The 72,089-nt window shown below is 38.8% G+C and overlaps 2 protein-coding genes across 4 annotated transcripts; one reads left to right on the forward strand and one right to left on the reverse strand.

Annotated features, from left to right (window-relative positions):
* Positions 1-33,922: 33,922 nt before the first annotated feature.
* Positions 33,923-42,677, forward strand: LOC107795514 (ARM REPEAT PROTEIN INTERACTING WITH ABF2). The gene is made up of 19 exons (XM_075245168.1): positions 33,923-34,336; positions 34,477-34,637; positions 35,419-35,591; positions 35,684-35,804; positions 35,885-35,959; positions 36,078-36,172; positions 36,334-36,409; positions 36,524-36,631; positions 37,642-37,770; positions 37,864-37,932; positions 38,084-38,143; positions 38,393-38,516; positions 38,606-38,745; positions 40,712-40,775; positions 40,862-40,941; positions 41,431-41,495; positions 41,586-41,703; positions 41,773-41,897; positions 42,414-42,677. Exons 1-19 carry the CDS (start codon positions 34,087-34,089, stop codon positions 42,535-42,537), a joined length of 2,157 nt encoding a protein of 718 aa, XP_075101269.1. The 5' UTR covers positions 33,923-34,086; the 3' UTR covers positions 42,538-42,677.
* A 2,416-nt stretch (positions 42,678-45,093) lies between these two features.
* On the reverse strand, positions 45,094-48,686 carry LOC107795513 (cyclin-P3-1-like). 3 transcript variants are annotated; one of them, XM_016618174.2, is made up of 3 exons: positions 48,437-48,686; positions 46,194-46,597; positions 45,094-45,586 (listed from the first exon to the last, which is right to left on the reverse strand). In XM_016618174.2, exons 2-3 carry the CDS (start codon positions 46,592-46,594, stop codon positions 45,334-45,336), a joined length of 654 nt encoding a protein of 217 aa, XP_016473660.1. In that variant the 5' UTR covers positions 46,595-46,597; positions 48,437-48,686; the 3' UTR covers positions 45,094-45,333. The 3 variants fall into 3 exon arrangements, with proteins under 3 accessions (XP_016473660.1, XP_075100262.1, XP_016473661.1); XM_075244161.1 differs by lacking the exon at positions 48,437-48,686 and adding an exon at positions 48,274-48,411; XM_016618175.2 differs by lacking the exon at positions 48,437-48,686 and adding an exon at positions 47,283-48,169.
* Between the last annotated feature and the right edge of the window lie 23,403 nt (positions 48,687-72,089).

The following is a 72,089-nucleotide window of genomic DNA, read 5'->3' on the forward strand; positions in this document are numbered from 1 at the left end:
CAACTTAAGCTTCCTCAAAAGAGACTAAGTGTCTCAAACCTTACCAAAACCTTTCCGAATTCGACCCAGCCAACCCGATCACACATAGAACCGATAAACAAAGCATTAAGAAGCAAAAATGGGGGAAATTGAGTGTTAACTCATGAGACGACTGGCCGGGTCATCACATCCTCCCCCTCTTAAGCAAACGTTCGTCCTCGAACGAGTCAAGAAACATACCTGAAGCCTCAAACAAGTGAGTATATCTGCTTCGCATCTCCTGCTCGGTCTCCCAGGTAGCCTCCTCCATGGGACGGCCTCTCCATTGCACTTTCACTGAAGCTATATCCTTTGATCTCAACTTTCGAACCTGATACTCCAAAATAGCTGCTGGCTCCACATCATAAGTCAAATCACCATCTAACTGCACCGTGCTGGAATCCAGAACATGAGATGGATCCCCAATATACTTCCGGAGCATAGAAACATGAAATATCGGATGCACACTCGACAAGCTGGGTGGCAAAGCAAGCTCATAAGCCACCTCCCCAATCCTCCGAAGCACCTCGAAAGGCCCAATGAACTGAGGACTCAATTTACCCTTCTTCCCAAATCTTATAACACCCTTCATGGGCGAAACCTTCAACATAACCTTCTCACCAACCATGTAGGACACATCCCGAACCTTCCTGTCAGCATAACTCTTTTGTTTCGACTGCGCTGTACAAAGCCTCTCCTGAATCACCTTCACCTTTTCTAAAGCATCCTACACCAAGTCTGTCCCCAATAGCCTAGCCTCACCCGGCTCAAACCAACCAATTGGAGATCTACACTGCCTCCCATATAAAGCCTCATATGGAGCCATCTAAATTCTCGACCGGTAGCTGTTGTTATAGGCAAACTCTACGAGCGGTAGAAACTGATCCCATGACCCTCCGAAATCAATGACATAAGCACGCAACATGTCCTCCAATATCTGAATAGTGTGCTCGGACTGCCCGTCCGTCTAAGAGTGAAAAGTTGTGCTCAACTCAACCTGAGTACCCAACTCTCGCTGCATAGACCTCCAAAACTACGAAGTAAACTGAGTGCCCCTATCTAAAATGATAGAAACTAGGACACTGTGCAAACGAACAATCTCCTGGATATAGATCTCTGCCAACCGCTCTAAAGAATAAGTAGTACACACAGAATGAAGTGCGCAGACTTAGTAAGTAGATCCACAATCACCCAAATAGCATTGAACTTCTTCAAAGTCCGTGGGAGTCCAACTACAAAGTCCCCAATAGCAAGCCACCCGGTCTCTGATGCTCATATTTCACCTACTGACAATTTAGACACTGAGCTACAAATCCCACATTATCTTTGTTCATTCTCCTTCACTAATAATACTGTCTCAGATCCTGATACATCTTTGCGGCACCCGGATGAATGGAATACCGCGAGCTATGGGCCTCCTCCAGAATCAACTCTCGAATCCCATCTACATTGGGCACACATATCCGGCCCTACATCCTCAACACTCCATCATCACCAATGGTCACATCTCTGGTATCATCGTGCTGAACTATGTCCCTAAGGACAAGCAAATGTGGATCATCATATTGGCACTCTCTGATGCGATCATATAAGGAAGACCGAGAAATCACACAAGCCAATACCCGACTGGGCTCTGAAATATCCAACCTCACAAACCAATTGTCCAAGGCCTGAACATAAACTGCAAGAGGTCTCTCCCCAACTAGAATATATGCCAAACTCCCCATACTCATCGCCTTTCGACTCAAAGCATCGACCACCACATTGGCCTTTCCCAGATGGTACAATATAGTAATATCATAATCCTTTAGAAACTCCAACCATCTCCACTGCCTCAAATTGAGATCCTTCTGTTTGAACAAGTGTTGGAGGCTATGATAATCAATAAACACCTTACAAGACACACCATACAAATAATACCTCCAAATCTTCAGCGCGTGAACAATGGCAACCAACTCCAAATCATGAACATGGTAGTTCTTCTCATGGGGCTTCAACTAACAAGAAGCATAAGTAATAACTCTACCCTCCTACATCAACACACATACAATACCAACTCTCGAAGCAACACAATACACGGTATATGAACCTAAAGCTGATGGCAAAACTAATACTGAAGTTGTGGTCAAGTCAATCTTGAACTTCTGAAAGCTCTCCTCACACTCATCCGACCATACAAATAAAGCACCTTTCTGAGTCAACTTGGTCAAGGGCGATGCAATAGATGAAAATCCCTGAACAAATAATAGCCTGCCAAACCAAGAAATCTGCGAATCTCTATGGCTGAGGACGGTCTCTATCTTCTTCGGATCAACCTGAATACCCTCATTAGACACCATGTGCCCTAAGAAAGCCACTCAACTGAGCCAAAACTCACACTTGGAGAATTTTGCATAGAGTTTCTCCTCCCTCAATCTCTACAACACAACTCTCAAATACTCCACGTGCTCCTCCTGACTACGCGAGTACACTAGAATATCATCAATGAAAACTATAACAAACGAGTCGAGATAGGGCCGGAACACGTTGTTCATCAAATGCATGAACGCTACTGGGCCATTGGTCAACCCAAAATACATCACCAAAAACTCATAATGACCATATCGGGTCCTGAAAGCTGTCACAAGAATATCCAAGTCCCTGATCTTCAACTAGTGATAACCTAAAAGGAGATAAATCTTGGAGAACACTCTTGCTCCCTGAAGCTGGTCGAATAAATCATCAATGCAAGGCAAAGGATACTTGTTCTTAATTGTTACTTTGTTCAACTGCCTATAATCAATGCACATCCTCATAGTGTCAGCCTTCTTCTTCAAAAATAGAACCGACATGCCCTAAGATGACACACTAGGCCGAATGAACCCCTTATCAATGAGTTCCTGAATCTGCTCCTTTAACTCCGCTAGTGCCATACGATACGGCGGAATAGAAATGGGTTGAGTGCCCGGCACTAGGTCAATACCAAAATCAATATCCATGTCCGGTGGCATGCCCGACAGGTCTGCAGGAAACACATCGGGGAACTCCCTCACAACTAGAACAGAATCAATACTAGGAGTCTCTACACCGACATCCCTTACAAAGGCTATATACGAAAGACAACCCTTCCAAACCATACGTTGGGCCTTCAAGAATGAGATTACCCTACTGGGAACATAATCAATCAAACCTCCCCACTCAATCCGCAGCACACCCGGTATATCCAATGTCACGATCTTAACAAGATAGTCCAGAATAGCACGACACGGAGATAGCCAATCCATGCCTAAAATAACATCGAAATCCACCATACGTAACAACAAAAGATCCAATCTAGTCTCCAAACCCCCAATAGTAACCACACACGATCGGTACACACGGTCTACAACAACCGTATCGCCTATTGGAGTAGATACATGAACAGGTTAAACAAGAGACTCACGGGGTGTATCCAAATAACGGGCAAAGTATGATAACACATAAGAATAAGTGGAACCGGGATCAAATAATACAGAGGCATATCTGTGGCAGACTGAGACAATACCTATAATAACAGCATCGGAACAATAGCATCGGGTCTAGTTGGAATTACATAGAAATGGGCCTGACCGCCACCTGATCGACCTCCTCCTCTAGGGCGACCCCTAGCTGACTGACCTCCACCCCTAGCTGGTTGGGTGGGTGGTAGTGAAGTAACTAGCGTTGAAGCCGATGGCTGACTCCTCTACTGAGATGAACCCGCAAGACGACGAGGATACTGCCTCCACATATGACCCATCTCTACACACTCATAGCAACTCCCGGGTGCTGGAGACGGGGACTGAAGGGAACCCCTAGCACCGAAATGACTAGTAGATGCACCTGCCATAGAAAAGCCATGAACTGAGGTAGCATAAGACGAGCTTTGAGCTAGAAGGGCACTAAGTGATGACTAGCCCTGATGAGAATTGTGAGAACCATGACCTGATGACGCCCCATGATAACCTAGGCAAGCTGGCTGAGCATGCCTGAATGGACGGCCTCTGTCGTGCTTAAACTGACCTCTCGAAGGAGCACCACCATAACTACCAGATCATCGAGTCCTCTTGGCCTCCCTCTCATCTCGCTCTTGGCGACAAATTGACTCAATATCATGAGTGATGTCAACAACCTCCTCAAAAGTAGCACCAGACACTCTCTCCCTGGTCATGAGAATACGAAGTTGATAAGTGAGTTCATCCACAAGCCTCTTAATCCTCTCTCTATCTGTCGGAACCAACCAAATAGCATGACGACCTAACTCGGAGAACCTCATCTCATACTGCGTCACAGTCATCTCTCCCTGACGTAACCACTCAAACTGCCTACGCAGCTCCTCTTTGCAAGACTGCGGCACATACTTCTCCAGAAAGAGAACGGAGAATTGCTGCCAGGTAAGGGGTGCTGCACCAACAGGCCTACGCCTCTTATACGCCTCCCATCAAGTGAAGGCAGCTCCAGAAAACTGAAAAGTAGTGAAAGCGACCCCTCTGGTCTCTAGAATACCCTTTGTGCAAAGAATCCGCTGACACTTGTCCAAGAATCCCTGGGCATCCTCGCCCTCTGCACCACTGAAAGTTGGAGGCTTAAGTTTGCCAAACCTCTCCAACCTACGCTGCTTGTCCTCTGGCATGGCAGGAGCTACATAGTCCTGAGCAGCTACAACCGTCTGGGTTGGATGTGCCCCCGGTGTCTGAAGTCCCTGCATGACCTGCTCAGGTGTGCGAGCGGCAGGAGTCTGAGTGCCTCCCCAGCCTGAGAAGTAGCTGCAGTTGTAGTAACTGAGACCGCCTGAGCTAGGCCAGTGCATACTGATAGAATCTGAGTCAAGACCTCCTGAATACCCGGAATCACAATGGGCACAGCTGGTGCCTGAGCTGGTGCTGCTGGAGCGTCCACAATTGGGACCTGATCCTGAGTTGGGGAGACTTGTGGATTTGCAGGTGCTGCCCTAGCTGCTATGCGGGCTACACCCTTACCCCTACCGTGACCACGACCGCGTCCTCAACCTCTAGTGGCCGCAACTGGTGGTACTGGTGATCGTCCATCCTGACCGGTAGCACGTGTCCTCACCATCTGTGAGAGAATAGAATAACAGAAGTTTAGTACTCGTATCAACAGATTCGCATGATAAGAATTTCAAGAATATGAAGCTTTTCCTAAAGGTTCTGCAGCCTCTCGAAGATAAATATAGATGTCTCCGTACCGATCCGTGAGACTCTACTAAACCTGCTCATAACTCGTGAGACCTATGCAACCTAGGGTCTGATACCAACTTGTCACGACCCTAAACCCGAACCCTGTCGTAATGACGTCTCTCGTGAAGACAAGGTCAGCCGACACACACTCAATTCATTCTAAGCAGTTAAAATAATACAAATTTAAGTCTTTAACATAATAATATTCCCAAAGCAAAGGTAAAACAGTACAATTGCGGAATACACATAGCCCGACATCGGGGTGTCACCACTCATGAGCGTCTACTAACCGATTAAAAATAGGAAGAGTCTACATAGTCTATTACAGAATTAAAACAAGAGAAAAATAAGATAGGGGAGAAGTACTAGGTTGCGAACGCCGAGCAGCTACCTAGTGAACTCCGAAATCTGCTGGAATCTCTCAACCCTCACAAACAGGACCTGAAGAGCCTGAATCTGCACACGGGGTGCAGGGAGTAAAGTGAATACTCCAACTCAGTGAGTAATAATAATAAATGAAGACTAAGCGATATGAAATCACGTAAAAAACACAATAACATGCTATAAGGAAGCATTATAAAACTAGTAAAACCAATGAAACAATGAAAACATATAAAGACACTTTAGTTCAGAATAAGCTTCTTTAAAACATCTTTTTAACAGTTAAACAATTAAATAAAAAGCAACTAGAACACATAAACAAATAAAAATCTGCCCCTCGGCCACAATGTCAATAGAATCCACCCCTCGGGCAATATTGTGGAACAACACCAGCCCCTCGGGCTATTTCTCATATCACAATGGGTACCCGCGTTCATTGGGTGTGTATAGACTCCGGGAGGGACCCCTTACAGCCCAAGCGCAATATCAAGCCATATCCTGGAATAATTAGTAGCCTGTCGGCCTCATATCAACAAGCCACCTCGTGGCGTACAATCTCAGGCCCTCGGCCTCATAATCATAAATCAATGTATCCTCACAACACAGGTCCTCGGCCTTACTCAGTCAGAATCTCATAAGCCACTCGGGCAACAGTAAAACATGATGCTTAGCTCAAATTATCATTTCGAATATCATTAATGTGTTAAAACAGAGTAAACATGGCTGAGTTATGGAAACACTAGAATATAGCATGACTGAGTGCAAGTATAAAGTCAAAACAGTGAGGAAATATCGGTAAGAATCCCCTAAGGGTCCAAATAGTTGGCACGAGGCCCAAATATGGCATTCAGTCCAAAACTTGATGATATCAAGTAGTTTTCAATCAATTACACGGTAAACAGTCATTCGGGATGGACTAAGTCACAATCCCCAATGGTGCACGATCCCACGCTCGTCATCCAGCGTGTGTGTCACCTCAATATAGCACAACGATGTGTAATCCGGGGTTTCATACCCTCAAGAAAATATTTACAATCATTATTCACCTCTATCCGATCCAATCTCTAGCCCGCGATGCCTTTTCCCCTCGAATCGACCTCCGGATGCTCTAAATCTAACCAAAATCAGTGCAAAACCATCAAAATATACTAAGGGGGTAAAGCCCACTCGAAAGAAATCAAATTACAACACAAATCCCGAAATTGACCAAAACCCGATCCCCGGGCCCACGTCTCGGAATTCGATAAAATTTACATCAATAGATTCCTTATCTCCCTATGATTTCATACATATCAAAAGTCTCAAAATCCGACCACAAATGGCCCCTCAAATCCTCAAGTCAAGGTCTCCAGTAACAAGCCCTATTTTCCCAATTTTTAACCCTTAATTTCCATAATTACAGCTCTAATCCGTGAAATAATACCATAGAAACGAGTTTTAGGTTCAACATACCTCAACGAAGCTCCCTTGAATTCCCTCTTCAAAATCTCCCAAAAAGCTCCAAAACCAACATAGAAATGGTGGAAAATAACTCAAAAATCGTGAAGGATTCCTTTTATACCTTCTGGCCCAGGCATTTCGCACCTGCGGCCCTTTTACCGCTTCTTCGGTACCTCTTTTGTGGTCCATGAACCGCTTCTGTGGTTTTCACTTCAGTCCCCCAGGGCTGCATCTGCGCCCAGGAATCTCACATGCGGTCCCGCAGATGCGCCCTCTTCACCGCATCTGTAGCTAAGCTCCAAACGGCCAACCTTCACTTCTGTGGCCTCCTCTTTGCATATACGGCATCGCATATGTGGCATCGCACCTGCGGTCCCCAATCCGCAGGTGCGGAAACAACAGAAGCAGAAAAATTCTGCAGCTTCCCCAAAATTCCAAACTCTCCCACAACCATCCGAAAACTCTCCAAGGCCCCCGAGACCTCAACCAAACGCACCAACATATCCTATACCACTACTCAAACTTATACCAATCTCAAAACACCTCAAACAACACCGAATCAACCAAACACATCGGATTCAAGCCTAAGGTTCCCAAAATCTTTCGAATTTTGCTTTTGATCAAAAAGTCTACCAAGCCACGTCCGAATGACCTAAAATTTTGCACACACATCCCAAATGACACAATGAACCTACTGCAACTTTTCGGAATTCCATTCTGACCCCTATATCAAAATCTCACCTATCAACCGGAAGCGCCGAAATTCCAATTTCGTCAATTCAAGCCTAAATCTACTCCGGATCTCCAAAACACATTCCGATCTTGCTCTGAAGTCTCAAATCACCTCCCGAAGCTATCCGAATCATCGGAACTCACATCCGAACCCTCTAATATATAAGTCAATATCCTGTTGACTTTTCCAACTTAAGCTTCCTCAAAAGAGACTAAGTGTCTCAAACCTTACCAAAATCTTTTTGAACCTGAGCCAACCAATCTGTTCACACATAGAATCGATAAACAAAGCATTAAGAAGCAAAAATGGGGGAAACATAGTGGTAACTCATGAGATGACTGGCCGGGTCGTCACATTGTTGTAGCTGGTTGAGGCTGATACCATGTGTTGATATATGAATTAGTTCTTTTGTAAATGATTGGATGGTAAGGAATTTGGTTCTAAGGATTATTGATATTGGTGGAAGGAAAAATCTTCAGTTGAGGTATTTTTACCACACTTATGTGAATTTGGGATGACATGGGGTCACCTGCGGGTGTATGATGGTAAGTTCACTCAGTGATTGATGACTTCAAAATGATTCTTGGTACGTTTGAGGACTAACATTTATTTAAGAAGAGGAGAATATAAAGACCCGCCCGGTCATTTTGAGAATTAGTGTCCCGTTTGGTGGCTTAAGGTATCGAGCATCTTTGTATTATGTGTTATGATTTATGTGTGTGGTCAAGTTTGATTTTCGGACGATTCACGGTCAATTTGGAAGACAGATTCTTGTTTTAGAAGCTTGAGTAGTAAGAGTTGACCAGAATTTAACTTTCGTGCAGACGATTCAGAAATGGTATTTTTATGATTTCAACATATTCATATGGTGATTTTGGACTTTAGCGTGAGCCCGAATTTGGATTTGAAGGTCTGTAGGATAATTTGAAGCATTTCGGCGAAAAATGAAAAGTTGAAGTTTTGGAAGGTTGAAAGGTTTGACCAGGAGTTAACTTTGTCGATATTGGGATCAGATTGTGATTCTGAAAGTTGTATTAGCTCTGTTATGTCATTTGAGATTTGCATGCAAAATTTGATGTCATTCCGGGTTGATTTGATATGTTTCGGCATGAGTTTTGAAAGCTGGAAGATTTGGAAATTCATAAGTTCGATTTGTATTTTTGACGTTGTTTGATGTGATTTGAGGTCTCGAGTATATACCTATTATGTTATGGAACTAGTTGGTATGTTAGGATGGGGTTTCGGGGACCTTGGGTGTGTTTCAGATGGACTACAGACCCTTTCTCCATGTTAGACTGCTGATTAGTTGGTATATGGTGTTTTTCATCACGTTCGTGATGAAATAGCCATGTTCGTATAGTGTATGTGGAGGTAGGAAGAAAATTTTCTTCGCGTTCGCAACTAAAGGTTTGCGATCGCGAAAGTGGGAGTTCTGTTTCATCTCATTTCACATTCGTTGTTTCGCGATCGCGTAGCTTTAGATCCTTAGTGCATCACGTTCGCACCTCCCTATTCATGTAGCACATTTTTTGGCATGTGATATTTTTCTTCTTCGCAATCGCGATTTATGTTACTTGGAAGCAGAATATAATTTCCAAAATTGAGGGTTTTGTCCATTTTTCATCTTTTTAGCTAGAGGCCTCGGATTTGGATGATTTTTGAAGGGTTTTTCTCGTGTTTGATCGGGGTGAGTGTTCTATATCTGAAATTAATTATATTTCATGATTTCATACTTATTTATATCATTAAATTAGTGAATTGAAAAGAAGAGAATGGAAAATTTAGTAAAAATCTTTCAAAATGTAAAATGAGGATTTGAAGGGCGATTCGATATCGGAAATTGATAATTTTTGTATGGTTGAACTTGTCGTGAATTTCTGTGGGTTCCGAGGTGCGGGTGACTTTTTATTTTTTATTAAAGATCGAAACTTTATTATTTGAAATTTTTTCCTATGAGTTTATTTATAATTTGAAGTTATTTTGGCTAGATTTGAGCCGTTCGGAGGTTGTTTCACTCGAGAAGGTCATTTTAGAGTATCGGTCTAGCTTCTTTGATGTAAGTGTCTTGCCTAACTTTGTGGGGGAGGGTAACTACACTTAGGATTCGAGTTGATTGTTCTAATTGTGTTATGTGAAAGCCATATATGCAAGGTGACGAGCGGGTACACGGGCTATATGTGGTATTTGATCGGTTTAGGTTATATAGACTCTTTCCATGACTTTAAGTGAAGTGTCATGACGTGTTATGTTACTTCATTTGACATTGTTAGCACTCATTGACTTCTTACGTGATATTTTGCACTTATATATTTTAGTTGAAGTTGTTGCCTTCCTTATTATCTTGTGACCTCTTAATTGTTACGTTCCTTCTATGACTCTATGCTTATCTGCTACTTGTTTTAATCGTTGTAATTGCACACCTTAGTTGTCTCGTGCTTCACTTGTCATGTTGCTCTTGTAATATTTGTTGGGTTCCTTCTTCCTTGATTTTTATGTGATTACTTCATTGTCGTGTATTCATACCCTATAATTGTAAAAATTCTTGTAAATTGAGTATTTGATTATTGATGTTATTGATTGATGGGTTTTCAATGTCTTTGCCTTATGCTTCTTATGTTTTGATAATCAAACAAACTTATTGTCAAGAACCAGATAAAGAACCTCACCCACCTGGTGTACTCTTCAAATGAACAATGTTTGGTCTGATCTCTAGCAAGTGAGTGAACAACCACAGGGAAGAACACAACAGGGACCTGGTCCCTTAAGGTTCTCCGACAAAAGTACAAGTCAACTGTACAGATGGAACATAACAGCAGATAGTGACTATCCGCAACTGTTACAAAGAGGAACACAACAGGAACCTGGTCCCTTAGGGTTCTCCGACAGAAGTACAAGTCAATTATGCAGCTGGAACGCAACTGCAGAAAGTGACTATCCGCAACTGTACATGCGATAGTGCAGTAGACAGTGCAGCAGTCACTTCTCATTGGGAAGAAATGTTTGCCAAGATTTGACATCACCATTGTGATGTCTTTTGTAGTATAACAACCTAGTGCAAGGCACAACACTTCACTTGAACATTCAGTGATGTTCTCTCAAGAATTAAAGTGTTCATTCGACATTGAAGTCACTGGTGTGTCAAGAACAAGAAGACAACTCCACTAAAGGATCAGTTTCACAATGAGTCTATGTGTATCCGTAGTTGAGTTGTAATCTTATTATTTGTTCTTCATAGTAACTCCTATCTTGCTTTTTAGAAGCTTTGTTTTAGGAAAACCAAAATCCGTAAACTTTCTAAGTTTATGTTGTGACTAGGTTTAGTCATAAGTTTAAAGCCTTTATAACTATAGAGTCACAAAGTGGCTTGTGGTAAGAGTATCACAAGTTAGTTAAGTTGAATCTTTTGTAGTAGAGGTATTACAAAGTGGCTTGTAATAGTGAGATTACAAGTTAGTGAAGTTGAAAGCCTACAAGGGTAGGTCATGGTTTTTGTCCCCTTGTGTGGGATTTTTTCACGTAAAAATTCATGTGTCTCATTTACTTACAGTTTTACTAGCATTCTTAGCATAACCTTATAGAGGACCAGGTACTCTACTGTTTGGTAGACTCATATAAACTAACAATTGGTATCACAACGGGTTCTTTCTAAAAGGCTAACACCTAGAAAGGATCTCAATGGCTGCTCTATCCAACTTTGAGGAAGGACAATCAATCTACAGACCTTCTAGATTCCATGGTCAATACTATGACTGGTGGAAGACTCGCATGTATGATTTTATAATGACCGGAGATTCAAAGTTGTGGGACATCATCTGTGATGGTCCACATGTTCCTATGAAGAAGCTTGAAGAAACTGGACCAATGGTGCCGAAAGACAGAAAAGAGTACAACGACATCGACAGAAAAGCCGAAGAAAAGAACGATCATGCCAAGAAAATCTTGGTGTGTGGAATAGGACCCGATGAGTACAACAGAGTCTCAGCTTGTGATACTGCCAAAGAAATATGGGAAGCATTGCAAACCGCACACGAAGGAACTACTCAGGTTAAACAATCCAAGATTGACATGCTCACCACATAGTATGAGCTCTTTAGGTTGAAGGATGATGAGTCTATATAGGATATGCACACCAGATTCACCTCCATCATAAATGAGCTTCATTCACTTGGAGATCTTATTCCCACAAACAAGCTTGTAAGGAAAATCCCCAGTGTTCTACCTGGTTCTTGGAAAAGTAAGGTAAATGCCATCACTAAAGCTAAAGATCAACAAACTCTAACATGGATGAGTTGATTGGTAATCTGAAGACATACGAGTTAACAAAAAAAGACAGTGAAAGGAGAGAGCCGAAGAAGGAAAAGAACCTGGTACTCAAGGTTGAAAGCAGTGACTCAAGTAATGAAGATAGTGATATGGCCTATCTTACTAAAAGATTTCAAAAGATAATTCGAAGAAATAGCGTATACCAAAGAGGGGCAGTTCAAGTAAGGTAAGGAACAATGATCTCTATCACAGGTGCAGAATGCTAGGGCATTTCATCAAAGACTGTCCACTAGTGAAACAGGAGCAATACAAACAAAATCCTGACAAAGCAGCAAAAAAGGAACCTGGTTCCAGACAAACAATTCAATCAAAAAAGTGCAGCTGACAATATTGTGAAGCAGGTTCTTGATGCTTGGAGAGACTCCTCCAGTGAATCAGAAAGGGAACCAGATGCAGAAAACAGTTCCATGATGGCAGTGGAAACTGAAGCAATGAAGTATGATTCATTGTTAGCATTGATGGCTCAGTCTTGTAACACCCCGTAAATTCGGCTTAGGTGTGAATGTGTTAAATGAGTGGTAAGGTTATATCTGGAACATGTGAAGTCCCATCGGGATGATTATGGGTGAAAATAGTCACTTCAAAATCAAGATGGAAAGTGAGGTGCATAAGATTTGACAAAATCGACTAAGTTTGCAGAAGGTTCGTATTCCATCAGGTTTTAGTGAAAATGTGTAAGGAATTTGGGAAAACTCAAAGAACAAAAGTTGTAGGCCTTTGAAATAGCTTTCCAACGATATATTATAGAGGCCGAAAGGACCTTTGTGAAAAAGTTATGCGCATTTTATATAACAGTATGTGATATGCGCGCCCGGTAGCGCGACCGCGCTAATTTTGAGGCAGTGTTACTGCCATTTAGCGCAGTCAGTAGCACGGGCAGGCCTCCAGGTGCACGAGCGCGCTGGTGGGGGGTCGTTTTAAAGCCATATTCTGTACCCCCACAACCCCAAAACATAAAAACTTGCTCTAGAAAGAGGAACTCTCAAAAACCTAACTCCTTAAGGGTCCTTCCACCACCCAAGGTAAGTTCTAATGGTGATTCTAAGTTAATTTCAATATCCCAACATCTTATTAACATGGGTAAACCCTCCATATCATTAGATATTCGTTTGGGACATCATTGTTAAGAGAAGAAACCCTAGAACTCGAATTCAAGAAGATTGAACGTCAAAAAGGTAATGTCTTCACCCTCTAATTGATTCTAGCATTGGATTAATGATTATTGACTCAAGTTCATGAGATATGAGTTGATGGGTTTGATAGAAAAGCATGAAAAATTATAGGTTTGGCTTGTTGATTGTTGATTGTTGGTTAAGGGTGTTGTTTACCTTATGGGTGATAAAAAATAATGTTGATTATAACTATTTGAGATTTTAGAATTTATCTAGGAGCAAGAGAATGGGTTATTGGGTATAGAGACACAATTAATAAGGACTATGAAGTTTTATGCCATCAAGTGTTTGAGAAAATGCCTAAGTGACCAAAACATGAGTATTATTGCTAACACGGAATCCCTTTGACTTGTATTGATATAGGTTGAAGTTGAAGGGGGTTGGCGAATGTTGTATTATGCTCAAGAGCAGGAAGTTAAGGTATGTGAGGCTAACTCTCTATGTTTGGGAATATTAATGATTCTCCCTACACTACGTTTCTTTTACGACGTATCAATTGCCTCAAAAAATATAGTTAAGTCTAGTTCCTTGAATAGTTGTAGAGCTTCTATTCTCTAGCTTCATAACTCGCTCATGGCTTTCATTCTGAACATTGTGAGCTCAGTGCGTATTCAATATAGACTTAGGTTTGATGCCCCCAAGTCTTAGTATAGATTACTCAGTATGCCATAAATAGTTGAAGTTTCAGTGTTCATAATCAGTTCAAGAATACATGTCTCAGTCTAGTCCTATTCAGTATCCCAGTATTATATAACTCAATGTGATTCAGTATTTCACTATCATATATTGCAGTATGATTCTCAGTTCCTGATTTTAAATCTTGAATGTTGAACACTTGTATTTGGGCCTGAGGCCGCACTTTATGCTTTATGCATCTTTGGGCCTAAGGCCGCAGTTTATGCTTTATGCATCTTTGGGCCAGATGCCGGAGTTTATGTTTTATGCATTTTGGACCTGAGGTCGCAGTTATGTATACGTTTACTTGGGCCCGAGACTGCAGTTTGTGCACATATATATATTGGGCCTGAGGCCACAGTTTAATATTCAGATAAACAGGTTGTTCATCATTCAGAAAAGAGAGTATTCATATCCTTACTTCCTTTCAGTTCAATTATTAGTTACCGTTCAGTTATCAGTTACCAGTTATCAGTTCAGTTATCAGTTATAAGTTCAGTTACCAGTTATCATTCCAGTTATCATTTTATTTATCAGTTAACAGTTATCATTTCAGTTTCAGTTTCAATAGTTATCATTTCAGTTATCAATTATCAATTCTCAGTTATCAACTTAGTTTCAGTTTTAGCATTTATAATTCTTTTTCAGTTTTAGCATTTATAATTCTTTCTTTCAGTTGCTTTACATACTAGTGCAATTCAAATGTACTGACGTCTCTTTTTGCCCGGGGCCTGCATCTCATGACGCAGGTAGTGATTTACAGGTTGATGATTCAGAGCGCTAGGATTCTCGTACCAGCTATTTGGTGATCCCCAGTTCTTTCGGGGAATTATCATTACTTTACGGTCTTTCGGTATTATAGGCAGTCAGTGTTTTCAGTACTTCAGTAGAGGCTTCATAGACTAGAGTGACAGTTAGACAGAGTCTCAGACTTTTCATATTAAGCTATGTTGGCTGCAAATATGTTTCAGAAATGTAATAGTATTTCCGCATTTTGATTTATATCATCCAGACTTTCAGTATATCAGCATATATTAGTTTATCTTCGCATTTAGTATGTTATGATACCATATGTTGATTCAACCAGCCAGTTGGTTCGCTCGGTCATATGTAGTCAGACACCGAGTGTCGTGTTACGTCCAGGCCCAGGTTTGGGGCGTGACAAGTCTGATGAGGATGAAGAAGATGAAGATGATGAGGTAAATTTCAGGAATGTTCAGAGAAATCTAAAATCCTACTCTTCTAAGAAGTTAAGGACATTAACAAATGTTCTAATTGATGCTTATTATAGCCTTGATAATGATAAGGAGATCCTGACCATAGAACTACGAGAAGCTGAACAATCTAGAGATGATCTGGTGGTCTGTGTAGTGGACCTAAATGAGACTATATCTAATCTCGAAAAAGAAAAAGAAGCTATAAATGAAAAAATAACTAATGTAGAAAATGAGAGAGATGACCTGATGGTAGTGGTTGTTGACTTGAAGGAAACAATAGAAGATCTCAGCAATGAGAAACACATTCTAGAAGAAAACATTTTAGCCACTGATCAAGAGAGGGATGATTTTTTAGTGATAATCACTGACTTAGAGGAAACCATTGAGGGACTCAATAGAGAACATGGGACTGTGAGTCTTGGGAAAGGAAAGGAAGTAGCTAGTGAGACACACATCAAGCTTGAACATGAATTAAATGATGTGAAAACTAGTATATGTGGTGAACTTGAAAAAAATCGGCAACTTCAAGCTGAATTGTAGAAAGTAAATATTGATCTTGAGAAATCTCTGAAGTGGACCTGGTCCTCAGATGTTGTCACTGCCATGTATTTGAATAATAGTGGAAACAGGCAGAGAATCGGGTTCCAAAGGGAGAAAACTCCTTACAACTCTCACAGGAAGGACATCACTGTTCCTGATAACTGGTTGTGTACCCATTGTGGGAACAATGGACACTTCAAAGAAAATTGTCAGGCTAGGGTTCAATTTGTTCAAAAAAACAAAGTGTTTACTGACAAAGTGACTACTAACAAGGGAACAAGTGCCAGTCACAAGAAATGAATATTGCCTACATAGAAAAGCCCTCATCCATCCCTTCTATCATAACAAGGAACCCAAACTAGTTTGGGTTCCTAAATCTAACCCAAGATTTGCATGTGCAAGGAATAGTGAGAGGAAGCGGACTGCAATGAACCATGGACAATGGATGCTCAAAGCATGTGACTGGAAGCACCATAGGTTTCTTCTCACTAAAAGCCCTGCAGGAAGGGAATGTACCCTGTGAATAAGGAAAGGGTACATTCTCAGTGCTGGAAAAGTTGGAAAATCTTCTTGTCACTCAATTGAGAACGTGTACTATGTGGATGGCCTAAAGTGTGACGACCCAAACCAATGGGACGGGTGCCTGAGTCTTACTTGTCAACCACCCCTAAGCATACGTCTAAGATATGAATCTGAATAACATCTACTGAATTACGACAATAACATATATGAAAGAAACCTGCCAATAAGGCATATATACATATACATGCGGAATACAGTGGGCGAGCCGGCAAGGATGAAATAGACAACTATACATCACAAACTAAAAGCCGACAATGCCACATACAATCTAACTAGACATACTGTCTACAGACCTCTAATAGAAACATAACTATACAAAGACGGGACTGAGCCACGTCATACCCATATACATACATACATATATATATATATATATATATATATATATATATATACAAACATATCGTACCAAAATCAAAAGCAGCTCCGGATCAAGTGGAGCACGCCAACTCTCGCTGATCAGAGATCCTAAGAAGGGGAACCGTCAGTTTGCCTACCTGCACCTGCGGGCATGAAACGCAGGCCTTGTGAAATAGGGCGTCAGTACGAAAAATGTACTGAGTATGTAAGGCATGAAAATTGGTACGTAAAAGACATAGATGAAACATGGAATAAGGAAACACATCTTTAAATCTGAATAACTTGTAAATTCTGAAACGTTTATAATATGATGCATGTGCGTATAAATATCATGTCATGCATAGGTATAGGTGTACATATTATCTTCAAGCCACCGAAGGCATCCCATCATATCATCTCGGTCACTGTGGGCAATATCATCAACATATATCAGTTGATCAAGTGGTGGTGCGTATATAACGCCATAACCTTTTCCTATATCCCATATACATATATTTACATATATACTCTATCTAGTCATGGGTAAATGTACATGTATAAATGAGTTAAAAGCATGAAAAATACGTAATAATTTCAATATTCCTTCCAGGTGAACTTTTTCAACTGTGTATTATTTTGAGACCCACGAACAGAAGATAATAATATTTTCCATAGGGAATCAAGAATATAGACACCCATATTATTTCTATGAATAGAGTAATTTATGAAAACTGTGTGTTTTTTTTCTTCAGTATAATTTGGATCATGCCAAAAGAAAGAAGGGGGGCCTTAACATACCTGGAGTAGGGAAAACCCCATATAATATTTCGTTAAAAACTTTCGTTGATTGAACGAAATTTTGCCCCTGCTCCTTAGAAATTCGTGGACGAAAATTGTTCCTGGTTCCTAAAAATCTTGGAACGAAATAACGTTATTAACTTCAAGGAAAACGTTTCCTAGTTCTTTGAAGTTTGGAAGGAATAATGTTTCTCTTCCTTTGAAGTTTTTGAAAGAATATTGTTTCTGGATTCTAGCCTTTGAATGGATTTCATACTAAATTGTGATAATATCACATTTGTGGATTGTCAGATTCCTACAAGGAGTTATCACGATAAAATTAAACTTTTCTTATTCCTTAAGTGAAGACACCTATTTACAATTGTTATGAGTCACCTTTTAAATTGGTGGCCTTGTGCCACGTGGAGAGTGAGTGAAGATTAGTAATCTTTACCCACTTATTAGTTAACTGGGTAATGTTCCGTTACCCGGTAATTAATTAATTACCCGCATAATTTAAAAATTACCCAAAATTACTTAAAATTCTATTTATTTTTAATATACTTCATATATACTCTATATATTATACTAGAAAGGTCATATGGTACCTTGCATGGTACTAGTTCATAATTATCAGGTATTATCGCTCGACCCGTATTTTACTCCAAATTGGTCGCTTTCAATGAAACTCGTTTTCTTTAACTCGTGTACCCTTTATCCTTCATGACACTTATTTATCCCTTGTTACAAATAGCGTAAATATATTAACCTCAAGATAATCTCATCTCCCAGTCCACGTCGGTTAACTGAACAAAATTTTAACGTACAAAAACGCGAGATGTAACATCCTCCCCCCTTAGAAACATTCGTCCTTGAATATTCAACTCCCCGTGATCTATATAATTTTGGCAAGGTTGCCTCTGTAACAACACCACTACCAACTCTCCGCATAGAAGCTTAATAATCCAACGACACATAGGACCATAATTATAAATAACAACAATGGCCTCACATGACCAACGACAATAACCAACACAAGAATTTACACATGCACCTTATAATTATGATGTCTCAGTCAGACCCTTTTCTGGAGGAGGAAATAAGTAGGGATATCTAGGCTCCATGTTTTCCTCGACCTCCCAAGTCATTTCTTCCACATTGTTGTTTCTCCAAAGTACTTTCACGGAGACTACCTCCTTATTCCGCAGCTTGCGAATTTGTCGGTCTTGGATGGCAACTGGAACTTCTTCATATGATAAGTCTTCTGTAATCTGTACATCATTCGTGGCACCACTCGGGTAGGATCGCCAATTCACTTTCGTAACATAGATACGTGAAGAAAACGGATGGACAGACTCCAATCCCGAGCGCAATTCCAACTCATAAGGTACTCGGCCCACTCTCCGAATGATCCTATAAGGCCCAATATACTGTGGGCTAAGTTTTCCTTTCTTGCCAAACCTCATCATACCCTTCATAGGCGACACCTTTAAGAATACCCAGTCATCAACCCCGAATTCTAAGTCTCGTTGTCGTACGTCAGAATATGACTTCTGACGACTCTGAGCTGCCAATAGTTGATCCCGGATAAGCTTTACTTTTTCTATGGCCTGCTGAACTAGGTCTGACCCATGTAATTCAGATTCTCCAACATCGAACCACCATATAGGCGACCTATAATTCCGTCCGTAAAGAGCTTTGTATGAAGCCATCTAAATACTGGAATGGTAATTATTAATATATGCGAACTCAATAAGCGGTAGATGATCATCCCAGCTACCTTTGAAGTCTATTAGATAAGCTCATAACATATCCTCCAGTGTTTGAATAGTACGCTCAGCCTGTCCGTCTATCTGGGGATGAAATGTTGCACTAAGACTTACTTGAGTCCCCAATACCTTTTGGAAGGACCTCCAGAAGTTAGTTGTAAATTTAGCTCTTCTATCCGAGATAATAAATACAGGGACACCATACAGCCGTATTGTATCCTTGATATAAAGCCTCGCATAATCCTCTGAGGAATATGTAGTTCTAATGGGCAGAAAATGGGCTGACTTTGTAAGCATATCAACAATCACCCTTATCAAATCAAACTTACACCGGGTACAAGGTAAGCCTACGATGAAGTCCATATTGATTATTTCCCATTTCCAAGTCGGAATCTCCATAGCCTATAATAATCCACCAAGTTTTTGATGCTCAATCTTAACCTGCTGACAGTAAGGACACTGGGCCACAAATTCTGTTATATCCTTTTTCATTCCGTCCCACCAATACACTTTCCTGATATCATGATACATCTTTGTTGCTTCTGGATGGATAGAATAACGAGAATAGTGAGTTTCTCTCATAACCTGCCGACACAACCCTATAATATTAGGCACACATAATCGTCCTCGATATCTGAGGACCCCATCTTCTGTAATTTCAAAAGGCGTCTTCTCCTTCTGAAGAGTGGAGTACCTATAATGAACTAGCATAGGATCCTCATACTGGCATTCCTTTACTTCAGTTACTAAAGATGATGTTACCGTATCCTGAAGAATAATTCCAACGTCACCTGAGTCCAGTAACCGAACTCCAAGACTAGCCAGCTGATGAACCCTCTCATGGGTTATTCCCCTCTTTTCTGGATGCAAATATGACAAGCTACCCATAGATCTACGACTGAGGGTGTCGGCTACTACATTCGCCTTCCCCGGATGGTATAAAATATCAAAAATCATAGTCTTTAAGTAGCTCCAACCATCTTCTTTGATGTAGATTAAATTCCTTTTGCTTGAAGATGTACTGGAGGCTCTTGTGATCCGTATAGATATTAACATGAATGCCATACAAATAGTAACTCCACATCTTTAGTGCATGAATCACCGCAGCTAACTCTAAATCATGGGTCGGGTAGTTTTTCTCGTGCTTTCTTAGTTGTCTAGAAGCATAAGTCACAACCTTACCACGCTGCATCAGCACATAACCCAACCTAACGCCTGAAGCATCACAATAGATAACGTAACCATCGGTCCCTTCTGGAAGCATTAGAATCAGTGCTGGCGTTAATCTGTCCTTTAATGCCTGGAAACTCCGTTTGCAAACATCAGTCCATTGAAACTTTGCTCCCTTCTGAGTCAACTTTGTCAAATGTGCTGAAAGGGAAGAAAATCCCTCTACAATTCTCCTTTAATAACCTACCAAACCAAGAAAGCTACGAACCTTCATCGGTGTTGTGGGCCTAGGCCAAGTCTTTACTGCCTCAATCTTTTGTGTATCCACCCAGATGCATTCACCCGAAATGATATGCCCAAGGAAAGTTACAAAGTTCAACCAGAATTCACATTTAGAAAATTTTGCATATAACTTCCCTTCTTGTAGAACTCTGAGCATAGTACGCAGATGGCCAGCATGCTCATCCTCTAAACGAGAATATACCAATATAACGTCAATAAATACAATTACGAATAGATCTAAAAAAGGACCGAACACACGGTTCATCAAATTCATGAATACTATTGGGGCGTTGGTCAGACCAAACGACATAACCCGAAACTCAAAGTGACCATATCTAGTCCTTAATGTTGTCTTCGGAATATCTTCATCCTTAACCCTTATCTGATGGTACCCGGACCTCAAGTCTATCTTTGAAAAATACTTGGCACCTTGTAACTAATCAAATAAATCATCAATTCTCGGGAGCGGGTACTTATTCTTGATCGTCACCTTATTTAGTGGCCTATAATCAATACACATTCGTAAGGAACTATCTTTCTTTCTCACAAACAACACAGGTGTTCCCCACGGTGACGTACTAGGTCTGATAAAACCTTTTTCAAGCAAGTCTTTTAGTTGTTCTTTCAACTCTTTCAGCTTTGTGGGGGCCATTCTATAGGGAGGAATAGATATTGGGTGAGTATCTGGTAGTAGGTCAATAGAAAACTCAATTTCTCGCTCTAGCGGGAGACCTAGAAGCTTATCGGGGAAAACATCGAGAAACCCATTCACCACAGGGATAGACTGAATGGTTGGTGACTCCACTTCCACATCCTGAACCCGAACTAAGTGATAAATGCATCCCTTTCTGGTCCTCTTCCTTGCCTTGAGATAAGAAATAAATCTACCTCTCGGCGATGTCGTGTTACCTTTCCACTCCAAAGTAGGCTCCCCTAGAAATTGAAGTCGGACTATCTTTGATCTACAATCAACGTTGGCATGACAAGAAGCTAACCAATCCATACCCATTATAACATCAAATTCTACCATATCTAACTCGATTAAGTCTGCGACGGTAGGTCGACCACAAACTATTATTATACAACCCCTATATACCTGCTTAGCTATCACCGAGTCCCCAACATGTGTAGACATCTTAAAAGGTTTAACCAATTCAGGTTTTATTTTAAACTTACTAGCAACCAACGGAGTAACATATGATAAGGTGGAACCTGGGTCAATCAGTGCATATACATCATAGGAGGAGACTGAAAATATACATGTAACAACATCAGGCGATGACTCTTGGTCCTGTTGTCTTGCCAACGCATAAATGTGGTTCTAAGGACTGCTCGAGCTAGATGCTCCGCTTCTTCCTCTAGCACGACTCATTGGTGCTTATGGACCTTGCCCAGGGGACGTACTGATGATGACGAACCAGCTATAGATCCCGACGGCTGACCTATGCTCGCATAACCTCTCATCGGACAAAACCTCATAACGTGGCCCGGATAACCACAAGTATAACAAACACCTAATCCCATACGGCACTGCTCGGTATGCTTCTTACCACATTGAGTACATCATGGCAATGGTGGCCTTATCTGATTTGACTCACCCCTATACTGAGAACCTAAGGTCCTGAAATTTTGACCAGACCCTGAATATGTGGAACGGTCAAATCTCTTACCGCCAACCTGAAGGGGCGTGCTAGCCGAGGGTTGGGATGGATACCTCGAGTAATGCTGCCTCTAACCACCTCGAAACTCACCAGAAGGACCCGAAGACCTTGCTCTCTTATTCTGGGCCCTATCATGCTCACGATCAGCCTTCTATTTTTGTTTACGCTCCTCTACACCCTGAGCGTATGCCTGAATATGATAAATATCAATGTATAGCTAAAGTGAGACCGACATACAATCGTTAAGCAAGTGAGGCTCTAATCCCATCACAAACCGGTGAACCCGATCCTCCATCTTAGATACAATAGTGGGAGCACACCTAGCCAACGAATCAAACTGAAGATTGTACTCCCGAACACTCATGTTGCCCTGTCGAAGGGTTAAGAACCTATCAAATCTGACTCGCCTAAGCTCTGGTGGCAGATAATGACGAAGAAAAGCTTATGTAAACTCCTACCATACCGCTGGAGGGGCATCCTTACCTCTGGATAATTTCCAAGACTCGGACCAATTAACTATAATATCTCGGAGTCTATAGGAAGCTAGCTCAACTGACTCGGTCACAGTGGCCTTCATTACCCGTAACATCCTCTGCACTCTATCAACAAATACTTGAGGGTCCTCGTTTGGATCTGCTCTAGTGAATACCGGAGTGTCTAAATTAATAAAGTCACGAACCCTCGCACTCACGGACCTATCTGCATGACTAATACCTACTTCCTGACGCTGAGCTTGTGCGGCTACTAATCGGGTCAATAACTGAATTACATCTCTCATCTCCTGATTCAGTGCATCCGGCTAAGGTGCTGAATATATAGAGGCAGGCGCTGGAGCTAATGTCCCTCGGAGCTCTTCTAGAGAGGGCGGGGTATGTGAAGTCTGAGATGGAACCTCACTATGAGACTCTCCCCGAGTCCTGGTAACTCGTGGCGCTCGACTAGTAGTCTCACCAGCCACGTAGTTTCCCTTCTAGGCGGTTGTACTCTTTGGAGGCATCATTGAAAATATAGCATATTGTTAGGAACACAAATTCTTATATCGCACAATCTGAGATAAAAAGAGAGGATAACATCCTATATGTCCTGTAGCCTCCTGTCTATAAGTGTGGTGCACGACACACCCATAAACAAGACTCTACTAGACACGGTCTGCAGACAACCCTAGGACAGAACTGCTTTGATACCACTTTTGTCACAACCCAAACCGACGGACCGCGACGAGTGCCTGAGTCCTACCTATCAAGCACCCCTAAGCATACATCTAAGATATGAATCTTAATAACATCTGCTGAATTACGACAATAACATATATGAAGGAAACCTGCCAACAAGGCATATGTACGTATACAGACAGAATACAGTGGGCGGGCCGGCAAGGCTGCTATAGACAACTATACATCCAAAACTGAAAGCCGACAAGGCCACATACAACCCAACTAGACATATTGTCTACAGACCTCTAATAGAAACATAACTGTACAAAGACAGGACTGAGCCACGTCATACCGATATACATATATATATATATATATATATATATATATATATATATATATATATATATATATATATATACATACATACATACATACATACATACATACATACATATATATATATATATATATATATACAAACGTATAATACCAAAATCAAAAGCAGCTCCGGATCAAGTGGAGCACGCCAATTCTCGCTGATCAGGGATCCTAAGAAGGGGGACCGTCAGCTTGCCTACCTGCACCTGCGGGCATGAAACACAAGCCCCGTGAAATAGGGCATCAGTACGAAAAATGTACTGAGTATGTAAGGCATGAAAATTGGTACGCAAAAGACATGGATGAAACATGTAATAAGGAAACACATCTTTAAATCTGAATAACTTGTAAATTCTGAAGCGTTTATAATATCATGCACGTGCGTATAAATGTCGTGTCATGCATAGGTATGGGTGTACATAATATCATCAAGCAACTAACGGCATCCCATCATATCATCTCGGTCACTGTGGGCAATATCATCAACATATACCAGCTGATCAGGTGGTAGTGCGTATATAACGCCATAACCTTTTCCCATATCCCATATACATATATTTATATATATACGCGTATATAACGCCATCTGATCATGGGTCAATGCACATGTATAAATGAGTGAAATGCATGAAAATACGTAATAATCTCAATATTCCTTCCGGATAAACTTTTTCAACTGTGTATTATTCTGAGACCCACGAACAGAAGATAATAATATTTTTCATGGGGAATAAAGAATATAGACACCCCTACTATTTATATGAATAGAGTAATTTATGGAAACTGTGTATTTGCTCGTTTCTTCAGTATAATTTAGACCATGCCAAAAGAAAGAAGGGAGGGCCTTAACATACCTGGAGTAGGAAAAATCCCATATAATATTTCGTTGGAAAACCTTCATTGATTGAACGAAATTTTGCCCCTGCTCCTTCGAAATTCATGGACAAAAATTGTTCCTGGTTCCTAAAAAGCTTGGAACGAAATAACGTTTTTAACTTCAAGGAAAACGTTTCTTGGTTATTTGAAGTTTGGAAGGAATAACGTTTCTCTTCCTTTGAAGTTTTGAAAGAATATTGTTTCTGGATTCTAGCCTTTGAATGGATTTCATATTAAATTGTGATAATATCACATTTGTGAATTGTCAGATTCCTACAAAGAGTTATCTTGATAAAATTAAACTTTTCTTATTCCTTAGGCGTAGACACCTATTTACAATTGTTATGAATCACCTTTTAAATTGGTGGCCTTGTGCCACGTGGAGAGTGGGTGAAGATTAGTAATCGTTACTCACTTATTAGTTAACTAGGTAATGTCCCGTTACCCGGTAATTAACCAATTACCCGCATAATTTAAAAATTGCCCCAAATTACTTAAGATTCAATTTATTTTTAATATACTTTATATATTATACTATTGTGATCATATGGTACCTTGCATGGTACTAGTTCATTATTATCGAGTATTATCACTCGACCCGTATTTTACTCCAAATTGGCCACTTTCAACGAAACTCATTTTCTTTAATTCGTGTACCCTTTATCCTTCATGACACTTATTTATCGCTTGTTACAAATAGCGTAAATACGTTAACCTCAAGATAATCTCATCCCCGAGTCCACGTCGGTTAACTGAAAACAAAATTTTAACTTACGAAAATGCAAGATGTAACATGAAGTACAGTTTCCTGAGTGTCTCTTAAATCTGCAATAAATGGAACAAAGTAGAGGTCTTATCAAAAGTGTGCACAATTACCAATATGGTAACTGGGAAAGTGGTCTTAGTGGCCAAAAGAAACAAGAACATCTATGTTGCTAACTTTGAATCTTTACAAGCTGGTGATATGAGATGCTTGAAGTCAGTTGATAATGATGCAGAACTTTGGCATGGAAGATCGGGGCAAGCAAGCTTCTCACTTCTAAATAAATTGATTCAGAAGAACCTGGTTCGTAGTTTATCAAATTCAAGATTCACCTGGACACTGGTTCTTAGAACACAGGATGAGACTTTCGAGGTATTTTAGGGCCTTTATCAAGAAGATCCAAGTGAAGATAAAATTGAAGGTAGTGTGCATCAGATCTGACCACGGGACTGAATGTGACAACGCCAAATTTGATGACCTTGTAACAAAAATGGAATCACACACAACCTCTCAACACCAAGGACTCCACAGCAAAATGGTGTTGCTGAAAAAAAGAACAGAACTCTGGAAGACATTGTCTGGACAATGCTCATCGACAGTGGAATTGCAAAACAATTCTGGGCAAAAGCAATAAACTTTGCTTGCTACTTGGTGAACAGGTGTACGATCATGTCCCTCCTGAACAAAACCCACTATGAGCTGCCAAATGGAAAAAAACCAAGGACAACTTATTTGAGAGTCTTTTTGAATGAAAATGCCATGGTTTTAACAACATGAAGGACTAGCTTGGGAAGTTTGATGCAAAAGGCGATGAAGGAATCCTTCTGGGATACTCCCTACAAAACAAAATCCACAAAGTCTACAACAAAAGAGCAAACTGGTGGAAGGAAATATTCATGTGTTATTCAACGAGACACCTTCTTCTAACAAAGGAGGAAGCAATGATGATCAATATAATGAACCATGTCTGGCCCCTGGGAAATATCTGAGGTTTCAAATGGAAATGTTGATATAATGAGTAAGATGAAGGAGACAGGTGAAAGACAATGCAACATTCTCTTCCACTTCTCATAAGGAACCTGGCACTTCAATTACTACCACTGAAGCTGAAGAAAGAGTGAAGATGTAGTGCAAGGCACTCCACAAGTAACAGAACAAGGAGTGCTGAGAAATCCAATTAACCTGCCAAGTTCCTCTACTGATCAAACCTCAGTCCCAAACTGGAAACACAAAAGCTCCCATCTACCTGATAACATAATCCCTCCTCTTCATACTGGTTTTAGACAAGAATCAAAAATTAAAAAAAAAATTTAGTCCATTCTGTATTTCCACTCCAGAAAAGAATTCAATGTCAAGTCCCAATGAATCATACTTGAAGGCTGCCAAAAGAAGTTTGAGATACCTAAGGGAACTCAGGACCTGGTCCTGTGTTACCCCTCAGGGGATAGTTTTAATCTTTTTAGGTATGCTGATGTTAAGTACGCAAGTTATCTTGTGGACAGGAAAAGCACTTCTGGAATGGCTCACTTACCATGATCATGTCTCGTCTATTGGGGCACAAGGAAGCAAAAACTCAATGGCTTTGTCAGCAACTGAAGCAGAATGTGTAGCGGAAACATCCTTATATGCTCAAACCCTGTGAATTAAGCAACAATTGGAAGATTTTGTGGTATTTTCTAATGGTATACCTTCTCTATCCAGTTCAAAACAAGAGGACCAAGCACATTAAGGTGAAGCATTATCTTCTGAGGATCAATATAGAGAAAGGGTTGATCTGTAGAAAGTCCTGCGGCACAGAAGACCAAATTCCAGATATCCCCACCAAAGCCTTGAGGAGGAAACATTTTGGAAGAAACAAGGCGAAGCTGGGGTTATTGAAACCTAATGGAGAACCTGATTCTCCATCATTTGGCTATGAAAAGCACCTTCAGGTAAAATTAGCTAAAGTGTTTTCTGGCAAAGCCTAACTCACATCGATACCGTTGCAGGTAAACACGCATGACGATCATAGAAGGTAAAGGCACAGTTATGAACTGCGAAAGAAGAGCTGCTAAAATATTTTTCAAAAATGTTCTGGCATCAGGTCCTGTACCACAGGTTAGTAGTAATATCCTTGTTCTGAATGCCTTCTCAAAAATGTTAACAAAATTAACTCAACTGCCACATCATCCGACTTATCAAAGTCCGCATATCATGTCTTGTCTTTCAAATCCCTTCATCCCCTCTACACGATAACGTTTTCCCACAAACCTACCACCGTTTTTAGAATTATTCAGAACTCGTTTCTCTCTCTTCTCATTATTAGTCTTTTTCCCAATAAAACTTTCTTTCTCCCTCACAGCAAGTCATGAACCTTCATCTCTTTTGTATATTGTGATCCTCTCTTCATCTCTCTCTCTCTCACTCTACTTCTCTTCCAAATACTCCTATAATGGCAATCGAACGATCGCTTCCTTCTCTCACCATTAACCCCACTCCTACTTCCATATCATCATTAAAGTCATCCCCAGAGATTCACTATTCCACTTCTTCCAATACTACTGTATCCACACATGGTTCCTCCTCTTTTCCTATAGTCTTTCCTTTTTTGACAAACCCTGTTTTCCTCCCATGTATTGAAAACTCTATGTCTTGTCATTCCTCTGATCTAATCAAAGAACACTCAGGGGGTTTCACCTCTCAAGTGTCAGAGGTCTCTAAGGATGATCCTGATTAGTATCTGAACTCCTCTGTTTTGGACTTAGTGACTCTTATAGAGTCACTAGAAAAGGTGCATAACATCATGGCTATCGTTGCTGAGATTCTAATGAATGAAGGAGCATATCTCTCGTCTGAGTATCAGGGGGAAGAAACTCCATTCCTAGGCGATGTAAGAACCATAGTACTCCTCGAGTCTTTGGCTCATGAGACGTTCCCAGAAAAACCTACTGAAGAACCTGATTCTCTTCCAGGCGAACCCACTTTTGCACCTCCCGATCGTCCTAAGCTCTTAAAATCCTCCTCCAATCCACCCATTATCAGGTAACAGCAGAAAGAGGGTTTTAAGTCTACATTGCAGAAAAGTAGAAGGAGTGTCAATATAAGGAAAAAGAGGTTGATGAATAAATGAGAATTTGTTATTGACAAGAGTGTTCCAGTAAGTAGTATTGACAAAAATGCTCCAAAGGAACCTGGTTCCTTAGTGAAAAAATCTATAAAAGCTCAAAATTCTATGGATAAAGCTTCCGATGAAACTATTGAGAAACAAAATGGTGCATCCGTGAAGGGCAACAACAAGTCTAAGAAGAGTCCAGTTGAGCAAGCCATGTCTGAAGATGATATTGTGGGGCTAGTAAGCTGGAAAGGAAAGTCTATTGAAGGATCTAGCAAACAAAACGGGAAACTGTTAGAGAACCTGGTTCTCTGAGGACCATGCTCAGTGATAGTGGTCTTTGGCAGCAGAGATTAAGAACTCAGAAAGTCTTTTGGGGTCGTACATTTGACCCAGCAATTTCAGAGATGGCCAGTATGAGACAAATTCTGAAGATAGTGGAATTTCAGCAATGTGAGCACTTGTTTCAGGGGAGCATGCCTCTGGTGTACGAAGATGCGCTAAAACATTTCTACGCATCTCTCTTCACCGTTGAGGGGGATCACATTTGTGCACTAGTAAATGGGGTAGACATTGTACTTGACGCTTCAGCATTGGGAAAGGTTCTCAGAATTCCACGTGAAGGAATGCCCTCAGTCAAAGGTGTTTATGGTGTCAACTTTAGGAGAGCTATCATGAAAGAGCAAGCTATTCAGCAAGGGGAACATGTGCATAAGAAGATATTACTTCCTGAGCATCAGCTTCTTTTTGAACTGGTCAATAAGGTGCTCTTACCTCGTTCTGAGAGACGATCCATTGTTACAAAATCGGATATGGTCTTAATGGAGGCACTTGATGAGCTTGTCCCAATCAGTCTGCCAGCAATCATGATAGATCATATAAAAGGTGGCAAACTTTAAATGTGGGAATCATGGGCTACCATATGGTTTTCTCCTCACTCAAGTGTTCAGATTTTACAAGGTCCCCTTGGATAATCCCAGAGTAGGCACACACAAGCAAATCTTCTCTAAAACCACTCTGGAAGAATGTGAGTGCGTATAAAGTGTTGGTAAAAGTATCTCGACCATTTCTCAACTGATCAATGCTCAAAACACAGCTTCTAAAGATATCAGACGGTTGAAGGCTCAAAATGTCATACTGGAAACTCAGCTCTGTTAAAGGACCCGATTCCATTAATGAAGAAGTTGCCCGCCTGACAAAGGAAAATGATAAGCTTCGCGCAAAATTACTTGAAGAACAACTGTCTGCAAATGCCCGACTGGACCTGGTTCTCAAAAACATTGCTGCCTCCTCTTTCAAGCCTCCCTCTCCTAGTGCCCCCAGTCCTCTTAATGACCAACTATTTTTTGTTCTAATGTTTTGTGGCTGTTATTTTCTTTTTGTTTGTCTTTTTGTGATAGGCATGCTGGATTTCACCACTACTGCTCCTGTTTTGCTCAATCCATTGTTAGTATTAATGAAACAGCTCTTCTTTGTGCATGTACAATACTGCTTTCCTCTAGCTTCTCTTTTCTGTCATGTTGTGTGCACATATGTGGCATGAATTGGTTGTGTTAGACCTTTTTATGCTAATTGCCTGCATGTGTATCTTTTTAATGATGCCAAAAGGGGGAAAAGGTCAGGGAGTAATGTCAGGGAGTAAGGTCAGAGAGTAAGGTCAGGGGTCAAGGGGTTAGGGGGAACTTGTGTAATTTCTTGCTGCAAATATAAGGGATCTGATTAAGGGGGAAAAAGCAAAAGGTCGGGGGGAACATGTATAGTTTCTGGTACCTTATCTGGTTATCTCTACTCTAAACAAATACCATCACTGCCTAAGTTTGTCATCATCAAAAATGGGGAAATTGATGGGTTTTCAATGTCTTTGTCTTATGTTTTTTATGTTTTGATGATCTAACAAACTTATTGTCAAGAACCAGATAAAGAATCTCACACACCTGGTGTACTCTTCAAATGAACAATGTTCAGTCTGATCTCTAGCAAGTGAGTGAACAACCACAAGGAAGAATACAACAGGGACATGGTCCCTTTCTCCAACAGAAGTACAAGTCAACTGTACATATGGAACGTAACAGCAGATAGTGACTATCCGCAACTGTTACAAAGAGGAACACAACAGGGACCTAGTCCCTTAAGGTTCTATGACATAAGTACAAGCCAACTATGCAGCTGGAACGCAACTGTAGAAAGTGACTGTCCGCAACTGTACACGCGACAGTGCAACGGTCACTTCTTATTGGGAAGAAGTGTGTGACAAGATTTGACATCACCATTGTGATATCTTTTGTAGTATAACAGCCTGGTGCAAGGCACAACACTTCACTTGAGCATTCAATGATATTCTCTCAAGCATTAAAGTGTTCATCCGGCATTGAAGTCACTGGTATGTCAAGAACAAAAAGACAACTCCACTAAAGGATCAGTTTCACAATGAGTCTATGTGTATCCGTAGTTGAGTTGTAATCTTGTTATTTGTCATTCATTGTAACTCCTATCTTTCTTTTTAGAAGCTTTGTTTTAGGAAAACCAAAATCCGTAAACTTTCTAAGTTTATGTTGTGACTAGGTTTAGTCATAATTTTAAAGCCTTTGTAACAAGAGAGTCACAAAGTGGCTTGTGGTAAGAGTATCATAAGTTAGTTAAGTTATATCCTTTGTAGTAGAGGTATTACAAAGTGGCTTGTAATAGTGAGATTACAAGTTTGTGAAGTTGAAAGCCTGCAAGGGTAGGTCATGGTTTTTGTCCCCTTGTGTGGGATTTTTTCACGTAAAAATTCATGTGTCTCATTTACTTACAGTTTTACTAGCATTCTTAGCATAACCTTATAGTGGACCAGATACTCTACTGTTTGGTGGACTCATATAAACTAACAATTTACTTATGGATTGGGTTACACGCCGTAACAGAGAGAATAAGAGAGAATTTATACTGATACGGTGAGATCGGATTGCGCGCCGCAACAGGTGAAATAAGGGTGGATTGATATGGTGAAATAAGGGAGAATTATGATTTGATTTTAATTATATGGTGGGATTGGGTTGCACGTTGCAACATATATATTTACTTATTATTATTGATATTTATATTGTGAAATAAGGGAGAATCGTGTTGTACGGTAGGATCGGGTTGCGCACTACAATAATTTATGTGTTTTTTATTCCTTGTTGTATTGTGTTGGCTTTGGTTCTTTCGTACGAGACTTTGAGGATTGGTATTTTTTGTTTTTACTGATTTTCGAGGATCAAGTTATTTTCATTAGTTTACTGTTTTGCCGTCATTTCCTGTTTTCTTTTCCTTTTACTATTATTTGGGTGAATTGATTTTCAAAATGAATTTATTACGTCGAGTCATTGTCTCATACCTTGTCGAGTTGTTAGTATCATAACAACTTTAAATAAAAGAACTAATAACATGCTTGCATTATGTGACTCTTAAATTAAAACTCGTCGTTTCATTCGATACCTTACTATTTTTACTAGTCATCATATTTTAACTTAATCTCCTTACCTTATCTGATGTTTCTACTTTACTTAAAAAGGAATTGCTATTATGTTTTAATTTATTAAATTCTATATTTAAATCAGTGTCCCTTGTTGCCTCTTTGAGCCGTGGGTCTCCTGGAAACAGCCTCTCTGCCCCTCGGGGTAGAGGTAAGGTCTGCGTACATATTACCCTCCTCAGACCCCACTTGTGGGATTACACTGGGTTGTTGTTGTTGTTGTTGTTGTTGTATATTCAAATCAGTAACTTATCCAATGCCTTATTTTATTTAAAAACATTATTCTCTTCACCTAAATATTTTTCAAAATAAATTCATTTTCTCATTGATTTCCTGTTTGGTTTAGAAACAGTAATTTTACTTTATTATATATGAATAGATCCTTCAAATATTATTTATTAGCATTTGACAAGGATACTATGTACCTGGTAGCACGTGAATTTTGCCGTGCGAAAGTGATATGGAAAATGTGGATACAAAGTGCCATGTGTGTAACGTTTGAAAGTTGTGATTTATAATATGAGATTACGAGAAGTGGGATTGTTGAAATTCGTGTATGAGGAATGATTTGATTGGTTGAGTTGTCATCTTTTCCCTACTTGAACACATTCATACTTCATTCGTACCCCGACTATGTTGTTGCTTAATTACTTGGTTATTTCTCGTCGTCATTCGTGTTTCCCTTATCTTCACCATTGATTGTAATTTGAATTCTTTGAGCTATTGGCATTACATTGATATTCTTTCCTTGTTAGCTTTATGTTATATCTTGCACATGTTTACATGTCCGGTAGGTGTTTTGACTTGGCCTCGTCACTACTCTACCGAGGTTAGACTTGATACTTATTGGGTACCACCGTGGTGTACTCATGATACGCTTCTGCATATTTTGGTGCAGAATCAGGTTTTCAGATCGAGTTGGTTTGATACTTATGCTTGTGCGGCTGGAGACTTCAAGGTACACATGTTGGACGTTCGCAGGCTCCAAAGTCACCTTTTGTTGTATTTATTTCCATTGTTTCTTATTACTCCGGAACAGTGATGTATTCATTCATATACTGAGTTACTTTTAAAAAGGTTTATGACTTGTTCTACAGGTTTTGAGGTTAAGTAACTGTTGTTGGGTCAGCTATGTTGTTCAGATATTATTTAAAGTAAGTTAGTTAAATTCCATTAATTATCACCAAGTATTAGGCTTATCTAATCTTAAAGATTATGTGCTATCACGATATTCTATGGAGGGAAATTGGGGTGGTGACACACCGCCGCACTCTACTACAGTTACACCCTCAGTGTAGACAATTCACATAAAAAGTCGTACTCTTTTATGAATAATTGCATTAGGATAGTTAGAAAATCATTTCGGTGAAAAGGAAATCACTAGCATTTTAACAGCAATTTGTATTAAGGAGTATATTTTATACTAACAAAACTCAAAATATGACCTACATGTTTCCCGACAAGTGACAAGTCATAGTAAATAAAAGAGGGAATAGAGTAGAACTCAACAAAAAGTTACAACACTAATTAAAGGATGTTAAATAAAGGCTCACAGATAGTCAGAAAAATAGTACTGCTCCCTTGACCCAATGAATTTTTGTTTTAATGAGATAATTTATAGCTATTCAAATATTAATAATAGTAACTTTCTAATATTTTTTAAATATTTCATGTTCAATCAAATATTGTCATATAAATTAAAGATATTAAAAGAAGGCCTACAGGCTGAGCCAATTCAGCTTGAAGCCGAAGGTTGTACATTACTTGATTCGCGAGTTTGGGTTATAAAAAGGTTTTTTGGCAGTGTCGTTGGCCCTATAGAGGATTAATGGCGGGAGTCCACCAAAAATAAGTTTAAATTCCCAAAATTTACTGTTTTTGTAAAACGCGGGCATTGCACGAAAAAGGTCCCCTGGTACAAAAAATAAAAACCTAAAGCAAAGCACTCCCATAAACATTTCATTTTTATCCCTAAATTGCCCCCCACACACTACACACACTGATTACTCTGTGTCACACCTTTTCTCCTTTTCCTCCTCATCTACTCTCCCATGGAGAACCAGAAGCACAGCGAACGCTCGTCGAGCTCTGGTAGAAGGAGCTTGAAGAGAAAGCTACACGAAGGTCTCGAAGAAGATCAAACGGTTTCATCTTCTTTATCTTCGGAAGAAGCTCATCAAGATCTGGCGCGTGAAGTCCGTACACAGGTTGAGGTTATAGAATCTTCCTTTTCTTCATCCGAGTCAGATCGAGCCTCCGCAAAACGCGGTATACACGTTCTCTCTGAACTAGCCAAAAACGGTAACGCAAAACTCTCGATTTTGCTTTTCATTTCCAGTTGATCAGAATTTTTCGATGTTCATGCGGAGAGTTCGATAGCCTTTTTAATTAGTTTGAGAGTGATAGTAGGTTTTGATAATTGAGGATTTGTGTTTTTGTAGAGGAAATTGTGAACGTAATTGTGGATTGTGGTGCTGTTCCGGTTTTGGTGCAGCATCTAGAGGCGCCGCCGCATGTGAGTGAAGGTGAAGGTAGTCACATGCCATACGAACATGAGGTTGAGAAAGGAAGTGCTTTTACGCTTGGGCTTCTTGCTATAAAAGTAAGCTTTCAGCTCGTTTTTCAGATTTTTCTCAGTGTTTATACTGTATGATAGCCATCTTTCAGTGATGCGGTGAAGTAAAACCAGTTTGTTTTTGCAGATGATTGTATAAACTATCTCATACTTCTGGTGATAGTCAAAATGTAGAAAAGAGCTTGCTTTTGCTACAAGAGCTATGTATTATATGGAATACGTTACTGTAAATGAGATTTTCATTTTGCTGTATTATTTGAGCACTTAGTTTAATTTATTTGTGGCAAGGGCATTTACCAAATATGTTGCAAGGGCAATCTTTGAAAAACTATCAATCTATCATTATAACTTTACTTGTATCTTAGACTCTGAAATTATCTATTAAGAAGAAAGGGTAACGGAATGCTGGAGATCTTGAAGACTTTTTTGTGTGCAAATCAAGTAAAAGGTTAATTACCTCAGTGTATTGCAAAGTAGATAATTTCCAAGTAGGAACATGTGCAGATTTAAATTAGTTTTAATCAGTGTAAGATGGGTGTTTTGAGTTAACTGCCTGCTATTACAATATTTATGTTGCCTATAAATGATTTTCCATCATTGCAACTTCATCTAACTCATACACTTGGAGTATTTGTTTTTTTTTTTCTTATGTGCCTTCTTAATTTTTTGTATATCATACTCATGCTGAAAAGAAATTTGCTTTTCTACTTCATTCTGGATAGTCCGTACTTTATGTACTTCTGAAACTCAGAGGAGTAGATATTTACTCTCTCTCTTCTTTAATATATTTTATATTTATGCCTGACAGCCAGAGCACCAACAACTCATTGTTGATGCTGGAGCTTTGCCTCATCTTGTTAATCTGCTGAAGAGGCACAGAGATGCTCAGAACTCTCGAGCAGTCAATGGTGTTATCCGTCGGGCAGCTGATGCAGTCACGAATCTTGCTCATGAAAACAGCAGCATCAAAACTCGTGTTAGGTTAGTTTGCTCCTTATCTGGAAACTTTGTTATTTAGCATCTGCAGAAAGAAGACCTCTATTTCTTACTTCATCTGTATTCTGTGACTATAGGATTGAAGGTGGCATCCCTCCACTTGTTGAATTGCTTGAGTTTGTTGATTCAAAGGTGCAGAGAGCAGCTGCAGGAGCCTTACGAACTTTGGCATTTAAGAATGATGAGAACAAAAATCAGGTTAATTGCTTACAAATTTATCTTGAATATTTCTATGGTTATCTGTTTGATTTATGTTAATTTGTGTGAATTGATTGCAGATTGTGGAATGCAATGCACTCCCTACTCTTATACTAATGCTTCGGTCTGAAGATACTGCTATACACTATGAAGCGGTGAGACGTCATTTAATGTTATGATAAACTAGCACATATGATATTTAATATAACCCAGGGTCTTGGCTTTGATTCATCTGGTAGTCATCCACAAAGCTAATTAAATTGTGGGTGGCAGGTTGGAGTCATCGGAAATCTGGTGCACTCATCACCAAATATCAAGAAAGAAGTTCTTCTTGCAGGAGCTTTACAACCTGTAATTGGGCTACTTAGGTATAATGAACTCTCATAACTTTTGAGTGACCTGATCATTTTTAACATTTCTGATACGTGCGTTATTATTTGCAGAGTCCTCTAGAAGGACCTATCTGTGCAACTATATGCTCTTTTCTTTTTTCCTCTGTGGTTTGCTCACTATAAATCTTGTATGCCAGTTCCTCCTGTTCAGAGAGCCAAAGGGAAGCTGCTTTACTGCTAGGACAATTTGCAGCAACTGATACAGACTGTAAGGTTGATTAATAAGCTCTATCACTTTCTTCATAGGAGAAACTCTTTGTTTAAGTAGCATTTCTGAGCAACTTAATCTTATTTACACAATGTAAAATCCATTTAAACCTCTTGCAGATTCATATTGTGCAAAGAGGAGCAGTTCCACCACTAATTGAGATGTTGCAATCTCCAGATGCTCAACTTAGGGAAATGTCAGCCTTTGCTCTAGGGAGGTTGGCACAGGTAATTCCTCATCCTGATAAATCTTGAGTTGCACAATTTTCTTGTACTTGTCATGACAATCTGTTTCTATTCATTCTTTTAGTAGTAGCACTTGGACTATTGGCTGTCTGATGTAAGCTTGCCATTCAAGAATTATCTTTCCGACTTTCAAATTTTCTTAGGGATGATTTATCACAAACTTCTATTTGATGATTACTGATTAAGTGTGAAGCATGCTAATGATCTCTTTATATGACCTTTGTACTGGTCCCATTGGACTATTGATTGTTCTGCTGCTGCAAAAGGTTTCTATTAAAAATGGTTGATTATGATAATCATTTGTAGATGAGCAACTGTTAATTCACATAATTTTTGTTTGACATTCACTAACTTCGGCAGGTCTTGAAATATGATATCTACCTATGATTATGTGGAGTAATCTCTAAGAGGATAAGAAATTGATGCTTTTGGGGCAGAAAACTTATGCAAGGATAATAGTAATGATTTCTCAATATGGAAGTTTAATCAACCCTAACCTTCTGGAAGCTATAGTACTGCCTCTAAACAATATCATATAGTGGATTTTGAGGATATCTTCTTCATCACTTAATTTTCTGAAATGGCTCGATCTCTTGTGATTTACAGTTTCTACTGACAGGCTTCTTCAGATCTGTATCATTTCCTCATCACTAGCTCTGTTTCAGATGTAGATAAATGATATGTGGCTCTATATCTCACAATTTTTTGATGCATGTTCGTCGATCACATGACAACAGTTTTGAAAAGTAACATTAATTAAACTTTAATAGCCCAAGCAAAATAGTTTATCAAGATACTGTGATGTTCCTAATTATGGTACAGAACAGTATTTTAACTTTTGTACTTCCTTGGGAGCTCCTATTTCACTTCAAATATGAGGAATGCCAGCGCCAGACCATTTTCTTCTCTTCTTCTTTCTCATAGCACTTAATTTGATTTGAGGATTTAGTACTACGTTATTGACCGAGAGTTAGTGGTTCCATGATGTTCAGGACACACACAATCAGGCTGGTATTGCTCACTGTGGTGGAATTATCCCATTGTTGAAGCTCCTTGACTCAAAAAATGGATCATTGCAACACAATGCTGCATTCGCTCTATATGGGCTTGCTGATAATGAGGTGCTGCATGTCACCAGATCATATATACTCTTATTATAATCAGTTTCATGCACTTACATGCTTCTTTAGACTTACTGTGACTTTCTGCTTTAGGATAATGTTGCTGATCTTATAAAGGTTGGAGGTGTTCAAAAGCTTCAGGATGGAGAATTTATTGTCCAAGTATGATCTCTTGACTTCCCCTTTTTTTGCGATTCTTCAATTTTATGCTTTTCTCTCAAGGATAGGTACCTTTGTTACCTTAAATGAGTTTGGATTATTATTGTTATACATATTGCCCCGAGCTCCTAAATTGAGTTCACTGACTATGCAGCCGACTAGAGATTGTGTAGCAAAGACATTGAAGAGATTAGAAGAGAAGATCCACGGACGAGTAAGTTTCTATATCTTAAGTTATTTGTTTCTGTGAGTTTACCTTGGCGATGAAGGACATATGCATACCGGAGAACAAAAAACCATGAGTGTATTTTGTTGGTTCCAATAGCAAACTTTGACTTCTGATGACATGGATGCAACTTACCTCCCTTCTCCACATTTTAATTTTACATTTCTCAAGGTGCTTTTGTTAAATCTTATAAGTTTAGTCATCCTTATATGTAATCTTTTTCTCCTTCTTTTGTAGATATTGGGCCATCTGATATATTTGATGCGCATTGGGGAGAAGGTTATTCAGAGACGAGTTGCTTTGGCCCTGGCCCATCTTTGTTCACCAGATGACCAAAAAACAATTTTCATTAATAACGATGGTATAAGTTTGATTTAGACTTGAGATTGGGTTTTTATGGGTTCTGGTTAGGCAATGACGATATCTTCTATGTCGATTATGCACTTCTAGGATTAGAGTTGCTTTTGGAGCTCCTTGAATCAACAAACTTGAAGCACCAAAAAGATGGCTCTGTAGCTTTGTGCAAATTGGCTAACAAAGCTAGCTCACTTTCGCAAGTCGATGCTGCTCCTCCATCCCCTATACCTCAGGTTTGTTTTTCTTAATTTTTTGTTTGATTGCACTATCAAGGTTCTTCAACTTTCGCTTCGAGCAGGACTTAGATCATTGCCTTTTACTTTTTGACTTTTTGTTGGTTTCTGTTTCATTTCTCCACTGCTATACCTGTAGTGCTTAGTCAGACTATCATTGCTTGACCTTACTAGGACCTTTCAAAGATAATCAAAATTTCTCATTCATCTTCATTGCCTTCTTGATTTTAGAATAATTGGCATAATTTTAGGATAAGGCCGAAAATTTACATCTACAATAGTTTTGCTTCAAGAGGCAATTGTGGATTCAGATTTAGACATTAATGTGGATTGTGAAACTTCCAAGTTTATTTATAGATATTTATGTGTAGAAACAGTTTCTGCATTATTAGCCTTGACCCATAAGAGATGGTAATAGTGTTGCACCCAAGGGTGTGGCCTAGTGGTCAATGAAGTGGTGAGAATCATGAGGCAAAAAATGCCAGGTGATTTCTTCCCATCTATCTAAGCCTTGGTGGATACAATTACTTGGTACCTGTTGCTGGTGAGAGGTGGCAGGTATCCCATGAGATTAGTCGAGGTCCGTGCAAGCTGGCCGGACACCACGATTATCCCAGAAAAAGAGAGAGATGGTAATAGTGTTGTCGTGGATATGAACAGATCTCTAGGGATCAAAGATGCAACCTTTGTAGAAGCATAAACTCTCCTGCATGGTCATAGGCTTATTCAACCTATTCAAAACTTTGCATATAAGAAAGGTATTTGCTTTGGTCCTTTAGGAAGAACCTCTGTTTGCAGATCTGATCTTAGTGAGAGAGTTGAGATTAGGCTTTCACTAAGGGGTTGTTTGGTTACAATACGGCTTATGCTGGGATAAGTTATGCTAGGATTAGTTATCATGGTATTGTTTTTTATTCACTGTTTGGTATGTTGTATTAAAAATGACAATTGCATAATTTCTAAGAAGAAGGTATAAGTTATCCCGGCACTAATTACCCCACTCCCTACAAGGTATAAGTTATCCCGGTACTAATTTTAATCCCGGGATAACTTATACCAGGTTTGCTAACCAAACAAAGTATTAAGGTGGTATTAAATTTTTATACCAACACTATATCTACTTATACCTCATACCAAGCGACCCCTAAAAGAAGAATTTATACTAAAGGGAGGAAACAACTCTTTGAAACTTATAATATAACTATGCAAATTTAATATATTTGGTCATCTTTCCTTGTGGTTTCTGATATTATCGATTGTTGTTTCCAAATTTACATGCCCATCCCTATGGTTGTAGTTTTTGACTGCAAATACTTTATGTGACCCATTTGGTGATCTGCCTTGCTGTTTGTATTCAGTGTAGATTGGATAACATCTCTCAATGTGATGCTCCTATCTTCTTCTTATCCCCCTCCCCCCCTCCTTGGAGGTTACAAGGAGGTAGTTGTGTGTCTATCGATCGATGCTTAATTTTTTTCCAAAGCGGTGCGCTATGAAGACATGAGACTTAGATTTTTTTTCCGAGTTCTTACCGTTCCAAAAATGCTGATTGTACATCTTGAAGACCTGAAAAGTAGTCCCCCAACCCCAAAATAAGGAGGAGCATCTGCTCTAATTCTTTTAGTTTCTGCCACCAGGTTAAGGTGTTAAGTAGGCCATAAAGTGGGTTTAGGGTGACTCTTCAACTTTGAGGATGTAGATAATGTCGAGTTACTTCTGATGACATTTGGGAGAATTTGAGGTGCTTTGCATTTTGATGAAATCTTGTTGCTTTTTAGCACCCAATATTGGCTATTTGGTGCTGATTGTTTTGACCACTTTATGTTCTCCTAAACTCTTTCATATTTGGTTGATTGTATTCATTCTTTCTGTCCTTTCTGATCTCAAATTATTAGTGAAAGCTTATTCCATCCCGATGCAGTATCTCTTTCCCTCATTTTTGTCTTTTAATTTCTTTTAAATCCAGGTTTATCTGGGAGAGCAGTATGTAAATAATTCTACGTTGTCTGATGTGACATTTTTAGTTGAGGGTAAGAGCAGTTTTACTGTTCAAATGTATCTCTTCCCTTTTTCTTTTTTAAATGTTGTATCTTACTTTTTTATGTGCTTCCGCCAGGCAAACGGTTTTATGCCCATAGGATTTGTTTACTAGCTTCTTCTGATGCATTTCGAGCTATGTTTGATGGTGGCTACCGGGTGAGTTGTATTCCTAGCCAAAAGATGTCTACGTTCTATGTTTTAAATTTATTCATTTCCTAACTGTGTAAAAGATATCATACATTGTAAAAATCAATCTTGATAACTTTAAAGATGATATCGTGCATAATTGGAGAAGGGTAAAGGGGTGGGCCATTATCCATCGAGTTACGAACTGTGAGCCTCATGTCTTTTATTTTTATTTGATGGCTAGCAACTTTGTTATGTATGCAAGAGCTGACCTGCTTTATCTTCAATTTTTGTGTAAAGTGTTTTTTCTATTGATTATCTTTTTCTTTTGTACAACAACAAACCCAGTGTAATTCCACAAATGGGGTCTAGGGAGGGCAGTGAGTAGGCAGTCTTACCCCCACCTTGTGCAGTAGAGAGGCTGTGTATGCATGGCCACTGCAAAAGGAGTCACAACTAATAGCCAAACATATTTGCTTGATATTTTGTTTCTAACAGTCTGTAGATAATGTATTGCAGGAGAGAGATGCCAAAGACATAGAGATCCCAAATATCCGATGGGATGTTTTTGAGTTGATGATGAGGTAGAGTGCACTTTAATTACCATCACATCCTTGGTTCAGATTTTGAAAGTCAATCTTGCATTATTAAAGACAAATCTCTCTTGCTTGCAGGTACATATACACAGGATCTGTAGATGTTAATTTGGATGTTGCACAGGATCTTCTAAGAGCTGCAGATCAGTATCTATTAGAGGGCCTTAAACGTCTTTGCGAGTATGCCATTGCGCAGGTGAGTGCTGAGATTTGGGGGGGGGGGGGTTTCTGTCACAATTTTACTAATGATGTTTGTCTATTCTAGGATATATCTGTGGAAAGTGTCTCTCTCATGTTCGAGTTGTCGGAGGCCTTTAATGCTTTGACATTACGTAATGCTTGCATTGTATTCATTTTGGAAAAGTTTGACCAATTAAGTGTCATGCCATGGTATGTCCTGGACCTTCACTATCCTTAATTACATTATTTTTATGAGTTCGGTGGGTGACGAACCAAACTGGATATCCTTCTAACCTATCTGGCCAGCCATTAGCACACAGTTTTCACCTATTCTTTGTCAACCTGAACTCCTGAGTATCTTTTAAAAACACGGGTTATGAAAAGGAAAAAGAAAGTACTTCAACTTGGTAATTTGTAGAATATGGACTGCTTATTGTTCTATGGTAATTATAACTAGAAGCTTGATCAAGTATAGCTAAGCACAAGATGATAAAATGCTTTTTTGTCATTTAAATTTTTAGAATCATAAGAGGTGATTGTGAAGTTTTTTTATTGTTAATGATAAACACAAACTTATTTCATTATGAGAAAGTGTACGTCTATTTGGTGTGTGTGAAATTGCAAAGCATGTCATTCAACTTGAAGTGAAGATTCCCATAATGATTAGTATGAACTCTATTAAGTTGTCTTGTTATGTGTATTAAGGCATTATAATTTCATATGTAGGTATTCACATTTGATTCAACGTGTATTACCCGAGACTCGTAGTTACTTTGTAAGGGCGCTTACCAGGCCAATTCAAGCTGATATGCGGGTGGGTGCTGCACATTCAGTTTTGTTCTTTTCTTAATTGTAACCACGGGAGAGTATGTACAGGAATGGGTTACTGTTGTAATAGTGTCTCAAAATGAGAGCTAATGTAAATCCTCATTGGATGCACCAATTCCAAATCATTGGATGGTTAACTAGCTTATAAAGTTCAGTTTCAAAGCTTGCTATGTTGTTCCTAGTGGTCTTTGATGAGGTGATAGAATTTCAGCATTCAATCGAAATTTTTAAGGTAAGCGGGTGTGGTAATCCAAGATTTCTGTGGAACTCTTCGGATATTACTCAAAATTTTATTACAACACTATCCAATTTGCTTATTTTATTATTATTCTTTAAAAAAATTCTAGAAAAGTTTTACTTACCAACAAAAAACTGAAAAATTTTCCAGCAGAAAATGACTCCTATACTACCAAATCCACTAGACATCGAGCTAATTATGAAGAGATGGAGATCACCACCTCATAAATTGGTTAGTGACATTCATTGTGATAAAAAAAATGAGCTTATACTATCACTCTTTTGGTCAAAACATTAGTATCAAATTTAAGTATACAGAAAATAATTTATGCGTAATGATGTCCCAAGTGTTAGTTGGAACAAATAAAATTAAGTTAAAAGGTAAAATAGCTCTAAGAAAATTGATTTTTGCTCATCAGGGAGAGAAATATTTTTTCCATTTTAATGTAAAATGTTTTATCCTAGTTGGAATATTAGAAAATGATTCCCTAAATTATTTCTTGAAAAAAGGCTTAATGAAAAAAATATACAATCAAGACAAGTTTGAGGGAATTTCCTTCCACCTTCTAGTGTCTTGGTTTGACGAGAATATTCACAGTTGAACATATGAAATTCGATATCAAGTTAAAATTAGTGCATGTTGCACATGGCAGTAGCGGGAAGAAAAGTTAAATATTTATTTTATTAGTCTTACCAAAGTAATTATCTTGTAGATATATTATAAGGTATAAGTCTTGAAGTATTTAAGGGAAAAAGAAAGTATTTTTGAACTTGTCTTGTCATAGAAATTTTCTTTCTTTTACCTCCTAGTAATAGTTATTTCACAAAGAAAAAGCTATAATATTTAATAGCTCGAAGCCGATGTATTCTTTGGTGGATAACAATATCCTATAGACTACAGGAATTCAATGAGTATTAACAAATCTTTGGAAAGTTTCTCCTTCCAAGTTTTAATATAAAGTGAATGTGTATCTCTCTTTGGGTGTGTGTTTTGAGGGGGAGGATCTAACCTCCTACGATATTCACGTTTCATCAAATAGGAAAAGTGTTTACTCCAAAACTCCATGCCATCTTGCAATGTAGAAAATGGATTATTAGTTTTGGCAATTGCTCGCATATCAGACAAGTGTTGGACCGAGAAACATTTGTTGGCCTGCAGTCGGCTAAGCGAATAGTCATTAACATTATTTCTATCAAGAATCAATTTGTTTGGTTATTTAAAAAATGCCAATCAAAACTATTTATGCAATTTCCAATTTAGTGGTAGGAAAGAGATGAAACTATCCATTCAATTCAATTCACAAACGGAAGGAGATATGTCTTTGGTTAATCCTACCTTTCTTTCTTTTCAAGAAAAGGGGATCTAAAAAGAATGCATTGTGATTTGTGAATGATGGATCCCCATATGGGAAGAGTTTCTTTGAGACTGCAGAACAGCCATTCTTATAAAGATATTTTCAAGAGTTCCAACAGTTGTGTCCTTCCTTTTGCTTGAAAAATATTTAAAACTCACATCTACTTCTGAGTGACACCAATATTCAGTCACTTGGTAGTTTCTTGTTGTAAGATGTCACTGAAGATCATATGTTCAAAGTTCACTACCTGTTCTTTTTCAGAAAAATAATTTCCACGACAAAGTTATTTCATGAAGTAAAACTTTTCACTCTCTCATGTTATTCCCCTAGGTGCGTTGAGTCCCACTTCCCTTGTGGGATGGGCGCTTCAACTCCTTGGCAATCATAGATTGAGTTAAGCCCAAAATCCATTTTCTGGACAGAGAACACCCGGAATCATGTCATGTCCTTCACCATTTTTTTTAAATCTTTGTTCATTAATTCTTCAAAAATTCATCTTTTATTAAATCTCACATTTAGAATCGATTCTCAGAGTTACATTAGTGTCTCAAGCAAGCCATGTTCTACCTAACTGCTGAAAAGTCAGTATCAAGCAGTGATTATTAGTGAGCTGGAATTTGTGCGTGAGCTTGGAAGCAAGCTCTTAGTCTAAACATAGTTTAGTCACAATTACCCCCCCCCCCCCCCAAAAAAAAAAAAACTATTAAGTGAACGATTGCTACAGCAGGTACATTAATGCAAACAAAACTCTACTAGGTCCAAGAGTCAATCGGAAATAGTCTCTCTACGTACACCATACCCTCCCCAGACCCCACTTGTGGGATCAGATTGGGTATGTTGTTGAAAACTCTACTAGGTACAGCAGTCTAACTTGACTTGGTTGTACAAAATGATGTCCAAAAGCACTAAAAAACTTCTACTGTAAACAAGCATGTCCCTCAATCTATACGAACCCTATAGGAATCAACATCCGTGGGAAATTTCACAGAACCTGAAAAAGAATGATACTGGTAACAAATACAAGGAGGGGGAAGCCAGGGGCTCCTAGGTGGTACATTAGTACATTAAAGAACACCTGCACAAGGGAAAAATGGGTAAAACAATATAGTATAACAAACTACTACGGCTATTTTCTACAACAATATAGTACAAACCCATCTTTTAGTTTCTTGCACGTCCAAAAGAATCTTTCAACTTTGTAATAATATCTTCAGCATTGCAAATCGTCATCTTGCAATTTGTGCACAGGTGGAATCATCTTTGTTTGACCAGCTCTCGGTGATTCTACATGCCTGGATTGAACGCTCGATTGGGAGACCTAGAGTGCCTTCTTTCTCCAGGAGCGAGCAATAGCTTCCAAATGTTTTGACATTTACATGAAGTCGGAAATCCAGTCCAAACAAAAATTTCATCTCCAACTTATTCAACTCTTTTGTGGTTACACCACCTACTCTTGCATAGTATGCATTGTTATAGAATCTGAAAATTATGCAGAGCATCATAAAGATTCAAGCAAATTCCTAGAAATGAAATGTTACATCTCACTCTTGAGGGGGTCTGTTGCTAAATAAAATACATCAAAAACCATTGAGCTTCAGGCAGTCAGCAAATAATGAACAGCATATATGCATGCGTATAATAATTCCTGTGAGTCTACTATGTGTTAGTAACCCTAAGGGAAAGCTTGCTGCATAGGGTGGGAACGGGGTTCAAGCTTCAAGTTCGACTCTTAACACTCAACTATCCAATTGATTAATAATCAACATGACAATAAATCTCAAAGCATGTATATCTATAACTCCCTCCCCATTTCATTTTATGTGAACAAGTTTGACTCGACACAGAGTTTAAGAGGAAAAGAAAAGCTTTTGAAACTTGTGATTACATTTGATCATATTAGTGTGACTATAAAATCATATTATTAAGGGTAAAATAAGAAGTTTAAAATCAAATTGATTCTGAATAAAAAAATGTGTGGTTTGTTTTGGAATAGATTAAAAAGAAGTGTCACATAGAATGGACCAGATGGAGTAAACATATGGGTAAAAAATTTTGGTAATATAGATCATGTCTGAGGCAGACTTACGCATCATCAATGAATTTTGCTGCCACCATCACACTTGTGATTAGCAGTCGGTGAACATTGAGGGAAGTTAAATGAGCACTAGTGTGTTCAATGAATCGCTCCATGTAAATCTGCGCAACCACAAAGCATGAAGGGCTGCAACATGAATACTTAAAAATGCGATCCAAGTATTGTTCGATGCCCAGCGAGGGGGCTCTTGATCCATGAAATATTGTAATGACATCTTTTCTTTGAGTACTTTCTAATAAGCTTTCAGTTTTCTGAACAGACCTCTCAAGAAGTGTTGAAAGAAGCGATAAAACTCTGGGTTTTCCTGATTTTTGCTTGCCAGATACCTTTAGCCCCAATGCTAAGTAATTTTCTGAGCATATGACCTCAGATTCAGGTGCCAAAGTTCCCATGTCCTGCGGATCATTAAATTGCATTAATAAACTTGAACATTGAAGAAGAAAGCATAATCTAGAATGAACATTACAACAAAATATATCAAGCGATTGAAAATTCGTAGGAGAAGATGGTTGTGCCACTGTAAAAAAGTCATTTGATCAGCCTCGGCAGCGAAGCAAGGAGTTAAAATAAGGACTTTATTCTGACTCTTAAACCTGAAGGAGTAATCATGGTTAAGAAGCTTCTCTTTTTTTTTTTTAATCAGAGAACTCTTAATTGTCTCTCTCTCTCTCCCAACAAAAAAAAAGGAAAAAAAAAAGAAAAAGAACAAGACAGAAATTAAGAGTTTCATGTTAAGAACTTCAAGGTCTTCTTTCTCCACCAAAGAGGCTAAAGCATTTCAGACTCTTACTTATCAGGAAAAAGAAAAGGAATACCAATCATTAGAAGGTTTCTGTTTTTTCTTCTTTTTTTAAATAAAAAGGTGGTGTTCCGCCAACTTATGTACACCTCGATTATTCCACCAGCACAGGTATCGGGTACTCTGCCCACCAAATCATTAGAAGTTTTTAGCGTCTGTCTCTTCATGTAGTATAAGAATGTTCATGGTTTCAATTGGAGTTTACTTGATTAAAATCACAAGAAAGACTACAACTTATTGTATAGCAGGAAGCAGGATGGTGAAATTTTTTTCAACAATACCTGATTTCTTGATACAACAATGTTTATTATCCTTCATGTGTAATCCTAAATATATAAGCAAATAGTGGAGGTCATTATTTATTAAAATGGAGGATTAGCTGCCTCTTCAAACAAGGAAATAGTTCATATAAAGTAAGTTAAATTACCATGTCATTGACACGCTCAATTTAAGGAAGGTCAAGCTTTTCTAGCTCAAACACTACATAGTTTTACAAATGGAACTTGTTAGATTAAGTGATATTTTCTACCATTGCTCCTCATTAAATACATTCTAAGAGTTACAAATGCTTATTAAACTAATAGTCTTAGTTTGTAATGGAAACCAAAAACCATTACCAACTGACTGGAAAAATTGCTTTATCTGTTAAACAGAAAAGGAGAAATGTGCTGGATTAAAACTAAAAGAAGTCAAAAGATGAAATGATGAGCCATATTATCAAGAAATAATGACCTGTTACCAAATGAGTAGCATCATAAAGCATAAGAAAAGCTCCAAAGACGGCATTTCATTTTCAACTTTGAGAAGATATAGATTTTCATGAAGAATATTCAAATGACTCCTTTAGCTTACGGGCAAATGCACTAATTTCATGAGAGCTCAACCATACTTTGGGATCTCAAATGAGTGTCACAATGTACAACAGGACTTGAAAAAAAAAACATGGGATTCCTAATCCGTATTCAACATTCTACCAATCCATCATCTAAACTGAAATGTAAGACCAATACATTGGTTTAATTTTACCCCCATAAACATAAATGTGTGATCAAGAACCTCTCTCTCATTGTTTAGAACTAGTCAAACCGAATAACTGGTTTACAAATTCATCAATTAGAAGTTTCAATACAAGACATTACATTAAGTCTGTAAAGTGTATATTAAACTTAATTCACAGATCTAAACACCTATCTAGTAAAAGAAAAAAACAAAAGCGTCTCAACTGAAAAATCTAATCTATATAAACCAACATTAGCAATATGCTTTGCTTACCAATAGGATAATGCATCAAAACACAATATTGACAAATCCAAATAACCCAAGAAATATAAAGCATAAGCATAGATCTTTATAAGTAATAAGCACAGCAAAGAAGTTGCAAGAAAATGAATTGAAATCAAATTAAAACCCAAGAAAGACAGGGCAAAAGACATACAGTGAGAGATGTGGTAAATTTTCAGCTGGCACTTGATGCTTCTACATGACTCTACTAATGGGCAGCTAACAATTATCAGGCGGGTAGTAGTTCCAGTCTCTCTACAATACTCACTATCTTTCTCTTTCTTTACGTCTCTATTCTACTCAAACAAAATAGAAGATGTGCTTAAATTTATTGAAAGAATAAAGAAGTTCTTTTTCTCTCTTTATTTACTAGTACTTAGTTTCTCTTTCTACACCACCTTACTGAGTTGGCGTACTCACATTACTCCCTGCACCTTGTGTGCAGATCCAAGCGTATTTGGACACGGTAGCGGCTGTTCACTATTCCGGTTGCAGATTTTCTCGGGGATAGCAAGGTAGCTGCCTAGCGATCGCAGCCCTGCTCTTCTCCCTCTTATCTTCCTTTAGTTGTATTTAATTATTTTTTATACTATGTTAGTCTCGATATTGTCAGACAAATTATAGTAGATGCTCATGACTAGTGACACCCCGATGTCGGGCTTTTTCATCACCATTCTTAAATTAAAGTAGTAGGAAAATTGCTCTTTCATAGGCGAGCGGTGCGGCTCTGGTCCCCACCATATTTCCTTCACTCTTCTATCTGCTATCCTATTCACCACTTCAATGGGCCCATCATTTTTTTTTCTTTTTTCAGTTTTATATACTTATAATAATAATGCAATAAGAAAAAGTAACCAATGCAAAAATAAAAAGAACTTTTTCTTTTGTTCTTTTCGCTTGATTGTAGATTGTGCTCAGTATTTCTCTGTGTTATAAGAGTGAGTAATTTTTCTTACGAGTTTTTACCTCCTATAACAAAGATTAACACCTTATTTATTTTAAATAAATATTATTTTAAAAAATTATATTATATAGATACCTTTTAATGTTTATAACAAATATCTAATTTTGGTTACCTCCTACCCCTAAGCCACTGAATACGCTATTCAGTTACACTATTTTCTTTCTCTCTCTACTTTGATACATGTCCTCCCTGTGCACTTTCAGACGACCCTTCAGATCTTCAACATAAAGGAAGGGAGGTCCAAAACACAGAAACAGAGAGAAAACGAGAGAGGACGAAGATCTGCTTCCCTGTGGGAATTCCAGTTTAACGAAATTTTGCAGCAGTTTCGGCTACTTTTAGAAAATCTTGGCCTCGATTTGCTTCAATCAGTGCCCTCTTCTCTTCTGATATCAAAAACTTCGAAGATATCAAAATTTTCGACAAGGAATTCGTGAACACTAGCTTCAAAAACATGTTTGAAGTTCTATTTGTTGCTAATTACCTTAACATTAAGGGCTTATTTGAGTTTTTATGTCAGACAATTGCTGATAGAATTAAGAACAAGTCGGTGAAGGCTATTAGGAAGATATTTAATGTAACTAATGATTACACAGAAGAGGAAGAGGCAAAGGTTTATGGGGAAAATAAGTGGGCCTTTGAAGGAGAACGTGACGAATCTGTTGATTAGTTTGTGTTTGTGATCTTTAGGGTTTGTAATTAGTTTCTGGAAACATATCTGGTGGTTATGGTATAGAAAATCTTGGCCTCGATTTGCTTCAATCAATGCCCTCTTCTCTTCTTGTCACGACCCAAACTTGGACTCGGTCGTGATGACACCTCTCGTGAAAACGAGGCCAGCCGGCACTTCCCCTTTTTTCAATTATTAATAGTTAAGCATTAAGAAACAATCGAAACATGATAAAATAATCCAAAGTAGCAGATAATATCATAAATACGCGGAAGAACAACCCAACACAACCCTAAATTGGGGTGTCACTAGTCATGAGCATCTATAAAACCTAATACAAGTCTGAAAAATTCACAAACTATTACAAACGTCTGATGAGAGATAGAAAAGATAAAGAGGGAGAAACACGGGTCTGCGGACGTCAAACAGCTACCTTGTGAACTCCGAATATCCGCCGGGAGCTCTCAACTCGCACTGGCAGGATCAGCAACGCCTGAATCTACATACAGGGGTGCATAGAGTAAAGTAAGTACTCCAACTCAATGAGTAACAAATGTAAATAAAGACTGAAAGCAAGAAATCACGTAAGACACAAAATATTCTATAATGAAGCAGTAAATAAGTGAAAGGCAAGTAAAATCCTTTAACTCAAATGTAGTTTCATGAAAAGACTTTTAAAATAATTAAGCAGGTAATTGGCAGTCAAATATGAAAAATAAACACATAAACGCTCGCCCCTCGGGCAATATCTCAGAACAGTACCAGCCCCTCGGGCAATCACATAGAACAATACCAGCCCCTCGGACTCAATCTCACATCCCAATGGGTACTCACGCTCACAGGGGTGTACAGACTCCTAGAGAGGCCCCTTACGGCCCAAGAGCAATATTAAGCCACCTCGTGGCATCATCACTAGGCCCTCGACCTCATATCAATCAAGCCACCTCGTGGCGTACATATCTCAGGCCCTCAGCCTCATAATCAGTATCAAATGTTTCCTCACAACATAGGCCCCCGGCCTTACTCAGTCAAAAATTCTCACAAGCCACTCGGGCAATAGTAAAACAGTGTTTCTCAGCCCAAACATCATTTAAGATATCATTTAAGTATAAAACTGAGTAAACATGGCTGAGTATGAAAACAGTGGAAAATAACATGACTGAGTTCAAGTACAAAGTCAAAATAGTGAGGAAATATCAATAAAAATCCTCGAAGGGTTCAAATAGTTGGCACGAAGCCCAAATATGGCATTCAACCCAAATAATGATGATAGTAAATAGATTTCAGTCAAATACGCGGTAAAACCATCACTCGGGACGGACCAAGTCACAATCCTCAATAGTGCACGACCCCACGCTCGTCATCGAGCGTGTGCCTCACCTCAATATAGCACTACGATGTGCAATCCGGGGTTTCGAACCCTCAGAACATCATTTACAATCATTACTCACCTCGAACCGGTCAAATCTCTAGCTCGCAACTCCTTTTCCCTCGAATCGGCCTCCCCTCACGTCGAATCTATCCAAAATCAGAATCACGACGTCAAAATATGCTAAGGGAACGAAACCCAAGCAAAAACAATCAAATAATACCAAAAATCTCGAAATTGGCCAAACACGACCCTCGGTCCCACATATCGAAACTCGATAAAAATCATATCACCGGAATCCTTATCCTCCCAGGAGTCTATACATATCAAGAACACTGAAATTGGAGTCCAAATGACCCTTCAAATCCTCATTTAAAGTCTCTTAATCTCAAGCCCTAGTTTCTCAATTTTTGGCTTATATTCCATGATTTATTAGGTGGATTTCACAATAGAATCGAGTTTTAAATCCAAAATTCTTACCTCCAAATGTTTCCCCTTGAATCCATCTTCAATATCCTTAAAAAAACTCCAAAAACAACCAACTATGGAGGAAATAAACCCCACATTCGCGGACAAAACAACCTTTTAAACTTTCTGCCCAGGCCTATTTTCCTTCATTGCGATCGCGGGAATTCCTTCGCGATCGCGAAGTACAAATTCCCAGCTCCCAAAAATTACTCTATGCGAATGCATAAAACACTATGCGAACGCGATGCCCAGGCAACTAACTCTACGCGATCGCGAACCTCCTACCGCGTTCGTAATGAACAAATCCAAGCCAAGACCCCAGGTCCACTTAACTCTACGCGAACGCGACCTTCACTACGCGTTCACGATCAACAACTTCACCACTCTATGCGATCATAGCTCGACCTTTGCGAACGCGAAGAATAAATGGACTGACCCCTCAAAAGCTTCTATGTGAGCGCAGGGACCCCTACGCGATCGCAGAGAAGGAATCTCTGCAACAGCTGAACCTGAAATTCTGCAACTTCTCCAAGGCATGAAATGGTCCGATTGACCATCCGAAACTCACCCGAGGCCCCCGGGACCTCAACCAAAGGCACAAACATATCCTAAAACCTCATTCAAACTTGTTCCAACCTTCGGAACACTCAAAACAACATCAAAACACTGAATCACATCGGATTCAAAACTAAGAATTCCAAAATCTTCAAAATTACGCTTTTGATAAAAAACCCAACCAAACCACGTCCGAATGACCTAAAATTTTGCACACACATCCCAAATGACACAACTGAACCACTGCAACTCTCGAAATTCCATTCCGACCCCTATATGAAAATCTCGCCTATTAACCGAAAATCGCCAAAATATCAACTTCGCCAATTCTAGCCTAAATCTACTCCGAACCTTCAAAACTCCTTCTAATCATGCTTCTAAGTCACAAATCACCTCCCGAAGCTAATCGAACCATCAGAACTCACATACGAGCCCTCTAACACATAAGTCAACATCCGGTTAACTTTTCCAACTTAAGCTTCCTCAAAAGAGACTAAGTGTCTCAAACCTTACCAAAATCATTCCGGATTCGATCCGACCAACCCAATACCACATAACACGGATAACAAAGCATAAAGAAGCAGAAATGGGGAAAATAGAGCGGTAACTCATGAGACGATTGACCGGATCGCTATATCCTCCCCAACTTAAACAAACGTTCATTCTCGAACGAGTCAAGAAACATACCTGAAGCCTCAAACAGGTGAGGATATCTGCTCCGCATCTCCCGCTGGCCTCCCAGGTAGCCTCCCCCACGGGCCGACCTCTCCACTGTACTTTCATTGAAACTATATCCTTTGACCTCAACTTTCGAACCTGACGACCCAAAATAGCTATCAGCTCCACATCATAGGTCAACTCATCATCTAACTGAACCGTACTGAAATCCAAAACATGAGATGGATCCCCAATATACTTTCGGAGCATAGAAACATGAAATACCGGATGCACACTCGATAAGCTGGGTGGCAAATCAAGCTCATAAGCCACCTCCCAATCCTCTGGAGCACCTCAAAAGGCCCATGAATCGCGAACTCAATTTACCTTTCTTTCCAAATCCCATAACACCTTTCATGGGCGAAACTTTCAACAGAACCTTTTCACCAACCATGTAGGACACATCCTGAACCTTCCTATCAGCATAACTCTTTTGCCTTGACTGCGCTGTACGAAGCCTCTCCCGAATCACCTTCACCTTTTCTAAGGCATCCTACACCAAGTCTGTCCCATACAGTCTAGCCTCACCGGGTTCAAACCAACCAACTGGAGATCTACACCGCCTCCTATACAAAGCCTCATATGGAGCCATCTGAATACTCAACGGGTAGCTGTTGTTATAAGCAAACTCTGCAAGCGGTAGAAACTGATCCCATGACCCTCCGAAATCAATGACGCAAGCATGCAACATGTCCTCCAATATCTGAATAGTGCGCTCGGACTGCCCGTCCGTCTGAGGGTGAAAAGCTGTGCTCAACTCAACCTGAGTACCCAACTCTCGCTGCACAGACCTCCAAAACTGTGATGTAAACTGAGTGCCTCTATTTGAAATGATTGAAACTGGGACACCATGCAACCAAACAATTTCCCAGATATAGATCTCTGCCAATCGCTCTAAAGAATAGGTAGTACACACAGGAATGAAGTGTGCGAACTTGGTCAACCGATCCACAATTACCCAAATAGCATCGAACTTTCTCAAAGTCCGTGGAAGTCCAACTACAAAGTCCATAGTGATCCTCTCCCACTTCCACTCTGGAATAGCTATCTGCTGAAGCAAGCACCCGGTCTCTAATGCTCATATTTCACCTGCTGACAATTGAGACACCGAGCTACAAATCCCACAATGTCTTTCTTCATTCTCCTCCACCAATGTGATGTCTCAAATCCTGATACATCTTCGCGGCACCCAGATGAATGGAATACCGCGAGCTATGGGCCTCCTCTAGAATCAACTCCCGAAGCCCGTCCAAATAGGGCACACAAATTCCGGCCCTGCATCCTCAACACCCCATCATCACCAATGGTCACATCTCTAGCATCATCATGCTAAACTCTATCCTTAAGGACAAGCAAATGCGGATCATCATACTGACACTCTCTGATGCGATCGTATAAGGAAGACCGTGAAACCATACAAGCCAATACCCGACTGGGCTCCGAAACATCTAATCTCATAAACCGATTGGCCAAGGCCTGAACATCAACCGCAAGAGGTCTCTACCCAACTGGAATATATGACAAACTCCCCATACTCACTGCCTTTCGGCTCAAAGCATCGGCCACCACATTGGACTTTCCCGGATGGTACATTATTGTGATATCATAATCCTTTAGCAACTCCAACCATCTCCGCTGTCTCAAATTAAGATCCTTCTGCTTGAACAAGTGATGGAGGCTACGATGATCAGTAAACACCTCACAGGACACACCATACAAGTAATGTCTCCAAATCTTCAATGCGTGAAATATAGCAACCAACTCTAAATCATGAACGAGGTAGTTCTTCTCATGGGGCTTCAATTGACGAGAAGCATAAGCAATAACTCTACCCTACTGCATCAATACACAACCAATGACAACTCTCGAAGCATGACAATACATGGTATACAGACCTAAAGCTGATGACAAAACTAATACTGGAGTTGTGGTCAAAGCTGTCTTGAGCTTCCGAAAGCTCTTCTCACACTCGTCCGACCATACAAATGAAGCACCCTTCTGAGTCAACTTGGTCAAGGGCGATGTGATAGATGAGAATCCCTGAACAAAATGGTCTGGGCCAAATCTGAACCGCCTCTATCTTCTTCGGATCAACCTGAATAGCCTTGCTGGACACCACGTGTCCCAAGAAAGCCAATGAACTGAGCCAAAACTCACACTTGGAGAATTTTGCGTAAAACTTCTCCTCCCTCAATCTTTGCAACACAACTCTAATGCTCCGCGTGCTCCTCCTGACTACGCGAGTACACCAGAATATCATCAATGAAGACTATGACAAATGAGTTGAGATAAGGCCGGAACACGCTGTTCATCAAATACATGAATGCTGCTGGGGCATTGGTCAACCTAAAAGACATCACCAAGAACTTATAATGACCATATCGGGTCCTGAAAGCTATCTTAAGAATATCCGAGTCCCTGATCTTCAACTAGTGATAACCTGAACGAAGATCAATCTTGGAGAATACTCTCGCTCCTTGAAGCTGGTCGAATAAATCATCAATGGGAGGCAAAGGATACTTGTTCTTAATTGTTACCTTTTTCAATTACCTATAATCAATGCACATCCTCATTGTGTCATCCTTCTTCTTCACAAATAGAACCGACGCACCCCAAGGTGACACACTAGGCCGAATGAACCCTTTATCAAGGAGTTCCTGAAGCTGCTCCTTTAACTCCTTCAACTCCGCTGGTGCCACACGATACATCGAAATAGAAATAGGCTGAGTGCCTAGCACCAAGTCAATACCAAAATCAATATCCCTGTCTAGTGGCATGCCCGATAGGTCTACTGGAAACACATCGGGAAAATCCCTCACAACTGGAATGGAATCAATACTAGGAGTCTCAACACTGACATCCCTCACAAAGGTGGATGTCTACTCTTCTTCCATGATCTTCATCTAAAATGTTTAATGACATATTCAATGACATAATGTAAGCACGTGATTTTTGCCCTATATGAGAATTACTCCCAAAAAATCCAAAAATAAAATGATTTTTCTTTGGTGTGCAATTTTGTGATATTTTGAATAATTATTTGTATTTGTCTGTGCGTGTTTATTTGATAAATTAATAAAAAATACAAAAATATGTCGCATTTTGCATGTAGGATTTAATTCTATAGTTGTTAGTAATTAAATTTGTTTTACAAAAATTAAAAAATTACAAAAATAAGCATCGTTTGCATTTTTAGCATTTAATGTCCAAATATACAATTTTATGCTTAATTAATACTTAATTGTGCGTTAATTGTTATTGGGAGTTAATTTGCGCTTTTATAACTTAATTTAATTCTTAATAATAGTTTAAGTATTTTTATAATTTAGTTTTAGAGAAATAAAAGAAGAAAAGAAAGCAAAAATATAAAGAAAGTCGGAATTAGGCCTCTTCTTCAATTTCAAGCCACAGGCCCAAAAATTGGCCCAATCTTCCCTACGACCCAGTCCATTTCGAACGGGGTCAACCCGGTCCATAACCCAACACCCTATTATCTTGCATTTCAAAAAATAAAACAAAGAAAAACAAAAAAAAATAGTAAGAAAACCCTAAAAACCTAAACTAGCCTACCCGCCCCCTCCATCTTCATCTTCCCCAAAACACTCAAAAAACCCAAGGTCCATGGCTGCTTCCCTCACCAAGCTTCATCATCCTCCACCTCCAAGCTCCTCATCGACGCACACACAGCTGCGTCAACACCTTCACACGAGCACATCCTCCCTCACCAAGCTTCATCGTCCCCGTTCGAGCTTTTGCCATGCCCAACCATGGCTGAGCTTCGATGTTCTCACATGGTAGCTGCCGCTGTTTCGACACCACCCAAACTAGTCCGGCAGTCCACACGCACGTACAGTTTCTGCGTCACTTCCGAGTTACTGCTGTCCGCCATGGCAGCTCCCCGTCGTCGACCTCATGGTTACTCCTGTTCTGCCTCGCTTCATTTTCCTCCGAGTTGCTGCTTCTGCTTCACTCCATCTCCTTCACGTAAACAAGTGAATCCCAGCTGCTTTGTTCATGCACTTCTGCCGCGACAACTGTTGCTACTGTTTCGGCGCGGCTTCAGTTGGTTTCGTAGGTTCGTGTTCGTCGCCGTTTGGTCGAGCTTTGGCCGAGGTTCGTCGAGTTAGTCCATACATATTTCATGTCGATCCGGTTAGTGGATTTTTGAGTTTTATATTGTCCGCATTTTTTTTGTTGATATTTTCGAATCTAAAATCGGCAGATGTTTGTTTTGTTTATCGTTTGACTTAATTTTTAGTTCATGTTCATATGTTGTTTGTTATATAAAATTTTTCAGATTTCAAAGGAAGGATTAATTAGTTATTTTTCATGTTTATCTCATGTTTGTATTGTTGTTTAAGTGAATATTTGTTAGTTTAATATTTGTTAGATTCAAATTGAAATTTAATTAATTGTTTCTTCAATTTGTTTCATGTATTTGATGTATTTTCCGGAAATTGTTAGTATTGTTAAAGTTCAAGTTTAAATTCATAATTGTTTCTTCTTAGTTTTGTTTTGTCATTTTGCCTAAAAGAATTTAGTTGCAATAAGGGAAGTATGTTGGTTTTAGTCATTTGAATCCGTCGTTTTTATTTTTAGATTTAATTCATGTTCATATTATGTTTGTTTGATTTTGAATCCGAAATGTGTATAGTTTGATTTCTTGTTTACCATTTGTGATTATTTCTTGAATTGGTCTCATAATCTTGTTTAAAGTTTAATATAAGAATTGTTTGTTATAATGTTGTTAGAGTTGATTTTAAGTTCAATATTATTGAATTTAAGAATCTAAATATACTTGTTTGATTGTTGTTGTTGTTTAAATCCGAAAAATAGGTTTGTTGTTGCCAAAAATATTGTTCAATCAAATTTTAGTTGTTCTTGATTGTTCAATTTGTATTCATGTGATTTGTTGTTGAAATGTTATTAAAATCATGTTCATGTGATATTGTTGTTATGATGTTCATCCGTGTTCATATTGTTGTTTGAACATTGTTAGAAATTGATCATATTGTCTATATTTTGGTTAAGTTTGATTAATTGATGTGTTATAGCTGATGGGTAGTTTGGTAAATTTGTAATACGTTCAGGGGTAGTTTGGTAATTTTAGTAAGGTCGGAAGGGGTAGTTTAGGAATTGTACATTTTGTAATTGTTTATTTGAAGCATGGGGGACAAAATGAAATGGGGTGGGTTGTGATATGATTATTTAATATAAAGGGGGACAAGATTTAATTTAAAGGGGAATCTTGCATTATTTTAAATAAAGCATGGGGGACAAAATATAATGGGGTGGTGTGATATATTTATTTAATGTAATGGGGATGAGTGGGAAGATAATGTGTTTGGTAGAGAAAGGGATTGATTTTAATTGATTAAAGGGTGGGGATTATATATAGAGAGGTCTTGAAATCAAAAACATAAGAAAAATAGAGAGAACAGAAATAGGGAGGACAGGAGAAATATAGAGAGAGAAAAAAAAACGGGAGAGAGAAACAAATCTGAAAATAAGAGAGAAAAGAGCTGAACATTTAAGAGATAGAAAATTCCGAAAAATATTTAAGCTTTCAAATAAAAAAAAAAACTAAAAAAAATATTCTGCTTTCTTTTGTTGTTTGAAATCAGAATTGATTGTTGTTTCATAAAAGCTGAAGCTTTTGTTTTTTTGGATTACTACTCCACCGGTCTGTTACTGGGTTGTTACTGTTGTTGGGCTATTGTTGCTGTGTTGTACTGATTTTACTGCTGCTGCTGATTCTCATCTTCATTTTCTTTTGCTTCAAATATCAGGTACACAACTGACACGCTGGTTATTGTAATCCGAAATATGAAGCATGAATACGAAAAAATGAAGAGTTGAAATTCTGAATTATATTTAATTATATTCTGAATTTTATTTGTATGTATAAATTATGTAGTTTGCAAAAAATCAGAATCATGTAGATATTTAATACATATAGTGGAACATTCGACGATAGCTTAACAAATGAACTATCTACATCTATTGCCTAAAAATAAATAAATGGTGTAGTAATTCCGTTGAATCAAAAATCAAACGAATAGGCCATCTAGTAGGAAGTTGGTAGAAATTTATTTAGTTAAATAATATTGGTTAATTTCAGCATGTAAATGGTCTAGGATTAAAATTAGAATTGCTATGTTTTTTTAATTTGACAAACTGAGAACATGCCTAGTATAATGTAACTAGGTAATAACATGTAAATAAGTTAAGATATTTCTCCTTTATTTTGTAGAGACAAATTTCAATAAAAAATGTAGGCATTTTAGGACTGTCCTTTTAAAAATAAATGAGATGAGCCTCGCCCAATAAAATGCACTAATTGCGGGGCCCTCAATAAATATTTAATTGAGTATTTAGAATTCGGGATGGACTGTTTAGTGAATTCCACAGTCTTACCCATAAATAATAATATGTTAATCGCTTTAGGCACGATTTAATAATAATACATTCTTAAACATGGGTGCGCATTTATGCGACCCAAATCCAAATCCTAAAACATTGAATAAAAATACGTTCCGGATCGCGAGTGCATTTTATGTGACGCAATCCAAAGACATGTTTTTAAACGATGTTCACATTCTTGTAAAAATAATAATAACAATTATGAAAGCGGTAAAAAGATAAAATTTGCACATAAGTTCATATTTGTATAAAATCAGATAATCAAGCCGAATATAACAGTTGAGCGACCGTGCTAGAATCACGGAACTCGGGAATGCCTAACACCTTCTCCCGGGTTAACAGAATTCCTTATCCGGATTTCTGGTACGCAGACTGTAATATGGAGTCATTCTTTTCCTCGATTCGGGATTAAAATTGGTGACTTGGGACACCCTAAATCTCCCAAGTGGCGACTCTGAAATAAATAAATAAATCCCGTTTCGATTGTCCTTTAATTGGAAAAAACTCCTACGCCCTTCGCGGGGTCGGAAAAAGGAGGTGTGACAGCTCTGGCGACTCCGCTGGGGACTAGCCCAGAACCAGTGGTTCAGGGTTAGAAATTCGAGCTCATATAAATTGTTATATTTGGTTTTATCTGATTTTTACATGTTTGAGCCTAATGTGCTAAATGCTGCTTTTACCGCTTTGATATTACGTGAACTGTGTATAAACTGTGCCGAAACCCATCTCCTCTCTGAGTCTTCTAAATCATGAAGAAGGGTGTACTTCGTACGACTTCTTTTCTGTATAGTGTCAAATCCCAATTTAGAACGAGGTTCGGACAAGTTGCTAAGCCGGTGAAGCTTCTGTATTCCCGGTACGCTACCCCCTCGGCTCGAGCTGTCCGCTCGGGTAAGCCAGGTCTAGAACAAACACCCAGGTTCTGAACCTAGTATAACAAAGCCACATGCCGGATCCCTAGTAGGAACGTTTGTTTGCATCACGTGCATCTGACTTTGGAGGCTCAACACAGGGGTTGGGTCTGTCTAGGACAGGTGCACCAAAAATGAAAATGACCATCCTGATGCATCTTACTTGTTACTACTTGCGCATTAATTTGATTCGGACTTGTGTGTTGACTGACTTGTGAATATCAAGAATAATATTTTGAAATTGAAAAAAAAGAAATAGCGGTTAGGGAATTGATTGTTTATTTTGAAAAGAAAACAAATGCCCAAATACTGTCAAAACTCTGCCGAAATTTTGAGAAAATGAAAAAAAATGTCTTATTAGTTTGTTTTATTAAAAGCTAAGAAAAGAAAAAAAAGAGTCGTTGTTCTGTTGTGTTTTTCAAAAAAAAAAATAGAAAAAATATATAGTTTGTCTTGCCATGAAAATGAAAATGAAAAGAGTCTTATTTTCAAAATGGTTTTTTTTATTATTTATTTGCTTATGAAAATGCAAAAAAAAAAAAAGTCTTTCATTATTTGTCGCAAATATATATATAATTCTGAAAAGTTTTTTTTATTTCCAAAAAATATATATATCTTTATTTGTTGCAAAGAGTATTTGTCTTGCCAAGAAAATTCAAAGTAAAATTCCAAAAAAGATATGTCTTGCAAAAAATAATATAAATATCTTTATTTTCCATTGTTGATAAAACAAAAATAATAAAAATGTTTTTTTTAAAAAAAATAAAAATAAAAAATCCGAAAATATTTTGATACTTCTTTCAAAATTGAAAAGAAAATTCAAAATTCAAAAAATATTTTTTAGAAGCATTTCTTTTATCAAAAGTAAAATTCCAAAAATATTTTTTTTCTTTAGAATAAGAAAAAAAAAACAAATGGAAATTCAAAAAAAAAAAAACTTCCTTTTACTTTTGAAATTCTAAAAGTTCAAATCAAAAGAAAAGGAATTTTTACAAGTCTTTCTTTCAAAAAGAAATCAATCAAAAAAAAAATATATATATATACTTCCTTTCTTCTTTTGAAGCAGTTCTTTCACAGTTCCAATTAAAAAAAATAATATATTAGTTCATTTACTTATTCGCGAGGCCCGAACTACGCGGGTTTGATTCTCACCGGATGTGAGATACGTAGGCAACCCTCATCGGGTCCAACCCCCTTTTTTGCTAAAATAGTCAAAAACCAAAAAAATAAATAAAAAACGTGTCAAAATTTTTTATTTTGTCATAAATAAGTCTAGTGGTGTCCAACCTTCCCTTTTGCTAAAATAGCCAAAAAAAAAACATGTCAAAATTTTAATTTTGTCATAGAGAAGTCGGGTGACGCTGTTTTATGAAGACATAGCCGAATGTTCCCGAAAGGGACGCCGGGAGGCTTGACTTTGCATAAACAACCACCTTTGGGTCATTTTTAAGATTTTGACCAGTTGACCCACACAGCCTTAAAAATCTTCGTCCCCGAGGCGTTGAAAGGCCGTGTTTGCAATATTGACTTTTCTAATTCGAAAAATGATAAAAAGAGTCATAAATAAGTCGGGTGATGCTGTTTTGTCAAAAATAGCCGAATGTTCCCGAGAGGGACGCCGGAAGGCTGACTTTGCATAAACAGCCACTTTTTTGGGTCCTGTTTAGGATTTTGGTCTAGTTGACCCACACAGCCCTATAAATCTTCGTCCCCGAGGCGCTGAAGGGCCGTGTTTGCAACATCAGGTTTTTAGTATAATTTGAAAAGAAAAAAAAAGAGTCAGCGGTCAGGTGAATACCGTTTGGATTTTTTTTAGTCAAAATAACCCGAGCCAACTTCGGCCGCGTCTTGAACCGTTCTTGCCGAAATAACCTTAGAGTATCTGTCAGTTGTCGAAAGGTTATTTTCGTAAAAGAATGGACAAGTGTGTAAAGTGTCATAAAATAATCCTCCCCGGCCTCAAATTCATGTGAAAGTTGGAAGGGGCCACATTTGCAAAAATAACCGTTTGGTTGCATTTGTCAAACGGGGAAAGAAATTGGCCATTTGTAAATCTTTTAATTAGAATATGTGGGTTGTTTGATTTTCCAGCTTGTAGGTCATCTTCAAACCTTTGAAACTCAGTTTGTTTTAACATGAAAATTGAAAAAAAAATGTTTAGCATTGTTTATCTTTTATTGGGTCCGAACTACGCTCGGTCTGATTCATGCGGGGTCATGATACGTAGGCAATCTCCATAAGATTCGACCACCACCAAAATAAAAAAAAATATAAAAAAATATAATAATAAATAAATAAAAGAGAGTGTGGAAGATTTTCAGGGGGCACAATTGTCTAACTGCTTAGGTACATTGTATCTCTGATACATGATTGTCTGTCCAATGCCCTAACACTAACGTGATGGCTTCCCTTTGATGTGTCCATGTATAGAAAGTGGTTGGTTGTGGTAACTCCTCCCTGCAAAGCAAAATCAAAGGACAATGGCTCAGAACCGCAGAACCGAGTGGATCGGTACTGATGACCGACAACAATTGGTCGAACAGAACAACGGGTTGGTAGAAGAAGTGAAAATGCTGAGACAGCATGTGGCAGACATGTATCAGGCATGGATAACGGGAAAAGCACCACCCCCTCCACCGCCAAGCCTCTTGAACTCGGTCATTTCCCAAGCACCCAACACCATAATGGAAGATTCTCCATACTCTCCATCCCAACCCGTTTATGGCAGCTTTCCCAGCTATCCGAGTAGCTCCATCACTCTTCAATGTTTCTCCGCTCCCCAACACCACTTCTTTCCCCGTGACCTCAAAAGCCATACCTCACTTCCTAGGTACCCGACTCCACGAAATGCTTACCCACCCATACAAGCCTACCAAAAGCCATCTGGATCAGGTTTCCGGCCCTGTCAACATGCAAGAATGAAGAGGTTGCTGAAACGAGAAAAGGCTCTCACCCCTATCGGGGTATCTTATGCCTGTCTGTTTGAAAGGCTAAGGCATGCTGGCTCGATTGAACCACTCCCCGCATGTACTCCAAATCCACTTGCAAGGAGCTTTGATCCGGCAGCGCGATGCGCCTACCACTCCAATGTCATAGGGCACAACATTGAGAGCTGTCATAGTTGGAGAAGGGAAGTAGAGAAAATGATCCGAGAAGGGCGGGTTGTGATTAATAACAGTGACATGGAGCACTCGAACCCCCTCGAGAACTTGCCGACGGAGGTTGATGAGATTGAAGTTGGTAATGGTCTCGGCAGTATTGATGCAAAGCTCAGTGGCTAAAATGTCAATTTTGATAAAGTGGGAGGACGTTTCGTTCCTTTGTTAGCAAGAGAGAAGCTTGTGGTGGCTCATTTTGTTGTCATTTCTGTTGTTCTGATTAGTAGGGTTATAAGTCGGATGTTGTCTTGTCCAGTTTGTTTTAGGATTTTGTTCTGGATTGTTTTGTTTGTTTTGTTATTTAAACCATTTCACCGGTAGTCTAATACAAAATCCGGTCTTTTATTATTTCCAGTCATCTTTTTGTTTAGTCCTTTTATCATTTTTGTTCAATGCCGATTCTAGGGACATGACATGCGCACCCAGTTTGGGCCTAGTCTTAAAAGTTAATCATAAAACCCTGAGAAGGTGATCAAAGCATTTAAAGGAAATAAGAACGGTTTGAGATTATTTGGAGCCCGAGTCATGTGGAACTGGGGCAAACACAAAGAAAACCGTTAAATAAAGATTCGCCTAAATTGGCATGAGGGTCGTTCATAATAAAAGAGAATGAGAGTGTCGCCCAACGGTGCTTTAGAAGTGACAAATGAACAAACATATGTTTAACATAATTGTCAAGCCCAGCACCGTCGGAAGAGACTATAAATCTATTGTTTGTTGTGTTGTTTGCATTTGGCATGTTTTGAAGACTGGAATGACGAAGGCATTTTGTTCTGCTACCTAAACACTTTATCCTTCGTTACCCCTTTTTGAGCCTTACTTATTTTTCTTTCATACCCCTTGTTCGGAATCAGTAAAAACGACTAGAAAACGCGAGCATGGCATGAAAACATGAAAAAAAAAAAACAAAACGAAAAAGAAAAGAAAAGAAAAATGGTAACAAAAAAAAAAAAAGTCAAATGAAAAAAGAGGAATTGGGAACTACGTTTGACCTGATTCCTCAAAGAGGATACGTAGGCGCTTCATGGCTCGGTCATAGTTTTGAAAAAATATAAATCAATCAAGTAAAATATCCCCAAGCAAGAAACTGGGGCAAAAGTTGCGTTTGTGGTAAATAAATCTAGTTCCGAAAGTTGTAACTAATAACCCAGAATTAATGCATTTTTGAGCCTTTAATACCCTTTTCTTTCTAGCCCTATCCAAAACCCACATTACGGTCCAAAGAAAGACCTTCTGACCAGTCTTCAAAAGATGCCAAGTCAGACAAATGAGAGTCTTACCGGCGAACATAACATTCAGTTCCACAGCAGAAAGGACTCTAATATCCAGCAGAGAGAGTCATACCGGCAACACTCCAAATCCCCAGCTGGAAAGTGATACAAATGAGAGAGTCATATCGGTGAAAACCTTCACAGGCACCATAAGGCGATGAAAGCTGAGAGAAGAACAAAAAATGAGAGAGACTTGATAGTGAAAACCCTTTGGGCACTACAAGTCGAATAAGATTAAGAATCCAATGGGGAATCGCCAATTGAAGATCTTGAAAGATGATTGACGGTAGAGGATAGGCCACATACGCATGTCATGGCCATTAGAGTCGGTATCTGCGTTTGATAGGTTTTTATTTATAGTTTCTTTTGTAAAAGAGTCATCATTTCCTTTGTCTTTTGTTTTGTATCTTTTATCTTTCTCCTTTCATAAAAAATTTTCCCCAATAGAGTCTGTCCGGTCAGAACAAGTATGAAATGACTTCAAAATATGTTATCAGCTTCCCAATTATACAAAATGAGATCTGATTAGTGCATCCAAATGGTGTAGTCAGCAAGGAACAAGCGCGAGGCCAGTGTCAAGAAAATATCCCCAGCAAGAGGGAATTGACAAAAGGATTGACGAGTGTCAAAAGGGATATCCTTGCCAAAACCAAAGTTATAAACCTCAAGGCCAAAGCTAGTGGGCAAATCAAGGAGAGCAATGAACATGATTTGGGAAATTCATACTAGGACTAAAAGGTCGGGGAAATGCCAGCTTCCGAGTTATGTCACAAAAGAAGACGGATATCCCCAGCAGGAAGGGATTATCCCCAGCACATAATATCATCCCCAACAAGCTGTGGAACGCAGAGCAAGGAAGGAGAAAGGGAAAAGCCATCCCAGTAGGGGTATCACAACCAACCACCATGTTTTAAACTAACAAATTTTGTTTGATTTGAAACAGGTAAAGGAAATGGCATTGATGCCAGAAATGCATGCCGCATGGGATATTATCAAACTGGGGCAGAAAATTTTCCTTCCGCTTAGAAAATTTTCTGGAAGTCAGGTACCCATGCGGGGAAGAATAAAGATAACACCAGTCTCAAGGGAAGTGGTCTTAGAACCAGTGTTGCCCCCAACATAATAAGTTTCTATGGAGGAAGTTGTTCCCCAGCAAAGGGATGAAACTTGAGCTCAGTGAAGCACTAGTTCTGAAAGAATCAGAATCCCCCAACGGTGTTATCCTCGACAGCGTTATCCCCAGCTGATAACATTTTACCCCCCAACAGGTAAGTAAATAATTCTCCAACAGTGTTATCCCCAGCAAGTATTCGAGGTAAGACATTTTCAAGTCTTAAGGGTATTTTGGGTTCATCCGCCCTCGAATAGGATATTTTGGGTTCATCCGCCCTCGAATAGGATATTTTGGGTTCATCCGCCCTCGAATAGGATATTTTGGGTTCATCCGCCCTCGAATAGGATATTTTGGGTTCATCCGCCCTCGAATAGGATATTTTGGGTTCATCCGCCCTCGAATAGGATATTTTGGGTTCATCCGCCCTCGAATAGGATATTTTGGGTTCATCCGCCCTCGAATAGGATATTTTGGGTTCATCCGCCCTCGAATAGGATATTTTGGGTTCATCCGCCCTCGAATAGGATATTTTGGGTTCATCCGCCCTCGAATAGGATATTTTGGGTTCATCCGCCCTCGAATAGGATATTTTGGGTTCATCCGCCCTCGAATAGGATTTTATTTTCAAAGTTGTTGTTGAAGCCAGACGCCCACCTGAATAACGAGAGGAATACTTTTCTTGTCTGTCCATTGCATATTTTAGGCGCCCACCTGTATAACAAGGGAATACATTCCACGCCTTTGCCAATAGGAGACGCACTTCCTAAGTCTAGTTCTGCCAATAGGAGACGCACTTCCTAAGTTAGTTTCACCCATAGGAGACGCATTTCCTCCTAAGTTTAGTTTTACCCATAGGAGACGCATTTCCTCCTAAGTTTAGTTTACCCATAGGAGACGCATTTCCTCCTAAGTTTAGTTTACCCATAGGAGACGCATTTCCTCCTAAATTTACTTTTACCCATAGGAGACGCATTTCCTCCTAAGTTTAGTTTACCCATAGGAGACGCATTTCCTCCTAAGTTTAGTTTACCCATAGGAGACGCATTTCCTCCTAAATTTACTTTTACCCACAGGAGACGCATTTCCTCCTAAGTTTAGTTTTACCCACAGGAGACGCATTTCCTCCTAAGTTTAGTTTTACCCATAGGAGACGCATTTCCTCCTAAGTTTAGTTTACCCATAGGAGACGCATTTCCTCCTAAGTTTAGTTTACCCATAGGAGACGTATTTCCTCCTAAATTTACTTTTACCCATAGGAGACGCATTTCCTCCTAAGTTTAGTTTACCCATAGGAGACGCATTTCCTCCTAAGTTAGCGTTGAAGTTGGGAGCCCGCCCATATAATAGAGGCATACATTTCTGTCCTTTTACTTTCAGTTCTAGGTCGCCCACCAGTAAAATGCGGGAATACATTTCAGTTCTAGGTCGCCCACCAGTAGAATGCGGGAATACATTTCAGTTCTAGGTCGCCCACCAGTAAAATGCGGGAATACATTTCAGTTCTAGGTCGCCCACCAGTAGAATGCGGGAATACTTTTAAGTTCTAGGTCGCCCACCAGTATAATGCGGGAATACTTTCTGTTCTAGGTCGCCCACCAGTAAAATGCGGGAATACATTTCAGTTCTAGGTCGCCCACCAGTAAAATGCGGGAATACTTTTAAGTTCTAGGTCGCCCACCAGTATAATGCGGGAATACTTTCTGTTCTAGGTCGCCCACCAGTAAAATGCGGGAATACATTTCAGTTCTAGGTCGCCCACCAGTAAAATGCGGGAATACTTTCTGTTCTAGGTCGCCCACCAGTAAAATGCGGGAATACATTTCAGTTCTAGGTCGCCCACCAGTAAAATGCGGGAATACATTTCAGTTCTAGGTCGCCCACCAGTAAAATGCGGGAATACATTTCAGTTCTAGGTCGCCCACCAGTAAAATGCGGGAATACTTTCTGTTCTAGGTCGCCCACCAGTAAAATGCGGGAATACATTTCAGTTCTAGGTCGCCCACCAGTAAAATGCGGGAATACATTTCAGTTCTAGGTCGCCCACCAGTAGAATGCGGGAATACTTTTAAGTTCTAGGTCGCCCACCAGTATAATGCGGGAATACATTTCAGTTCTAGGTCGCCCACCAGTAAAATGCGGGAATACATTTCAGTTCTAGGTCGCCCACCAGTAAAATGCGGGAATACATTTCAGTTCTAGGTCGCCCACCAGTAAAATGCGGGAATACATTTCAGTTCTAGGTCGTCCACCAGTAAAATGCGGGAATACATTCATGTTCTAGGTCGCCCACCAGTAAAATGCGGGAATACTTTCAACTCTAGGTCGCCCACCAGTATAATGCGGGCATACATTTCATAATTTTGCATTGAAGCAACTTTTTAGTCTTGTATTACAGAGTTTGGAATCAGTAACCCCACCAGAAGGCGGAAGGTTACAACAGGAATCCCCAGCAGTAAACAATAAAATCCCCAGCACCGGGAAGCAGAAGGTTGCAACAAGAGGTCCCAGCATAAACTCAAGTCCATGTGTCAAAAGGAAGAAAAGCATCGGAAGAAAAGCACCGGAGGAAACACAATCCGACAAGAAAGCAAGGCAACAAGAACAAATTTTACTCTAGCCTAGCTTCTTGTATTCTTTTAAGCACGGTGTAACAAGGAGATCGGTAAGCAGTGATAACAGCATGCAACAGCAGTAACATCGCAGTCTCACGGTAGTCCCAGCTACCAAAAACTTCCCGAACTACATTGACCTGATTCCTACTAAGGTTCGGTCAAATCTTTTTCAAAAAATGCTTCACACGGAGTACTCGATGGGCAAAAATCGCTCGCTTTATCTTTGCACGAAAACCTTTCGTGTATCCGGGCAAAGAGGGGCAGCTGTAAGCACGTGATTTTTGCCCTATATGAGAATTACTCCCAAAAAATCCAAAAATAAAATGATTTTTCTTTGGTGTGCAATTTTGTGATATTTTGAATAATTATTTGTATTTGTCTGTGCGTGTTTATTTGATAAATTAATAAAAAATACAAAAATATGTCGCATTTTGCATGTAGGATTTAATTCTATAGTTGTTAGTAATTAAATTTGTTTTACAAAAATTAAAAAATTACAAAAATAAGCATCGTTTGCATTTTTAGCATTTAATGTCCAAATATACAATTTTATGCTTAATTAATACTTAATTGTGCGTTAATTGTTATTGGGAGTTAATTTGCGCTTTTATAACTTAATTTAATTCTTAATAATAGTTTAAGTATTTTTATAATTTAGTTTTAGAGAAATAAAAGAAGAAAAGAAAGCAAAAATATAAAGAAAGTCGGAATTAGGCCTCTTCTTCAATTTCAAGATTGGCCCAATCTTCCCTACGACCCAGTCCATTTTGAACTGGGTCAACCCGGTCCATAACCCAACACCCTATTATCTTGCATTTCAAAAAATAAAACAAAGAAAAACAAAAAAAAATAGTAAGAAAACCCTAAAAACCTAAACTAGCCTACCCGCCCCCTCCATCTTCATCTTCCCCAAAACTCTCAAAAAACCCAAGGTCCATGGCTGCTTCCCTCACCAAGCATCATCATCCTCCACCTCCAAGCTCCTCATCGACGCACACACAGCTGCGTCAACACCTTCACACGAGCACATCCTCCCTCACCAAGCTTCATCGTCCCCGTTCGAGCTTTTGCCATGCCCAACCATGGCTGAGCTTCGATGTTCTCACATGGTAGCTGCCGCTGTTTCGACACCACCCAAACTAGTCCGGCAGTCCACACGCACGTACAGTTTCTGCGTCACTTCCGAGTTACTGCTGTCCGCCATGGCAGCTCCCCGTCGTCGACCTCATGGTTACTCCTGTTCTGCCTCGCTTCATTTTCCTCCGAGTTGCTGCTTCTGCTTCACTCCATCTCCTTCACGTAAACAAGTGAATCCCAGCTGCTTTGTTCATGCACTTCTGCCGCGACAACTGTTGCTACTGTTTCGGCGCGGCTTCAGTTGGTTTCGTAGGTTCGTGTTCGTCGCCGTTTGGTCGAGCTTTGGCCGAGGTTCGTCGAGTCAGTCCATACATATTTCATGTCGATCCGGTTAGTGGATTTTTGAGTTTTATATTGTCCGCATTTTTTTTTTTGATATTTTCGAATCTAAAATCGGCAGATGTTTGTTTTGTTTATCGTTTGACTTAATTTTTAGTTCATGTTCATATGTTGTTTGTTATATAAAATTTTTCAGATTTCAAAGGAAGGATTAATTAGTTATTTTTCATGTTTATCTCATGTTTGTATTGTTGTTTAAGTGAATATTTGTTAGTTTAATATTTGTTAGATTCAAATTGAAATTTAATTAATTGTTTCTTCAATTTGTTTCATGTATTTGATGTATTTTCCGGAAATTGTTAGTATTGTTAAAGTTCAAGTTTAAATTCATAATTGTTTCTTCTTGGTTTTGTTTTGTCATTTTGCCTAAAAGAATTTAGTTGCAATAAGGGAAGTATGTTGGTTTTAGTCATTTGAATCCGTCGTTTTTATTTTTAGATTTAATTCATGTTCATATTATGTTTGTTTGATTTTGAATCCGAAATGTGTATAGTTTGATTTCTTGTTTACCATTTGTGATTATTTCTTGAATTGGTCTCATAATCTTGTTTAAAGTTTAATATAAGAATTGTTTGTTATAATGTTGTTAGAGTTGATTTTAAGTTCAATATTATTGAATTTAAGAATCTAAATATACTTGTTTGATTGTTGTTGTTGTTTAAATCCGAAAAATAGGTTTGTTGTTGCCAAAAATATTGTTCAATCAAATTTTAGTTGTTCTTGGTTGTTCAATTTGTGTTCATGTGATTTGTTGTTGAAATGTTGTTAAAATCATGTTCATGTGATATTGTTGTTATGATGTTCATCCGTGTTCATATTGTTGTTTGAACATTGTTAGAAATTGATCATATTGTCTATATTTTGGTTAAGTTTGATTAATTGATGTGTTATAGCTGATGGGTAGTTTGGTAAATTTGTAATACGTTCAGGGGTAGTTTGGTAATTTCAGTAAGGTCGGAAGGGGTAGTTTAGGAATTGTACATTTTGTAATTGTTTATTTGAAGCATGGGGGACAAAATGAAATGGGGTGAGTTGTGATATGATTATTTAATATAAAGGGGGGACAAAATTTAATTTAAAGGGGAATCTTGCATTATTTTAAATAAAGCATGGGGGACAAAATATAATGGGGTGGTGTGATATATTTATTTAATGTAATGGGGATGAGTGGGAAGATAATGTGTTTGGTAGAGAAAGGGATTGATTTTAATTGATTAAAGGGTGTGGATTATATATAGAGAGGTCTTGAAATCAAAAACATAAGAAAAATAGAGAGAACAGAAATAGGGAGGACAGGAGAAATATAGAGAGAGAAAAAAAAAACTGGAGAGAGAAACAAATCTGAAAATAAGAGAGAAAAGGGCTGAACATTTAAGAGATAGAAAATTCCGAAAAATATTTAAGCTTTCAAATAAAAAAAAAACTAAAAAAAATATTCTGTTGTCTTTTGTTGTTTGAAATCAGAATTGATTGTTGTTTCATAAAAGCTGAAGCTTTTGTTTTTTTGGATTACTACTCCACCGGTCTGTTACTGGGTTGTTACTATTGTTGGGCTATTGTTGCTGTGTTGTACTGATTTTACTGCTGCTGCTGATTCTCATCTTCATTTTCTTTTGCTTCAAATATCAGGTACACAACTGACACGCTGGTTATTGTAATCCGAAATATGAAGCATGAATACGAAAAAATGAAGAGTTGAAATTCTGAATTATATTTAATTATATTCTGAATTTTATTTGTATGTATAAATTATGTAGTTTGCAAAAAATCAGAATCATGTAGATATTTAATACATATAGTGGAACATTCGACGATAGCTTAACAAATGAACTATCTACATCTATTGCCTAAAAATAAATAAATGGTGTAGTAATTCCGTTGAATCAAAAATCAAACGAATAGGCCATCTAGTAGGAAGTTGGTAGAAATTTATTTAGTTAAATAATATTGGTTAATTTCAGCATGTAAATGGTCTAGGATTAAAATTAGAATTGCTATGTTTTTTTAATTTGACAAACTGAGAACATGCCTAGTATAATGTAACTAGGTAATAACATGTAAATAAGTTAAGATATTTCTCCTTTATTTTGTAGAGACAA

Source organism: Nicotiana tabacum, chromosome 22 (assembly GCF_000715075.1).
Source record: "Nicotiana tabacum cultivar K326 chromosome 22, ASM71507v2, whole genome shotgun sequence".
In the NCBI taxonomy this organism is placed as follows: domain Eukaryota; kingdom Viridiplantae; phylum Streptophyta; class Magnoliopsida; order Solanales; family Solanaceae; genus Nicotiana; species Nicotiana tabacum.

Bases quoted from the DNA above. Each gene is read 5' to 3' on its own strand.
- LOC107795513 (XM_016618174.2), bottom strand. From the start codon at position 46,594: ATGGGAACTTTGGCACCTGAATCTGAGGTCATATGCTCAGAAAATTAC. The intron at 45,587-46,193 runs GTAAGTCTGCCT...CATAATTTTCAG, and splicing joins GCAAAATTCATTGATGATGC to ATTCTATAACAATGCATACT.
- LOC107795514 (XM_075245168.1), top strand. From the start codon at position 34,087: ATGGAGAACCAGAAGCACAGCGAACGCTCGTCGAGCTCTGGTAGAAGG. The intron at 36,632-37,641 runs GTAATTCCTCAT...CATGATGTTCAG, and splicing joins CTCTAGGGAGGTTGGCACAG to GACACACACAATCAGGCTGG. The intron at 38,144-38,392 runs GTAAGTTTCTAT...CTTCTTTTGTAG, and splicing joins AAGAGAAGATCCACGGACGA to ATATTGGGCCATCTGATATA.